The following is a 72,089-nucleotide window of genomic DNA, read 5'->3' on the forward strand; positions in this document are numbered from 1 at the left end:
TGGGATTTTCAGATGGTTTGCATTCACATTAATAACTGTTTTAGAAGCAATTGATAAAACGTCTTTGTAAAGGGAATGAAAATGTAATCTTTTAAATATTGCAATAAAGGAAGAATCTGGTATCTTTTAAGTCGGCGGCCCTAGCGTGACAAAGCACCACCTAAAACTAGAGTAATAAAAACGTGATATAGCCGAGGACTGCCACTGAGTGAGCGGACATAAACAAGACAGATGTCCATCCCCTTGAATATAACACAAAGACCGAGCAGGAGAAAATAAAACACCTCATTGTAATGAAATGCATTTACTGTTTGGAAATCAGGCAGCGCAAATGTCAAAAGAGTGGCAGAATGAGGCGGCCTGATATCCAATCCATTTCCTGTGAAAGTGGCGGTGTAGAGGACATCAAAGAGAGTTAGAGGGGATTTAGTGAAAGCTGTTGGGGTGGCAAGGCAGTGAAAAATGGCACATTTGGTTGCTCGCTACACCCCCTAGGCATTGTGCCTTTGGAATAATTAGAGCCTAATTCTGTCTAATTAACGGACTCAATTACTCCTGAAGAAAGCTCATCAAAAAGATGGCGGGAATGCAGATAAAGAAATGCTCATGTTTTTTCTTTAATTAATGAACTGAGTTGAATAACAGCCATGGAATTAAACATTTCCCCCAATGTGTATGAATTGCAAATTGGAGCTGTGTATGTTCTGTTTTTTGTTTTGGGATTTTTTATTTTCTTTTTTTCCGAGACCGCAGCAGCCCAGCGGCTAACGTTGCTGTCAAGTAGCTCTAGAAAAAGTCAAAGTGCCGATGCAGCACTAACAAATGACTTAGGATTACCATCTTTAGCACATGCGGAGGTTCTAACGGAGAGCGGTGAATTAATATGCCGTCTGTGTGCTGGTGCTCCCATTGGCCACGCGTTTCTGATCCTACCAGAGCCAATAAACTGAGCACCAGCGTGAACTTTATGGAGCACCTTTTTGTTTTTTTTCAATTTCCGAGCAAGTGGTTGTGTGTCAGTTGCGTATTTCACAGCCTTGAGACGTTGATACAAGTCTTGTTAAACTACTCAGCTGAGATAGAGCCCTTCATACACGCGGGTGTCCGGGGGTTGAAAACTTTTTATGTGTTTTCAGGGCCCAACGTGCATGTGTGCGTGTGTACGTGTGTGCGTGTTTGCGCTGTGCTGTGCTCAGCAGCTTTAAAGGCCCAAGGGTCGGCTAAGCTAACTCACTAGCTCAGCAGTCTTTAGCTCAGCTACTCAACACATTCGCTGAGGTACAAGGAAACAAATTTAAAGGCCCGATATAATCGCCCATATGTAGACTGGGAGACCACAAGGCATTCAAGGCCAACTGAAAAACTGCAATGCATAAATGTACAGCGCTGTACAACAACATCCGTTATTAGAGCTACTCAAACGTAAGTGAATGCATTAATACAGTAATTATTCTGAAATAATATAGTGCATTATTATGCTTTTCATTGTTTTAACCACCTTTTCAGTGCAACGGATTGAAAGATTTTGAGAAAGTGTCAGATGTTAGTTTTAATTATTCAGACAGAATTTGTATAGCATTCCTAAACATTAATGTTTGAATGTTTTCACTATTATACATGCATTTAACTAATGTCAAAACCAGAAGAAAATGTAGTTGAAACTTTATTGTACGACCATTTACAAAAAGGGTATGCATTCACCTTGCTAATTCCAAACATAACACTGATACTAATAAACAACAAAACATAATCAGCAAGTGATAGCAACAATAACAACAATCATAATAAAAGGGACACTGTGCTAGTGGATGCATTCTTTATATATGTTGTGTATTTCTTCTAATCACTTACTTAATTGTGACAAATGTGAATATTAATTAAATTAACCCTTATTAATAACAATTCATCTTCAGTTTTTGCCATTTCCTGTCTCCACATGTAGAAGATGGGTCTTGGGGGTGGGGGGGATTCCGCTTTTCACTCAAGTCTGTTAAATGTTCTTTCTTATGACATGTATGACAAACCAGCACAATATGTTATGATGTGCCATCTGGGATGAAGTCAAAAAGGAAATAAATGGGAAACAGCATTTTTATGAGGTTTGTTCATTTGTCATTAGATGTGCCATGACACGCCTTGTTTACATTTGGAATTGGGAAAAAGGAGTTTGAGATCATCCAATTAAAGTTGTAACCCTCCAGAGACCCAGTGCCCTTCCTCTCCTCAGATTATTGGGCAGCACCCACTGAGAAAAAGCATTTGACTGCATTAACCGCAAATGAGCCCAACTTTGTTTTGTTCATTAAAGCGCCATTGTGAAGATGGTAAAATTGATAAGAGTCACCACCATGCATTTGCAGATTTGCACTCCTAATTTGACATTTTTCATGTTTTCAGAGATTGGTGGGAGTAATTGAATACATTTATAAAAACAAAAACAGATAGTGTTACAGTTCAAGTCGTGTTATAAAAAAGACTTATGATAGCCTGCTATTTCAGCACTGTCTCCAATGATCATCGTTTAGGAGCACCTACTGTGTTTTTAATATCCTGTAAATCTAATTAAGAAGCAATACTGTGGTTTTGGGCTTGTGTGCAAACAAGCATTGGCACACAGTACCAATGCGGATGTTGAAATTGAAATTAGAAAAAAATAAAACCGAACAAAACAAACAAATCTGAGGCCTCGTAACTGTTTATGTCAAGATGTTAAAATCAATAACAGGAGTGTTTATTAGCTCTCCACTCACTTTGTTTGAACGGAGGGGCTCATATCTCTTAACGTTCTGTGTGTTGTTTTAAAGTGGCTGAACAGGTACAGAGACAAACAATTTTTCCACCTAAATGCATCTAAAACAATACAGATGGCTGCTGTGTCCCATCTGTTAAAGAAATGGTGCGATCTCATTCCTGAGGGTTATTTCACTTTTAGACTGAATAGCATGTGGCAGGGCATAAACGGTATCCTAGCTTATAAAAGGCTTCACTGGTTTTACCATTTGTAATTAGCAAAAAATAGACACCAGTAATCTGCCCTCTCGTAATAGCCTACAAGAAGTCATTAGTTCATCACATTAGTTTGTAAAGTTCAAAGATAACTCTGGACAATGTGAAGCTGGGAACACATAACTCTGAATGACAAGCTTTTCTTTTCTTTTGGTTTTTTTTCCCTAAAGTGTTGCTAAAGTATAAATTAGATTTCCTTGTTTCAGATTCCATTAAGCTGCCAGTAACAACTAATAGGAATGTGTTATTCTGTTCTCCTGTACAGTAATGTTTACTACAGTAGGTTGTATCAGGGTTGGGAGTTTTACTTTACAAATGTATTCTGATACAGTTACACTTAGTTACCTGTAAAAAAACAAGTACTATAATATTAATATAATATTATATATATATATATATATATATATATATATATACATACATATATGTTGCACACACACACAAGTGGGCATTTCATTAAAGTTTGCCGGTCCGTCATTCGTCATCCGTCATCCATCAGCAGTTTGGGTACCTGTCCGTCATCTATCAATCCGCCATTTTTACCAGATTATACCATACTATACCATATTTTTCGGACTATAAGCCTCTACTTTTTTCCGAGGTTTTGAACCATGCGGCTTTTATAAATGTGCGGCTACTCTACTTGCTCTAACCGGAATTAGAATCGAAACTAAGAAAAAAATCAATGCAAAGTCGAACACGTTACTTTTTCTTTTGCAGACAGAACATGAACGACAAATTACAAACAGCTAATTATTTTCAACTCCTCACCCCTTCATCATGGAACCCACACGAAGAAGTTCGTATGATGCAAGTTTTAAGTTGAAGGCCATCGATCTTGCTTTCCAGGAAGGAAACCGCGCTGCTTCACGCAAGCTTAGCGTCACTGACTCTATGGTGAGACGTTGGAAGCGGCAGCGGGAAGTGAAATGAAGATAAGTACTAGTTATTTTCTCTTGGTTCCTATCCGTTTTAATCAGCAAAATTGCTGCCGTGTTAAAGGGCACTGTAAGGGAAGAATCTGTTCAGGTACATACATGTACATTTACAGCTCGAAATCGTTCTGTAAATGCAGTAAATATAAAAGTTTTCAACATAGATAGGTGCGGTTTATAATCTGGTATGGGTTATATGTTGTTTTTTTTCATTATTTTTTAAAGAATAGAGTGGAGGTGGGCTGCAGTGATAGTTGACTTTGTGGAACTTTCTCCCTTCTCCTGACTGCATCTCTGGAGCTCAGCCACAGTGATCTTTGAGTTCTACTTTACCTCCCTCACCAAGGCTCTTCTCCGACGATTGCTCATTTTGCTGGACGGCCAGGTCTAAGAAGAGTTGTAGTCGTCCCAAACTTCTTCCATTTGAGGATTATGGAGGACACTGTGCTCTTAGTAACCTTGAGTGCTGCAGAAATTCTTTTGTAACCTTGGCCAGATCTGTGCCAGACAGAATACAAGACAGACATTAAGTCAAATTACATGATAGACAAAGGACAGTGGTGAATAGAAATGTACATGACACCACAAAATGGGGAAGATCTGGTCTCACAGTACTGGTTCTGTGGTGCCCCCTAGGGGCCTGAAAAACTTCCGTTTAGTGGCGTGAACTTGCATAATTTTTTTCTTTTTTTTTCTTTTCTTCTGGTGTTTGAGTTGGTGTGTTTTAGATTTTCATAGCGTTTGTTTTAGGTGTCCATAGCGTCTTTTAATTATTTTTTTGCATTTGTTTTGTGGTTTCTAATGTTTGCCTCCACTTTGTTGATGTGATTTCTGCATTTCTTTTTTGCCTTTGTGTTTTTTTTTTGGCATTTATGTGTTTGTTTTTTGTTTGCATCATTCCATATGCAGCAAGTCTTGTAGCGTTTTTGTTTTGTAGTTGTATTGTGTGTTTTTCAGTTTGCATGTGGGTGTTTGTCTTATTTTGTTTGCATCATTTTTTTTCCTGTTTGCAGTATTCCTCTGCTGGCAGCGTTCGGCCGTTTGCAGCGCATTTGCTCCTGTTGGCCACCCTACACCGAACTCATTTATGAATGTAAAGATTCTCAGCACATCTAGGCAATCAAAGACCGGCCTGTGCGCCACACTCGGCGTGTACGCAGTTTCTGCCGTCTTTAGAAAGTCAAACTTAAACGTCAAGTTTGTGCTGCTTTTATTTTGATGTGCATGTGTGTCTGCAGCTTAACCGAACAAGAGCAACGACTTGGCTTCCGTGTTGCCAACTTAAATATATTGTCACTGTAATCATTGACTTCTCTGAGCATTCTGGCAACTATTTAAAAAAAAAATGTATGAATCGCACCAACACCAACCTCAAATGTCACAATTTGGAAAATTTCACATTTTTTAGAAGTATGTACAATACATATATACTGTCTATAGACATTGAAACAAGTTTTAACATTGTTTGCACTACAACAAAAGAAAAATGTCCAGGCTGCTCCACAAATGTGGTACTACCATAGAAGGTGACCCAGGGTCAAGAAGGCAGGGAGATGGTTTTCTCATCATTACAAATGAGCGCACCATCACAATCACAATGATGGATGGTAGAGGATGATTTCAAGCTAAAATTGTTACATACTGTTGCACCGCTAAAGAAAAGTCACCCACACACATAGGCACACTTACACAAAAAGGGACATGTTCCACTGGGGGCATCCATCTTATGGTAAGCACAGCTGAACCATTAACCTCATTAGTATAATGGTCACACATGAGTGGAATGCAGCACCATGCTTCATGATGGCAAATTGATGTTGATACACTACTAATGTTTCTTTGATAAATACAGGCAGGAAGAGGGAAGGCACCTGAAACTGTATATATCACTGTTAATGAAAAGAAGTGTTTGTTGCTTCTAAGTCTCCTGCTTCATTAGAAGAGTCTGTATCTGAATTTCAGGATAGAAAACAAGGTGATAACTGTGAGCAAAAAATAATAAATAAAAATTGAAAGGGAAGTGCAAGGTGGTTTTTTCTCATACACGTGTTACCCTCTTGAAATGCATGAACTATATTTATACAGCACCAGTCAAATGTTTGTAAACACCTTCATATTCAAATGGTCTCAAATACATTAAGAGGTCAAGAAACCCTTGATAATGCACAGCTGTGAACTCAGAGTCATTACAGGTCATACAGTATCATCAACATCATAAAGCATCAACACCACTCTATAATGAAATAGCCTGTGTAGTCTAACATGTCACACTGATATGTTGTTAAAATGGGGTGTTACCTGGATTTGATCATGATTGGTGTCTATTTGAAACTGAAACCGGCCTAACATGTCATCATGTCATGTCATCTTCCAAACCGCTTATCCTATACAGGGTCGCGGGGAGTTGCTGGAGCCTATCCCAGCCGTCAATGGGCGAAGGCAGACTACACCCCGAACTGGTCGCCAGCCAGTCCGGCCTAACATAATGATTGGAATTCACTTGTTAGAGTCGAGACCACTTTATTCTGCATCATTTTCCTCTTCGCTTGCAAGATAGAATCAAACTTCCCTAAGGAAGGCAAATCTCTTATGTGATGGTATTTCATGAAAAAAATGTTTAAAATAAAATAAAATTGAAAATGCAACCTCATATCATCATATCAAAAAAAACATAAGGAGAGTTTTTGAGTGAAAAATGGGCCATCATCGCTGGACCATCGCTAACCGTAAAACTAAAGTAAATCCTGGACATGTAAAACCAAAGTGGAAGTTGAATTAATCGGAAATAAAGCGTTAACTATTCCATCTGGGCTTTTGCACAAAAATGAAAGCCAAAGTGTAAATGTACTGCATCACAACTGCTTGCAGCAGAGTCGCATTACTTACGGTATGGTAGTACGGAATATACTTCAAATACCTAAACCACAGTGTTATTTGTTTGTTTGTTTGTAAATGATGACATCGCCAACAACTGGCCTGACATCACACGGCATACAGTGTTTTAAATTTTTTGTCGGGTTACAGTGACGGATTCGTGTTGACAATGTTGTCATCTGTATATGAAACTTTTCAAGTCCTTTCAAGAGAAACATTTCAATTACATCCAGAGCATTGTTGAGTAAAAAAAAAAAATCTTACAACAAACAACCTTTCCAAACTCATGAAATCTACATGACACTTTTTGACCGGTAAATCCCTTCAAACTATCAAAATTCTAGGCTGCATTCACAACCTTGTCCCGCAAATGGAGTCAGGCTCACACTGCGAGGCGTTTCAAGCCACGCAAAGACAACGTCCACGGTGCGCTGCTCGGCCCGTCTACCATGACGGGGAGAGTGTGGCTCAGGCTGCGACTCGCTGTCCTGCAGGCACCCTGTTAAAAATGTCACTGCAGGGAAGGAAATGGCCGCCCCTGGGCATCACGGCCCCCTTTTTTCCACAGAGATGGAACACAAATTGCATCCTGGCAGTCACGATGGCGCTCCAAATGTTAGATATCAATGTCATTTCCTCGGCGTGGTGGCCTCAGAGAATATAAATAAAGAATATGTTTATACATATAAATACATTCAGAGACGTGTCCGATAGGGTAGAAAAATGATAACGCAGTCAGGAGCCGTATGGAGTGTGTGTTTATCCCTTTGGAACGCAATGACCTCTATCCCTCCTGACATTTCCTCGCCGCCCATCCCCAGTCAACACCAGAGTGGTGGATGGTGTGTGTGTGTGTGTTTGTGCGTGCGTTAGTGCTTTACAAGAAGCTAACACAACATGGCCCCGAGAGGTACCCTTTTCAGCGAGAGCCATAAAAACCACCAGCTTCGGCAGCCTTTGGAATCATTCAAGATGAAACATCGGTAGTTTGCTATTAAGTGTTTTTGATAAATCACTTTTATGAGAAATGTTTGGAAAACAAACCAGGGATAAACTGCAGTGGGCAACAGCGAGAGAATTGAAGGAGAAAGATGGGCCAGCTGCATTCGAAAAGACGTGTTCATTAGTCTTGCTTGCTAACATATGGCGCCAGGATAGAACAGATCTACTTGGGTATCTTAAAGATCTTACTGGAATTAAGAGTAAAGGCAAAAACAATGAGCGAGTGCGAGGTGATAATATGAGAGGGGTGGAGTGGAAGTGGGTCGTTGTTGTACTGCTGCTCCTATTTGGCCCTTTTCCAAGGCTCCACTTTGGGTTACATCCCTGAAGCATTAGCATCACACATTCAAGCTGTTCCAACAGCCTGAGTGCTAACGGGCTAATGGGCTAATGGCTAATGAAAAGACTGCTACATGGCTACGTCTCACCAATAACATGCGAGAACAACAAGAACACAACGACCCAGAACCACAACCTGAGCGGTCATCATTTAATCTGCAGACATACAATCAAATTTTGTTCACATCTCCAAAGCTATTCTTGTCCATCAAAGGCAACGTAATCCTGCTCGCTTGAGCCATATTCTTGTTTACACTCTCTCACTGATTTCATTACTCTCTAGTTGGAAGAACAACTTGTATAAACACCTGTCTTGTGCGGGCGAAGAGTTTCGTTTATGAATTGTCATGATTTGTATTAATATTAATGCGTTTACTGGAACACTGAAGTGATACACTTCTTGAATATAATGTCAGGTCATATCTACAATTGATTAGTTTGATACTTGATATTGCATGACGCAGTGTGTGAGTCACAGCATGTGTTATTCAACTTCCACTAACATCTCTGCTTAAAGTATTGTTTTAACACTAGGAGAAACATTCTTAGTGGCAATTAAAAAAAGAGCACTTTTGCAAGTTAAGATACCCCCTGTAAAAAAATAAAATAAGATAATTGATATTCATTGTGTACTGACTGTTAACTTTTATTTCATGTTCAGACTGAGCTAGTGAATTGTCTTAACAGGATACAAATTTGGAAAAACTTGCTGGTCTGGGTTTGAAACTACAGTAATTTCATTTTTACTGAAATTAATCCAATATGTGATATTATTGATTTATAGCATTTGGACGTGGGGGCTTTTCAAATTAACTTTTATTACATTAAGGAAGATGCTCTAATTTTAAATGAATCAAAATGAAATTATTTAAACTAATATTGATTGAAAAATAGACTGAAGCAAATGTAATTGTTTGTACAGTACATTGAGTCCTTCAGTTGATTATCCACAGCATTTTTTTTTTTTTTTTTAATCATCCAAGCCTCTGAAAGGGATCTGTCCCTGCTAGTAAGGGAAATATTCCATACATGTTCACATCAGTGAGGCTGTATTAGCTCAGTGCATAAATGGGTGCAAAATATTGAAAGCTCAAATAGAGTTGCAGATGAAAAATGCAGATGGAAGTTTGGACTCATGTTTGATGAGATCCTATTCTACTTCCTGAGCACTCTTGAGCAAGGTACCGAACCCTCAAAACAGCTCAGGAGCACAACATGCCACTGCCTTGTCATGCTAACATCTCTTTAATACACATGCTATATATATGTGTGTGTGGAACGAGTCTAATGCAACAGTACTGTATACTTGTACAGTATATACAACACATATAGTATAATGCATGGAACACCATCTGAGGCTGTATCTATATCTGTATCCATAGTTCCAAAATGATATGTCTGAAATTGTTGCAAACCAACCACCCAGGGAAGTATTGACTGCTTAAGATGTCAGTGGTGTAAACTACTGCTATCTAGTGGTTCAATGATCCATTACACTGCAGTAGTACACTCCCACAAATGACCAGCGCTTAACCATTTCTCATTCACTTAATATAAAGCTCTTACTTCCTTTTTTTGCTGAATACAAGAGTTTTGTCACCACTAAAAGTGAAATAATGTAATATTAGGAAGTTGTCATGACTTAATATTATGAATAATATATAAATTATGTAATAGGCCACTATGATAATCTTATACATAAATATGCAGTTTCAAATCTTAATTTCTCCTATTCTGATGCATCTTCCCTCCCACTAATGATTCAGCAAATCATCACCGGACGAAGGACAAAAACTGATGTGAGATTAAAATACTGTACTGTCAGCACTGTCTGTATCAAAAGGTCAAGTGTGGGAATACCAATTTGAAGAATGTTACCGACTGTTATGATTAGAATCTGCTTGAGCAGCCTGCACCTCATTACAGTATTGTATATCAGGTATTGTACATATACAGTATAAACCTTGCTTAACATGCTTTGTGACAGTGAATCTTCCCATCCGCAAACTGTCTATCCACATATAATCTTTCTAGTGCTATTGTAGCCAATCAAAACTCTCAAAAAGCAACAATATTCACCTTGTTCTGAGACTTCCATTACACAATATAGTCTGCACTTAGATAGTTCACCAAAAAGTCTTTCAGCAAATTAAAACATTTTCCAAAACTGGACATAAATCTTTTTCACAGGACAGCGACGATATGTTGGATTGGTGACGGAGTGGGTGATTGGTTTGCACAGAGTCGAGAGATTGTGGGTTCAAATCCCGCCCTTCCTGTGTGGAATTTGCATTTCTCCATTCTTGTGTCAATTTCCTCCCGGTATTCCGGTTTCCTTTTGCATTCCAAAAATGTGCATGTTAGGTTCATTTAAGACTGTGAACTGTCCTTAGGTGCGAATGTCAGTGAAAATACAACCATGACAACTTTAATGGCTTTATATTTGTACTGTAGATGGCGTAGCTGTACTTGAAAGGAAAAACAGGTGCATCTTGGTTTTCGTGCCAGTGCAAGACTCGATGCGCTTGTTTGGGAATTTGGTTCATCTCTCTATGCCATTGAGTGCGTTCTGGCGTACCGAGGAATTGTCCTTTGGCAGGCGCTCGGCGCACCTGACAATTTGGTGGCTGAACGTGTACTAAACTTTACACCTGCTGGAACTGCGTCTAAATTTTGGTGTAGATATTCAAACACAAGTTTGGTGAATTTTAATCAGGGTACAGGCAGAGAGATTCGGCACTCCGCGGGCATGTGTTGGATATCTATCCATTATCTAAACCGCTTATCCTCATGAGGGTCGCCCGTGTCCTGGAGTCTATCCCAGCTGTCTTCGAGCAGTAGGCGGGGAACACACTGAACTGGTTGCCAACCAATCGCAGGTGTTGGATGTCATTTTATTTCATTCATAAACACTTTATATGTAATACAATGCCTATTTTCTACTGCACCAAGCTGCTTGTAGCTAAGATAATACCAAAACCTAGTTTAGCCTGCCCCTGCCCACGCCTTTAGCTCGACTTTCGCTGGGCATGAAAATAGAGCCCAAACTCAGTTTTCTCTTTCAAGACTTAAATTGCTGTTTGTTGCAGCCAAAATTATTCTTGAGTCAACACCAAATAGAGCCCTAAATCTTTATTTGAGAGAACTATAAAAGTGGTGTTGGTTAGAAAATCAAGTAGAAACTTAAACTGAAAGGATTATTTGGGTTAATAAGACGACATGTTAAGTTCTACAACAAATTTACAGTATTTCAATTTATGAGCACTTGAAATAAGTGGTTTGCTAGGTTTCACTTTAAGAAATTAATTTACAAGACATTTCAAGTTTCACTAAATGAATAATTTACATCAGTCAAAATTCAAATATTACACTGATAAAAATGGTGTGTTGAATTTACGAAATGTTATTTCATCAAGTGGCTGCAGGCAATAGAATCATCTGGATCAGTTCTTACGTCAGTTATTTTTAAATTAATCTCATGTTTCTTTTTTTTTTTCAATGTTAGGGTCGGCTTATCAGAAGCTTGCTCGCACCTCAAAAGTCGACGAAGCGACAGCTCGTCAATTAAGACATTAGGAGTCAAGGCACCACTGTACTTGCATGAAATCTGGTTGTTTTAGTCAGGATTAGGCTAAAAATGTCCCCAACTATATTTAAGTTCCCGAAATAAAAACCAAACTTCAATTTTGTAAATTCATGGTATATTCATGTTCTGCATATTCCCATAAATTCACTTTAATTCCCACGGGAAGTATCTAACTTGGAAAGTTTCTGGAATTTCGCAACCCTAATTTTGGTAGAGAAAAAATCTCACTGCCTTTGCCATCTGACATCCAGCAACCCCAACACGTTCATCCACAGTGACGTCTCCATTGAGCCCTCCTTTGCCCGCCTCCCGTGCTGCTCTCTAACTGAAGTGTGGCAGGGATGAGTGATGAGCCAGTGTTTGGGTTAACGACAGGGATGGGGTGTTAAACCTGAAGTGTTTAATTAACCCCACAATGGGCCTGCCTGTCAGGCTGCGCCCATTCTCTCTTGATTGAGACTTCAGCTCACCCACTGGTTCACATGCACACACACGCACGCACACAAAATCAGAAGCAAGTGTGCATACAAACTCACATGAATGCACTCAGGCACATAAGGCCTTTGAGACGCGCACATAATAGCAGGTGCACACACAAACACCCATACACGCATGCACAATCGCACACACCAGCCCAGGAGGGGAGAGGACGAGGGGAGGGGAGTAAAGTGATAATGCTCCGCCACTAACGCAAGATTGCTTTTTCCCCCCTCTCCTTCTCTAAAGTCCATTTTCTGGGTCACTGCATTGCATTCATTACTGTCTTTGAAGACATTGGCCTGCGAAGGAATAATGCTTCTCTTTCACCGAGAGCGCCGAGAGTTGTGACTACCAGAGAGTCAGGACCAGAGGCCTGGGAGTGAGGAGAGGAGGGCGGCCACGTAGTAATATGTGACATCTTTATCTGATTTTAATTTCAGTCATAAATATTGAACGCTTTATTTGCTCATCTGCAGCTGCCTGCACTCAGGCAGCGTTTTGTCTTTTCCCGTTCCTGCTCATCCAGCACGCGCCATGATTCTTGTGTTAGCTTGGGGGAAAACAAAAAAAGCACTTTCCCATTTCCAAATGATCCCCAAGATCGACTTCAGATGAATGAAATGCTCAACTCCGTGACTCATTAGTACACTTAGCGATGAACTTTGGTGAATTTTACCAGTCATTCAATGCCCTTTGTAAATCAATTACCCTTAAAAGGATACTGGAGTCATCAACATACTGTGATGCAAATTTTCTTTGATTTGGATTTTTTGCATATAGTAAGTTGTTGAATGTTGCCAATCATTCCCATTATAATTGTATGCAACTGCGTATCAGCATATTGTATTTGTTTGGAATATTTTCATTACTATCCTGACATACTACTTTCTCACAAATAATTCTAGTGTATAGTGCTAAAGCATTCTAAATTAATAAACAATAGTTAGAATTATCGGTCATTTTCCACAACAAGTGTGGTTTTGTTATTGAGATAGTTCAACCTACTGCCTCACTTCCAATCTGTTTTTAGTCTGCGTTTAGCTTTAACTGCCATCATTTAAAATTGAAAACAGCCTCTTTATAAAGCACAAGACTAAATTTAATTGTGAGAAACTGTACAAGGATTCATAAGGTGAAGCAGAACTAATTCTGTCTCACTATTAGGCAAGCGCGGGGTCGCTCCCTTTTGTTTTCTCATGACTTTTACCATCTGACTTATTGAACATTTCGAAACACAGTACTTAACAAACCAGACACCCTTAGCAACCTTTCATACCCTTACTGAAAAGGGGTGCAGCATTTTCTTGAGAGAGGACCTATCTGGAGGTCCCTGACAGGGTGACACTGACATAGGGAGCACCTTGGGAGTCATCTCCACCCCTGGGTGAATCAATAGGTGCCGTGTGACAGCGGCTCACCCATCAAGTGGCACAGTGATGGGGAGTGCTGCTGGAAATTTGCTTAAAGCCTACACCAATTAACTTCAACATGACGGATCCAAGCAGCTAGTGCTGCCGCCTGCCCCACTCTGTGGGCACAGAAGGGAGAGCTCAGCTGTTGGACTGCTTCGATCTTTTGTGTGCGTGTATGACAGCGAGGGAGAGCGAGAGAGAGAGAGAGAGAGAGACTCATACACACAAGCCTTAACTCGTGTGTAGTTGTTAAAGTGAGATGCTGCCTGTGTGGCGTGTGTGCATGAGCCGGCGGGGGGAGTAAATCTGCAGTGATTCAAGCTCTGCTTGCTCGGCTCCTTAATGATGATGTCAATCTGTGAAAATGCATGCACACATTGGAGCTGTCAGGGCCTCATCAATCACAGAGGGGTTTGTCAAAGGAGCCCACGCCCAGATTAACGAGGCGGGAACAATGAAGGCGCCCCATTTGCATTGAAAATTACCCTGATCTCAAGGAAAGTGATTGTGCTTTGGACTAGAGGCCCACAATGGAGATGTTAGTGATATTGTCAGTTGTATTATTGATGAAAGAGACAGCTCCATCTCTGCTTTTAAGGCCTTGATGGACCAAACCGACGTCGGAGGCCGTGAAGCGTCGTGGCGTCTGAATGCGCCGTCTGTTTGGTGTAGTGGCCACCGTTGTAGTGTCGTAACCCGTCTGTAAGCGTCTGGGGGGCGTTAACGTATGTTGAATCGGCGTCGCCAGTCGTGACATTTGGTCACTCTGATTGGCTGTTAGCTAGCAAATCAGAGCTCGGAGCACCAACGGGAAGTGACACATGCGGAAAAACAGTGAGCACGCCTCCGCCGCCTTAATCTTCTTACAAGTACAAGAGTGAGGGTTGACAATGTAAGTATTTCACAATACCGTGTCAAGAACATGATGGTTTACTTCACGTGGGAGTACATCGTGAGTGAAGAATATAGCTGAATGCATTGTTTACGTTTTTATAATCCGCCCCCGGCCAACAGCTTTCCGGTTGGATTTTTCTAACCATGAGAAATGGTGACTACCGGCGCCGATGGTATGGAAGGGTATTACATCTTATGCATGCGCAGAAGGTACTTTAATGGTCAGCGTCGCTGTCTGTCGTTGCAGTGTATTCCTCCAGCGTGACGTGCCGACAGCTGGCCGGACGCCACATGGGGTAATCGTCTGTCACTGTTGGCCAGCGTCTTTTTGGTCTATCTAGGCCTTTAGATGACTGCGGGATTGTCATCACATAATATAATTGGAATACATCACCGAATTTACTCTCAAGTGCACATGAACAACTTCTTTTACAGATTTTCTGGATCAATTAGATGTAGCCATTTATAGATTACTCACTGAAAGATTTGGAAATTGAATCACATAGAGCGAAATTGTAGGGTTATTAAACTTTTTAACTTGACTTCAACGACATAATACTAATCATTTATTATAATGATCCACCTGAAACCAATGTATTTGGCCACCTATCATACGTGGGTGTCCACTTATAGAAAGTGGTCAAATGATGATGGATTCACCCATTTTTGGGCACTCACTGAAATACTGAAAAAAGTTGTTGTCGTTGTTGTTTTATTGAAAGGGGAAGTCATGTCAAAATGTTCTTTAAATAATAAGTTCTATGCGCCATCACTAGCCTAAACACATTATATTCTGATTAACATTGCATTTCGTCGCTGTCATGTGAAAAACACTTATCTCCATTTTTTTTCATTTTCTTATTTTTACCTGAATCATGTTTCCGCGTTACAGAAATCGCATTAAAATCAAAACTAAAAAAGTTTCCAAAATTGGAGAGAAGTGTTTTTCACAGGACAGCGACGATTTGTGAAATATGATTAAGAAGCACAATCTACCCGTTGTTATCCATTTCAGGGGGCGGCCGTTTTGCCACTGGCCATGAACTGAGAATGACATCACAGTTGCTCAGGGCTCAGGTAACAACCAATCACATGACTAAACTCAGAAAACAGGTGAGCCATGATTCGGGATGGTTTTGATATGGACTGATTTGGATCAGTATTACCAAGCACCGATTCACGTAAAATCAATCGGCTCCATGTTTCGGTTCCAACGCGCATCTTCCACACACGCCCAATAATGATTCCTGAGTCCTGTCAAGAGGGCTTGGACACTCTTCCACTCTGGCGTTGCCCATGGTGAGAGGCTCCGAGCAGGTTTGGGCACACTTAATTGCCCTCAGGCTTGGTTTATGTTTGAGTTCACCCCGGGGACAAAAGGGTAGCGTCCTTCAGCCTTCTGGTTGTGGGGACCGGGTCCTGACTGTTGTTTGTGCCGATGCACCAACAAGGCTGGGATGTCAACAAGGTGGCAGACTGATGTCTTGGGCTGGAATAATGACTAATGACATGGTTGATCCTTTAAGAGTGTGTGAACATATCAAATTGACCTATGTAATATGTGGAATTTCTATCCGACCATTTGATGCCACGGTATAAAAAGAAGAACTATAATTAGTCATGCATACAGTATATGCATATATATCATTGAGGCTTTAGCTGTTATAAAGGTAGTCAAATGTTTAGTGTGATGACCATCAAAACATAACCACAAATCTATTGCGAACTAAGGTCTCCAAAATAGCCCCTAAAGGAGGAAAATGTCACATCCTCGAATGGAATAGAGGAAGAAACTATCCACTGACTTAAAGATAATGATTGGGGAAAAAAAAATGTGATGCAAACAACTGAAAAAAAAAAAGTTATTTTAAAGTATAAGTTATTTTTCTGTATTTGTTTTATTCTTCTGCACTTAACTTGAGAAACTGTCTTTTGAGAACAAATGAAACAAATGCTGTTGTTATTGTAGTGTTTTTGTTCAATAAAACCCAGATAATTGCTGATTTTGAAAAAGGGTTAGCCAGCCCTCCTTTCTTTGCTTCATGTCCATTTACTTTCCTGCCCAAATGAGACAGTGATGAATCAAGTGGGTTTAAGCTTCATTTTTATGAACTCCACGAAGAATGCACGCAGAGTCCATCTTCAGCCGCAGCCCAAGCGAGTGCTCCTCCCTCCCAACTCGCGCCATTGTCAGAAAGAGGATACAATTGTTGAAGCTACATATTAACTCAGCCTGTTGTTAAGGCCTATTGGGCTCTGCAGCCATCTGGCTTACTTGGCTGCAGCCTCTGCCACAGACAGGACAGTAAAGGTCACGTCACCGGCAGGGAAGATCCGGGCTACGTTAAGAAACAATGTTCTGGTTCTACTGTGTGTGCTTGTGTGTGTGTCCGTATTTGTGGTTCAAAAAAAGGAAAGAGGAACTGTTTGTGTGACTCTCATTCTTGCGCAAAGTGTACAATGGGAGAAGTGGGACTCTTACACCAACATATTATTCTACAACATTTTACACACCTGTGTAAAATAAGAACATCGAGTATTTGTCATTGTGCTTGTCCTTTTACTAGCATGAGAGAGAGTGTGCGCGTGTGTGTGTAGTGGTGGGGGGCCTTCCTCATTGAGCGAGAGCGCGACAGTTAAGGTGTCAGTGCCATGATGGAGAGGGTCTGCCTTTGCAGGAGGCCAGCAGCTGCCAGCTTTTCAGCAGCTTGTGTCGAGGCCATCACATAAGTTAGTGGTCAGAGGTTTGGCTAATGTGCCAAGAAAAGGAAGAAAAAAACCTCCGAAGATTTACAACGCGGGCCAAAGGTGAGAGGTCGAAGTGTGGAAGGTCAGAAGGTGCACTTTCTCTCGCGCACCTACACACATCCACACACACACTCACCCAAACAGAAGTACATCTCCAAGATGAAACACACATCTGCACTTTCAACCTGACCACCACAGGCTGAAAGTAGGTCAAACAATTACTAAGTCATTATCTATCTATCTATCTATCTATCTATCTATCTATCTATCTATCTATCTATCTATCTATCTATCTATCTATCTATCCATCTAATTATCTATCTATCTATCTATCTATCTATCTATCTATCTATCTATCTATCTATCTATCTATCTATCTATCTATCTATCTATCTATCTATCTATCTATCTATCTAGCTATCTATCTATCATTACATTTTTCAATAATGTATCCCCCAAAATAGTAGTGCCATACTTTTTAAAATTACTGTTTTGATTTGATAACAATTACACATAATTACACACAAATAATGTACTTTCTTACATATTAAAATGACATTATTATTATAATTACTCAGTTCCCTTAGAGTAAAACTGGAATCGATCGTTTTGGTTCTTTTAAAAATAATTAGAATTATAGTTTTGATAACTATAACAATAGCATTACTTATGCATATGCTGTATGTACATCCATGCATTACCAGATAAATAAATACATAGAATTTAAAGTTCCCTCAAAGGCAAATAAAACTTCAAATGTTCCATTCTCAGCCTAATTGTTCCCCAAAAATTATTTTTCTCCCCTCCAAATAACTTAAATCAATTTAGTTTGAATAAAATAGAATAGAATTTGATAGAATTTTAGTGTCACTGTCACAGGAACAATGAAAATCAGTGAGCCATCCCACAATTTGCAGTATTGAGGTAAAAAAATAAGCACACAATTATTTTTTAGAAAAGCTATTATTTACAGGACATGATTTAATATGCATGTTGAATTAAGAGATGCGTTTAAATAAGCTACATTTAGCTACGGTACATTTTTTTTGGGGTACATTTGTTTTATTTTGTTACATAAACAGAATGTATGTAAGTTTTTTTTTTTGTACATTTATTTATTTATTTATTTACAACAAATACTAAATGAGAGTGCTCCAAATCCCCAGTAGCAAAACAAACAAAATAACATTCACTGGCCAAACCAGTAAATGATGAACATGTCTTTAATTTAGAACCAAAATATATGCTAAGACTGTTTGTGTTTTCATTTCATGTATAAACAAGTCCTGTACTGTATATTTGTAAGTGTAGTTAAGACCAGTAAATAAATAGATAGCATCATTAATCAACTCTAGATCAGAGCAGACACTTAAACACTCTGGCAGTTGACTTGGCATCTCCCCTTATTACACCGTCACGGACCAATAAACACTCAGGCCAGCGCCAGTCCACCAATCAAACATCTGGCATCTGCAGGTCGTTAAGGAGGACAACGAATCAGATGGCTCGCTCTTGCGAGGGTAGGGCGGGGGATGCTGGTGTCGGCTCGGTGCCCGGACCCTCCTAATCTCACCAATGGGAATGCAGCTCTCCTTGTAATCCAATTAAAGGAGCGTAAGCGGTTTGTTAGACACTGTGTGTTAATGTAAGCACCATCCAATATACCCTGGGCTGGTAACAGCATGGCTGGGGATACACTTTGGTCCATGGAACATCGAAGTAGTATACAGCTGGAGGCGCTGCTGCGGTAATATCTGGATCAGCAGATTTCCATGGTATTTGCTTTGGCCTTTTGGAGTCTCATTTGTACCATCTCAAACCAGGCTTGTGAATTCAGCGGGGGGTAAAGGTGGGGGGAATAGCACTCTGAATAATAATACTGCTGACCTTGGTTGTTGCTTTCCAGATCTGATGACCAAGGCAAATGTTATCTTAAAGGAGGAATGAGAAAGGTTGTGCGCAAAGTCAAAGAACAAACCTGTACAGGTTGTGCCTAACATCATTGAACAGTACAAGGTATATTGTTATTCTTGTACATAATCCAAAACATCCAAAATGTTTAAAACATCACCCCCTCTGCGAAGTAAACCGAGGGAGCTTAACTGCACTTAAGCATTTAATATCTGTATATTTGCACAGTGGCATTTATTATATTGAGAATGGGGCACCATCCACTTAAGAAGGCCACATACAGGGAAAACTACTCTCCATTTGCTTTTGTTTTTTTCCCACTTCAGTTTCTCTTCGAACACAGGTTCTACAAAACCGCACAAATGTAACAAAAACTGAAAACATCTATTTATTGTTTTCATATAATTGTTTATATTTATTGTTTTTATATAATTGTTTATATATATATATATATATATTTTATATATATAATATATGTACAGTACACAAAGAAGCATTTACACTCACATTGGCATCTCTGGACAAGTTAGAGTCTTAAATTAATCTGACATGTAGGCATGGGGAGAGCATCGCAAACTCCACACAAGAGGGCCTCAGGCAAGATGAACCTGGGACCAATTGTCTATGAGGCAGACGTGTTACCTATTAAGCCAATGTTAAAATAACAGCGAATGAACACAATTGCGAAGATTTTCCCATTTATGCAGTGGTGTGGAGGAATAAAGTACAAATACATTGTTAATGTACTTCAGGCATGTGTGTGTTCTTGAGTATTTCTTTTCCTGGAAACGTAATATTTTAGCTCTCTAAAATTTGAAAACAGATATCAGTACTTTCCACTCCCTAAATTGACAAAATAGGGTTATGATTTTTCTCAAATTCTGAAGAAGATGACCTGAAAAAAATAAAATAAAACAATACAGTGAGGCAAAGTCAACCACAAATGAGAAGTGGATCGATTTAAGTCAGAAAATGGGGACGGAGACAAACAGCAACATGGAGGAGCATGGACCAGAGAGCATTGACAATGATGACGCAACAGATTCGGAGAGGCAAGATATTCCCTATCCCCATGGCTTTATGTAAGAGGATTGTTAGGCGTGTTTGGCTCCAAAAATGATTTGTGGCAAATCTTTTTTTTTCCTTCTCAGTATGTACATGATGCAAGTTATAAAAAAAGGAAAAAAGTGCAGAGAATTTTTTTTTTCATTGTGCCAAGTTATGTGTATATACATAAAATCAAACAACGAAAAAACGAAATACTTAAATAAACACTTTTTTTTCTCGATAAGTATCTGCACTTCTCTTCGTGTAAAGATTGCGACCATTATATTTGTGTAGTCACTTATTAATTTTATAGTTCGTTCCCAAGCCCACATGATGCAAATAAAGGACTTGGATATCGAACATGAAGATGATCAGGGATCAAACTGTACCTGAACAGTAAATTACTCAAAAACAACATATATTACAGACAAGATAAGACATTATTTGAACACAATCATTTCCCAATTTAATCACCAAGCACCATCTGCTGTATCTGGTAGGGCACTGGCCCACTTGTCCCTAATATATATTCTCCAGTGTATTTGCATCATTTGCCGATGTTAAGACAAGAGTTCTTTCTTTTTTGCACCTCCCACTCCCTGCAATCCAGCAGTCGCACATGCTCGCGACACTTAACATGGAGCAACTTAATCATATCTTCCTTAGTCTCTTTCCCAGATGCTCGTGTTTGAACATAATTAGATGCTACATCACCTCAGCGAGGGTCTGCACAGCAAATCTTATTAAGAAAAGCAATGTGTTTCTCTTGTGCTCGCTGATTCCTTTACATCTCATCGTCTGCGAGGAGAAATCCCGCCGAGGCATATTCTCCAGCCCCTGTAACTAATGACGCCACTGCCCAGATCTGACAGTGAGCTGTGTCTGTATATTGTGCTTAATATCATAATAATAATGAGAGCAAATTAGAACAATCAATTTCCATGGGTGGTTGTTGATTGGAGGAGGAGGTGGAAGTGACAGGAGGTGATCCATCATCCTTGGCCAGTCACATTAAGCAGAGCGCCGCGGAGCAGGTGGGCTGGGCTGGGGGCCAGTCGCAGCCAATGGGAATGGGCAGGAATGGGAGGAGGGAGATCCATTACACCCAAATCAACTGCTAATGTAGTTGGGAAGTGGATAAAACCCCGAGCAGGGGGAAGAAAGGGAGGAGAGAGGATGACAGAATGTCGCTGAGACTTATGACTGCTTTGACAAGGCTCTAAATCTACACGACAACAATCTAGTAAATACTGGAAAGTTTTTGCTGGAGAAGTTCCTCTTTTCAACATTCAAATGGACTATAACATTTCTTTTAAAAATCATAAAATCAAAAATCATTTAAACGATTATGTATGCGATATGCATGCAATGTCAGGTGGTGATTTGGAAAGAGGCTTTATGTAAATGTGCTGTCTTTTGAATCAATTTTGTCGGCCTGTGTGTGGTTAAGGCAGCCGCTCTGAAATAGTGGGGCGGGCCCCCTTGGGGGCGTGCGGAGTGATTCCATGGGAGGGCACAGGTGACCCCAGGGTACATGCTTTTTTTTTTGCTATACAAAAATAAAGTGTAATCACACATCCACTACAGTAGTTGGCAGTGGCTCTTATTGTCATTGGGAGCTTAAACAATGTTAATAAAGTTATTCCGATTTATATATTTTTTTCTTGTTTGTAATGTTAATAAGGACACGATATTATGTCAAGGTGCACTTGTAAAAAAGTATGGACAAATTCTACTATTTATAGCCACAGCAGAGAGTTTGGCGGAATATTTTCTTCTTCCTCGGGGGGGCGTAACCAAAAATACACTGTAATTGAGAAGCACTGGTTAAATACGTAACCCAATTTATTAAGTGTAGGGGTATCGTTTTATATTCTTTATGAAATGCAATTTACTTGGTAGCAGTTTGTGTTGTGTGGGCCGGCTGGCATGAGTCTATCCCTCAACCCCCTCCCCCTTGCACACCTCTGCAGTTGCAAGTTGATGCCCCGCCCCCTTTCCCCTCGTCCCTTTGGACACACAAAACTTATGTATGATTCTCAGCAACAAGTTGACGTGACAATGCCCTCCTCTAACTCGACATGGAAATGAGTGCTAGTCTGGAAAACTGGAGAGTTTATTTTATTTAGATTTTTCGGAGAGCGCTCCTGCACCTTCACGTAGATTGTGCCCTAGGCGGTCGCCCACATTGCCCATATCAAAAACCGGCCCTGCAAGTATCCATACCATTGAATCTAACACAACCCCATACCATCACAGATGCTGGCTTTTGAACTTGGCGCTGATCATTTGGATGGTCCTTTTCCTCTTCAGCCCGGAGGACACGACGTCTATGATTTCCAAACAATTTGAAACGTGGACTAGCCAGACCCTAGCACACTTTTCCACTTGGCATCAGTTTCGGATAAGCTCGGGCCCAGAGAAGCCGGCGGCGTCTCTGGGTGTTATTGATACACTATATGGCTTTCGCATTGCATGGCAGAGTTTCACTTGTATTTGTAGATGTGGAAACAAACTGTGTTAACTGACCATAATTTTAAGTTCTCCGGAGCACTCGATCCGAAGGTCACAGGTGTTCAATATTGTTTTTTTGCCCTAGCGCTTACTTGCATAGATTTTTCCATATTCTCTGAATCTTTTGACTATATTATGAGTACATTCCTAAATTTCTCTCAATTGTAGGTTGAGAAACATTCCTCTTAAACGGTTGGACTGTTTGCTCATGCAGTTCACAAAGTGGTGAACCTCAGCCCATCCTTGCTTAACAATTGAGTCTTTCAGGGATGATCCCTTTTTACCCATACGTGTCACTCACCTGTTTACAATTAACCCGTTCACTTCATTGGAGTCAGGGATGTGCAACAACCAGGGCTCGGAGAGAAATCTGTGTAGCCTCAGTAAAGCCCCACCAGCATTTTCTCATCTCCCCTAGGTATCGGTCAAGTCCTACCTCAACCCCCGGAAGAGAAAAAAATCCTGGAGCCGTCCCTGACTGGAGTTGTAATAAAGTGAAGGCCATTAGCTGCAGGAATAAAGTAGGCAAGTTCACTCTCTTTAGTCCGTTATTGTTGTTTGGTTGTCATGTTCTTCAGCATGCCTCCACTTAATATTTACCACGCATGCGCATGTACTGTGTTTTTTGGGCTTACATGGAAAATGTAAAGGTCATTGAAATGTATTTGTAATTTTAAAGCTCAAAACCCATCAGTTAAAACCAGTCTTGTATATTTGGCTCTCTTAGATGTTTTGTTTTGTTTTTTAACGATTTTTACTGCAGTTATTACTCTGCGGATTCAGTGGAACGTTGCCATGTCACAAGTTGCATAAAGACATTCCCTCCTTCTAGTTGAGAGCCATCTAGCAATCATGGAGTCTTTATAGTCTCATTTGCTTTAAGCTTGGTAGAGCTTTCAATTATTCATCAACTCAATGAGCTATTATGTCTCACAGAATCAGTGAAACATTGCAGGTTGGCCATGGAAAGCTTTAGCTTTCAAGTCTTGCATTTAGGTTTTGAGCTCCCGATATCCAGAGGGAGAACTTTGGAGCCCAGTCACGCCACTTTATGTTTTTCTAAATGTGTCAAATCTGCTAAGGAAGTCACACGCTCGCTCACGCATCAGCTGTCTTTCCTCGGCTCATACCTCAGTCTTGTCTTGCAGCAAATTCAAGTCAGCAACATTAAGGACATTTGCATTCTTTTATCAGCGAGCGTCACAGTCTATGTCTCTAATTCTGTTCCTGCTAAACGATGACATGCCGCGACTATATTAGATTTCATCGGCAGTCATCAATCACGGGTGCACTTAACATGATCAGCTCCCCAGTTTGTTCGAGTGAACAATGGGGGACAAGCCCATCCTATCTGAGCAAATGAGGAATTTAAATACTGCACAAGAGAACAGTGGTTCGGAGGGGGCTGGCTGATTAAAGGCCTCAATATCTACTTTTCTGAGAAGATGATCTGTCAGCGGTATTCAAGTGGAGGTTTATTGAAATAATGGGCTGTTAATGTGCACCCTGCAGCGCACACTTGTGTGTATTCAGGTTGCAGAAGGTGTGTAGGTTTTTATTAACATAAAGCATCTCTTTTGCCCAAATTATTCCTCAGCACAGTTGCCCTTAATGTTTCGTATTAATATAAGTGATGGCCTTTTGACTCTGTGTGTGTTCTCACCTTGTCAAGTTTACTTATTGCCAGAGTTACCATAAATAGACTGATACTCATAATGCTGAATGCTGATCTCACCATGATAATCCAAAGATATTTAAAGGTATTCATTAGCTGAGTTGGGAGTCTCTGTACTTTGTTTACGTTTTTAAGACTTAAACTCCTGTTTGATGCAGCCAACATTATCTTTGAGTCAACACCTTCACATTGATTAAAATGATTTTCTGAAGTACAAAAAAAAGACACCTATTAAGTCTTGATATCACACACAGAAGGCCCTAAAGATGTATTTAGGTCAGAAATCTTATTTGATTCATTTTTAGCATTTATTTCAGTTTGAGGTTGCTCTTTGAGTGGCAAACACATTTAATGATGCAACCACAAATGCAAAAACAATGAGATATATGACAAAGGGTGAAACATAAAGCTGATTTAAATCGGGCAATCGGTTTTGATTTAAAACATGAAAGTGCATCATATCGAACCAAATCGTTCCACTTCAAAATATATCGAGAGATGTAGTGAATCGTCTTTTATTGGAGGTAGATCACTTTGAAGGAAATGCTACATTTTACAGTAGCCTACTGACAAGTCCATTCATATTGTAAAATGACAAAAAGAAACTCATTGCACCATACCCTATAAAACTCAGGTGTGTCATGTTGAATGGAATCATATTCATAATCCCACTGAATCAAATAGAATTGAGCGGTTCTTTCTAACTTTAAAATAAACCGTGCTTGAATCATATCACACACCATGCATCGAGATCTGTATCAAATCATTTACTGGAGAGACGCACATCCCAGAACATATTAAAGTATTTGAGAGAATTCAGATGATTGTTACCCGCTACTCAAATTACTCTCATTGGTGGAAATCTTGTCAATTACCCTCACCTGAGTTTTGGTTTTCTAAATCAACTAAAATGCAAATACACTAGGAAATTCCGAATGAAAGTAAGGGGAAAACATATGTCGTTTTTTACATCTCTTACTAATTAAAATCCATATTTCTTATTCACTCATGTCAAAGTGAGGATTGATGATCTCTTGCATCTGGACAAAAATAGACAAAATGTGTCACAATCAGATCCACCAGGTCTATGAATTGAATTTTTCTATGATATGAAAATGACTCGAGCAATGGGGATAAGGTCACTTTTCTTTAAAGAAGTAATTATTCTCACTAAATACAGGGTGTCCATTGAGCCCATTGTCCCTGTTAAAGGTAGAACACAATCTCCTCATATTGTTGCATATAGCATTTTAAATCAAGCATGAATAGGGTTGCTGACTATTATTCTAGGGCACTATCTATCAATTGTGCATGCACTCTTCACCCCTCATTTGATGTTAATGCGCATATAGTATACGTGTAAATCTTGCTCTTTGTTGATTGTCCTGTGAGTTTGCAGTAAATGTGATCTTACATGCCAAAGCAGCATGACACGGCATACATTTGACAATGAGACACGTTAGAAGGCACGAGGCATTTTACTTATGTGGAAGGCTCAAGATGCCAGGCTGGGGCCACAAAATCTGTTGGATGAGTCAACAAGAAATTCTGAAGATTTAGAGAATCAGCTCATTGTTTGAGGACCTGGAACTACCTCTGATTTATAGATCCATCACTTGGGGCCCATAGTTGCCATGTACATAATGAATTCCCGACAGCAATTATATTATGTTTCTCCTGGTAGAATAAAGAAAAACACAGCACGCTTTCTGAAACCGCCACTGATGAAAAATGTCATTGTGCAAGCATACAGTCTCCTGCAGATGTCGCGTGTGCGATACAAAAAACTACAACTCAAGACGTAAAACTAAATCATGAAGTCACTGCAGAGTGGTGATGTCTAGTCATATGGTGCGTTCTGAGCAGTGGAACTAAAGAAGGCCATTAGGAGGCCTCCACATGCCACGTCACGCAAGACAGTCATGTGCAGCAAACGTGAGTTTATCCAGATAAGACTGTATAATCGCTGGCGCTTTGGGGACAAAGATGGCGTGACACGTGATTATGCGGAAGAATTTGTTGTCATTTATTTGGAATAGTGTCTACTTATACTTAACTATTGTTCAATAATGGGATTTCTGCATAAAATTCTAGATCACCAGGGCCACTTCTATTACCACTCATTGGTATCTAAGACATCAGCCATGCGAAAGCTAAATATTTGTTCAATGTAATGCACTTTATTTTGAAGTCAGCCAGTCCTCTCTCAAACGTCTCCAGTTGGTCCGAAATGCTGCTGCCCTCCGACTAACTGGAGCTTGGAAGATGGAGCACAAAACACCAATTCTGGCCTCCCTTCACTGGCTCCCAGTGCATTTTAGGGCTCAATTTATGATTCTCCTATTTGTCTATAAATCATTAAATGGCCTCTCCCCGGCGTACCTCTCCGACCAACGCACCTTCCCGCAGCCTCAGGCTCAAGGTGCCGAGGACCAAGCGGAGCCTCAGAGGGGATCGAGCTTTTTTGGCCGCTGGTCCTTCCCTTTGGAATGACCTCCAAATGGATGTGAGGCAAGCCCCCTCTCAGTGCATTTTTAAAAACCGGTTGAAGACACAATTCTATTCTCTGGCTTTTGAGCAGACCTGAAATTTTCGGCTTTTTTCCGGTGTCTATTGCATATGGTGTATTATGTTAATTTATTGATTCCACTTGTTGTATTATGGCCTTTAAATTGTTTGTATGTAAAGTGCTTTGTTACCGCTCTAGCTGTTATGAAATGCGCTATGTAAAGAAAATTGTATTGTATTGTATCCACTCCAAATCTACTCATTTTCTATAGCAGTTGTCCACATCTCTGTCACAGGTGAGGGGGAGCCTATCCCAGCTGACTGGATAGTTCCCAGTCAATTGCAGGATACATAGCAACTATTCACATTCATGCTTGTAGACAATTTAGATGCTTCAGTTAACCAAAAATACATGTTTTAGGAAGCTGAGGTGAAGCTTGATTATCCAGAGAAAACCTACGCAAGTATGGGGAATACAGGCAAACAGATTCAAACCCTGCATTCAAGGTCGCTACACCGGGGCTAGTGGGTGCTATGACCCTGTCAGAAATTGATTGAGCCTCCATTCAGCCCCCACCAGTAATGTACTTATTTCTTTAAGTTTAAAGCCATTAAAAAGTTCACAAGTAGCCAGTGTGTACAGTTCCAATCACGGCTGACCAGTTTTCTGAAGCTGATTGGTCGTCACCTGAGCCCTGAGCAGTTGTGATGTCATTTTCAGTCGAATGAAGTGACAAAATGGCTGTCCTCTGAGATGGCCAAAAACGGGTGGATTTTGCTGCTAAACTTATATTCCATCAACACAATATTAATCCGAATGCCGTGTTTCAACTAGTGGGCCTGCTGGGAACATATTCTTGAAAAAAAATGTGTTTGGGTTGATTTCCTCTTTAAGTGCAGGGTTCACAGGCAAACACACTAGCACGTAGCTTAGTCCGAATGACGGTGTTGTTATTGTTTGTCGCCTTCATCATCTGTACGTCCTGCCCCTGTTTGTAAATTGCACATGAGAGGCGAAAGATTCCTAATGTTTAAACTGCTTTGAAGTGTAGGCACTCACACTAGACACAAGGTACGCGAAAATATCCGGAGCACGCAAAGGAGGAAGTTGGTCCAGTTTGTAGCCCCACTCAATTTTGGGAATTCTGTAGGGATCCAAACCATTTATTTCTATTTTTGCAAGATATCGGTCTCTAGCTTCACTGTCTAATTTATCCTTGTAAAGCCCTGCCAATTTCTTGCATTTTAACATGTTTTTGAATCGAGAAATGCACAATAACGTACGCTCACTCACCATAGCTCCCAACATGGCGGATGATGACGTTGTGGTGACGCGGTGCACGGGCCCTATTGACAATATCGATATAAGTCATGCTGGGCAGTACCTTTGGGTCAGTAAGCCATTCTTCCTGTTGTAGTTTATAAGGATCAAATCTGCAATCAAACACAATTTCCCACGCACTCACCTGCATGCCTAAAGTCTCTGTGTACTTACTTCTCCATTACAAAGTCAGAGTCCGCTTAAAACAATGAAAAGAAAGTCGGTAAACTAATCAAAACATTTACATATACTTGCTGGAATTGCAAAGAAAATGCGAAGCTGGTTACCACATGGCCTGCCGTATGGGATTGTGGGATAAAGTACTATTTTTTTTTAGCACAAATTTAAGATCGCAGCACAGGAAGTACAACACCTGCGCATCCAACGTTAGCAATAATTAAATGCTTTGTGTTCGACTAAACGCCGAATTTATCGCCGAGTAAGTAAATTCGTGAGTTAAGAGACATATCAGTTTTGTAGGAGAGGAGACAGCTCTGTGTTTGCTGTGTTTGGTAGTGCCCGGCACTGCCGGGAGATTTTCGAGCGTAAAATGTCTGTTGCTGTCCCTACTTAAGTCGGGAGACAGTGGCGTAGTGCCCTAACTCGATGGCCAAACGTCCTGTTGTCTCACGTGATATGAGCGTGTGCCGAGCAATTTGGAGCAATTTGGAGTTGAACCATCTTCCGCCCTCAACACGCCCCCAGCTGTGTCACCGCGGCGGGGACAGTACAAATGAGCGTGCCGTAACAAAGCTGAGCAAGATTTTCACATGAGCATTCTCCTCATTTCTGACCGAGGGACTTGCTTTTCAACGTCGAAATGGTGGAGGAACTGTTGGTGTTAAATGAGACTAAATTCAACTCGGTGAGTAGCCTACTGATATCTCACTTTGAACAATGACATTTGTAACACGAGAATGAGGTTTTTCTTTCTCTTTGCAACTTTCACTTCACTGTTTTTTGTGAGTGTGTGTTTCATCGAAACCTTCAAGTGCACATACCATGGAAAATTGACTTTTGTGTTTGAAAAAAAAAAATGAAACAATCTTATAGATTGGGGGAAGACTGAATTAAAACCGTTAAGCAACACACTTGTACAACATGTGGATGTTTGGCCTGTAAAAATGAAAGGGTTATGTATTTAAGGACCAACTTCTTAGACAGAGGGCTACAAACAGAAAATTAGACTTTCCCAATTGGTGCTGGACTTTACCACGTAAGTCAAAAGATAATGGGAAAGTAACTTTGATTTCTTCACTGAGCTTCTATATTTTCATTATTTCCCTCGTTGAGGTTGGGTTTAGGACGTCCTCATCCCAGTGCTGTCTGATTGAACTGACTGACAAAATTGTATTGTATTGCAACATTCATCAAGCCAACGATTTGAAAGCCGTCTTGTTTCATTCATGTCTTTTGACAGTGACAACATACTGTACGCACATTTCTTCCTGCAAACCTGTTTTCTATTGTGTTGTAACCAATTTATACACAAAACCAGAGGTGGAAAAAGTTCTCACACTGTACTTAAATAGGAGTACAGATAAAGTAGGCTGCTTTTGTTAAAAAAAAAAAAAAAAAACTGTTAAAATGAGTACTGATTCAATTCGTGTACTTAAGAAAAAAATTTTCAGACCATATTATGTACATAAGTATCCCACAGAATTAAAAAAAACAACATATCTACATAAACAATTTTATTAATTTAGGTCACCTGTGCTGAGAATAAATTGCTGTACTTGTCGCATGTCGGGTTTCAAACCACAAGCTGGTTAGCTCTGGCTCTGATGCAAACAACACAGCGTGTTCACATAAGTGACAATTAAGTTGGAAACTGATCCGCACTAACTTTTAAGACTTGGCTTCATCACACACAGTTCAGGATTCCCCTCGACAAGCAAGTGTGGAATAAAGTATCCATCTTTCTATATGTCTGTATGTTCTCGATCCCCTCCTCAGAACCTCACGAAGTCACTGCTGGCAGTGGCTTTTCTGGCATCGGTTGGCAGCTCCATGCTCTATGGATTCAATCTTGCTGTGGTCAACTCTCCTGCGCAGGTTTGTATCACTACCATAAATGTTAGATTAGGCCTCATATGCACACATAATAAGATGGGTGACATGAGCTAGGCCATTGTATTGCTGAGACCCTCTCTCTTGTTTTGGCCTTCCGTGTATAGAGCACTCTTTGGTACACTTACTAGTTGAATCCAGTTAAAACCATGGATTCACATGTTACCTGGGCAGAGAAAGAACCCATCCTGTATAATCTTCTTGTAGAATAACTGAAAATATTGTGATATATTTTTATATCCCAGCACTAGGGGTGGGCGATATGGGCAAAAAAAAACCCAAAAAAACTCGATAACAATAATTTGACGATATTCTACAAAAATTATTTTAAATCTGCACTTGCTTCACAGACCAATTGTGGATAGACAGCGTTTGTGAACATCTCTTTGAAATTACTAAATATAGCTTCTGCAAAACATAATGATATTCTACGACAATATTTAACGAAAAAAAAAGAACAAAAAATTATGTATTGACTTACATCGATTTATTACATCGATTGATTTATGTCATTTAACTGGCTCTTCTGTTATTCCATAATGATGTGACTTTTTGAGCTGCAGTACGTACTGGTGTACCACTGCCAACTACGAGAGCAATCAGAATGGGAAATAAATGTATTTGATATGTGATTTGTGTGACAGAAGTGTCACCCAGCGAGGGGAAAAAAAATACGTCGTCATGACAACACCAATTCTCATACATTGCCCAACGTATTCAGAATAAAAGTTGAACAACAAAACTGCAATTTCCCGAAAAGTGCATTTTCCCACTCATTCGTCATCGTGATATGTAGACTTGTGACTTTATTCATGTTTGGGTGTATGCTGGCGTCACACTAATAAACCGTTGTATTTTGTGCAACATGCCTCGGGAATACAGGCTAGTTATGAATGATGCGGACTAAAAGCATGTAAACTGAATGTTAACCGATCATCCAGGATGTCACGTTTGACTTGCTCGCTAAAGTACTGAGTGTGTGTGTGTGTGCGTGCGTGCGTTTATATTTGTTGGTTCAACTTGGCGACTGTTTTCTGTGTGTGTGTGCTTGTGTTTAAGCTTTTGTTTAGCTTGCGCGGTCGCCAAGTTTTTCTCGTAATCCATGTGGCTCGTGGTGCAACAGAACAGGGGCTCCTTAGGTCCAGGTGACAGGGGGCCTCCACTAGGTGTGGGGTCTCCCCGGCTGATCTGGGCCGGAGGTCTCTGTGATGGTGGCACTACCCGTGGCCCGTGGTCTGTCATTCCCCTAAGTGTGAATGAGCCCCCTTGGGTACCCTTTCCTCATATGGTCTCGCTGTGCCTTGTCATGTCTTTTTTAACACAGTTTATCAGGTTGTGTGTGTGTGCAAGTGCTGATGTACTGGCGGATATATGTCTTTGTGTTTGATGGGAGGAAGGGCGGGTCGCGGGTCTGACTTTTATGTTGTGTTTTGGACATTTTTATTGGACAGCACTTTGAGTTGCATTTTTTGTATGAAAAGTGCTATATAAATCTGATTGATTGATTGATTCATGTAATAGTCGTATTAGGGATAGACCAATTATCGGCCAGACCGATTATCGGCCCCGATATTTGGCTTTTTGACGAATATCGGCATCGGCCAATTTTAAAACTCTGCTGGCCGATAATAAATACATTTAAAACTGTGGAAATGAAAACAAAGCTATGTGAAAGTTTACCATTTCTGACCATTTGAAATTTTGGAGGACTTCATTTACTGTAGAAAACTACATGGAGCTATTGTTTGAGTTTTAAGTTTTAAGATAATGAATATCGAATCCAAATATGGGTTATTGGCCCCCTTGACTACTAATAATTGGTATCGGCCCTGAAAAAAGCATATCGGTCTATCTCTAGTTCGTATAGTGAGCATTAAGGACGAAATAACCAACGGGGTTTCTCATAGAACCTTTAATTTCCATTCTTTTAATAATCCCTTGGAAAACATCAAAGGCCTCTATTATGAACCAGCATGATGGAATTTGAATCAAACGTGTCGAGGCGATGTATCTGATTGTCATGTGGCTTTGCATGTTAAATTGTAGTGCGCTGCCATCATGTGTCTTGATCAACCCACCAATGCTGGATTTGATACAGTGCTCAACCGGAAAGAGCTTAGAAACATTCCAGTTTCACCTCATGCTGAGGCATGTGTGCTTTATGGTTGATGTACGGTGCCAAATGTAGCACGTATTATTGTACAGTGGTACCTCTACTTAATAAACGTCTCCAAATACGAAATGTTCAAGTTACGAAACGCCTCAACAGGAAAATATCGGCTTTAGTTACGAAAGAAATTTCAGCATAGGAAAGGTAAAAGTATGGGCTGATACTCGCAGTCTGGGCTGCTACTCGCAGCTCCGGAGTTTCCTGAATGCAACATACTCATAGCTGCTCTGCCATTGGCTAGCCTAGCATCTTCCTGGCATCCCATTGGGTAAGAGGGACCTCTACAGTATGTGTGCAAATAGGCAGGTAGATAGATATATATGTGATAGATATGTCCATGCAGCGTCCTCGTCATTCGTCCCTCGGGCCATGAGGTGTTCCGATAGTTTTGCGTCAATTAGAAACGAGGAAAAGAAAAAAAGGAGAAAATTGTTTTTTTCGTCCATACAAACAAAGCAAGAGATAATAGAAAAGTATGAAAGGGGGATGCGTTTGGTTGATCACGCCAAAGAATATGACCGTAATGTATCTACAGTCACCACGTTATCAGTTGTTTACAAAACGCAAGGCAAAAAACACTTCTGAGAGAGAACATGAACCAAAGAGGGCAAAAAGTGATGAGGACAGCAATTAAAACTTAAACGACCATCATTTTTAGTCCTTGCTCTATTCCTTGTTTTTTTTACATTAGGCACAACTCTCATTTATTGTGCAATAATATATTTGTTACATGTTTTCATGCATTTTTATGCTTTATAAAACATGTATGCCTCAATATTGGGGGGCTTGGAACGGATTAGGGTATTTACATGGAAAACGTGTCTCTACTTACAAAATTTTCTACTTAAGAAATTTCTTCCAGAACCAATTAATTTCGTAAGTAGAGGTACCACTTTACTATAATTTAAAGTATTTACCAAGTTATATTGTTCTTAGACTCTGGTTAATGCAGCCATCATCATTTTGTAGTGATTATCCGCTTCAGGGTCACAGAGATGCTGGAGCATATGCCAGTTGACTTTATCGTGGATTGACCACCTGTCAATCACAAGAGTGACACAGAGAGACAGGCAATCATTTACACCTTTGCACTATAGCTAGTGTTCAGTAAACCTATAATGCAGGTTTTTGGAGTGAGGAAAGAAGCCGGAGTAGCAAGAGAGAACATACACCAGCTGGCAGCGGCAGAACATGTAACTTCAAACACTAAAAGGTCAGAGCCTGAGATTGTAACCCAGAAGCTTCGACTGTGAAGCAAACGTAGTAACCGCTTATTGTAGTGTGCTGCCAGGGAATGTTTTCACCTTTAATAAATGGGATGGTTTAGAAGTGATTTTTCTAAGCATTGTGTGCTTTGGTTTACTGTATTTAATTAGACTGCAGTGACATCTTGTCAGTGGATCATGTTGCTCCAGCTCTGAGGTCATCGCCCGGCATTGCAGCTCTACAGAACGCAAAACACCGACGCTCTGCTATGACGTCTTGTGACTTGCTTTTTTTCTGTGGCAAAGCTAAACACAGAGTAGCAGCTTCTTATTTTCACACACCACATCTAGACCAAGATCCCAGAGACCTGCACGTCATGCAATATTACAAATTGACATGCAGCTGATGCGGTTAGAACCACGCTTTAACCACGGTACGTGTGACCTTGTAGGATCCATTATGCGTTAGTAACACCAGTGTTGTCAAAGCCACATTTTATTTGTGTGGCAGACCTCAGTTGATCTTGATATGGTAGAATACTGTATTGACAAAGTTATGCTCGGATGTGTACGGAAAATGTAGTGGTTCACCGGCTGCGTGGTTCCACATCAGCGTTGTATTCATTCAGCCTTGTGACTGGCATTTGATCAGTCCTGTGTACCCCACCTCAGTCAAGCGGGGTCAGCTCCAGCTTCCCTGTGACTCCGAAAATTGAATCTTTGAAAATGAGGTGTTGCCTTCAATCAACCTTTGCGATTTAAGTAAAGGTTTGAATAGAGCAAGTGGTATGGAAACATTGGAAGGAAAACTCAAAGCCAAGCAGCAAACTTTTTTTTAAAACCTCACATTACATCTGTTTCATTGCTGTACTCTTTATTTGACTTGGAGAAAAACATCTCCAAAAGTCTGAACAAATTTGGTGGAGTGACAGACAAGAGAAAACCTTGGTCATCCATTCATCCTTTTTCGATGTCCTGCTCAGGGTTGTGGGGAGCTGGAGCCTTTCTCATCTGATTTTTGGCTCAAAGACACACTAACCTGGACTGGGCGCCTATCTGTTGTGGGTTACAGTTTGTCCACTTCCAGCATGTCTGAGTGATTCAGATTGATCAACACAATAATGCTGATTTGAGTTTAGAGGAATAGTGAACAAGCACAGTTTTGTTGGTGAAGATGACAGTGACTTATTATTCTGGGTCGCTAAAGTTTCTCTCAGAGAATAAATGGATTGTGTGTCTTCACGTAGGAGCCAAGGTATATCGGGTGTATTAAAAAAAAAAAAGTGTTTTCAGATACAGTATATTCCTTTGTATGCCCAACATTAGAGAGTGTCACAGTCCTGTTGCCACAAAAGGTGTAAATACAAAATCTGTTCACTGCTCAGGGAGTGGGTCCTGCTGGTGTCTACAGTCGGGGCTAAACGCAGCTCGGCTGCGTTTCAGTTGTATTATGCTAAATTGTGGAAGAGTCTTCCAGAACACTGGCAGTGGTTAAGGCTGAAAACAGTTCTATTTGGCTATTTAGTGCGCATGACAACTGAAAGTGTAGTGTAATAGGCCTATAACGTGATAACCGACGAATAATACAATAAAAATCATGAAACTATGAAGTAATAACTTTTTGCCAAAATCTTTGCAAGTGTAATAACCGACACCATAATGTAATAATAATGCACTAATATCACTTTATTTGTTAACTTTCTTCTTTGATATACAGTAACTGAGAAAATGCATACTCATTCTCTTGTCTGTCTGCCACTTTTTCTCTATTTGTACTAGTTGCTTGTTTAACTTAATGGTTAGACAAACTATGTCCATCCCTGCCTTCAGGTCCTTACACCATGTACCGGTAAGCTTCAACACTTGTAGTTGATTTACAAACACAATTACTTATATATTGCATGTAGACCACCATGAAAACTTTGCCCCTTTGGGTATGACATATTCTCAGATGAAATAACCACACAATCTTGGCCCCTAATGAAAAATGTCATCTTTATTCAACATTTATATTAATTGTTCGGTGGGGGAATGAAGCTATCAGTCCTCTTTTTAAATATTTGGAATGATATCTGCTGTTCTTACATTTCAACTTCGTTTTAGACCACAAACTGTAAATTTGAACATGTAGTGTGAGCTTTAAAATAATTGCAGAATTTTCCCATGGGCTCACCGCCTATGGAAGTGGCCAAAAGTGTCGGGTGCAGTGTGAACTGGGAGGTGGCCAAAGGCACCAGCAAATGTCAACGGAGCATCGCTGCCCTGCAGCAGACAATATATATCAAGCAAGACATGATTTTGTCAGTGTTACCAATTGGGCTCGTCATGTGATGGCTGTGGTGTGGTGGGAAGTGTTTTGTTAACGTAGTAAAAAGCGCCATGTCAAATGATGCAATGAGACGCTTGATAATGGATTATGGATAAATCGCTGGGCCCAGATATTAATGACCAGTTAACCTCGTGCGTGTGGTCCTAAATTTGAACGACAGAATTCGCCAAAATAAATCTAAAGTCATGAAACGGAACTGAAATTAATAATTTGCACAGTTACACAAACTCAAAGCATAAAGAACATGACTGACCCACTGATTATTATGTATGTTATATATATTGTGCTCACGAGATGCTCATTATTACCGGAGCTGGGCACTTGACTTGCCGGTCCGGCCGCGACCCTCCACCCTTGACCTGGGTACCCTTCCGGCTGCGACCTCCCCGGCCATATTCCTAAACATTGTCGGCCCCCGCCCCCCAACCAAAAAAAAATAAAAAGCGTCCGTGGGAGAGGGAACGGCAGATGCTTTTTAAAGATCATTTGCTAGCTAATTTACAATTCGAACCCGCTGTGGACACGCTTCAAATGCGCCAGTAGTATTTTACTACTTACCCAACTGCGTGTGCTCACTTGCATTGCGAGCCCCATTTAATTTTATTGCGGAAACGATCTGGAAGGTGGCGGCTAAGGGGGAACGTGGGTGAGTTGCTTCTTGACATGACACCCACGCCGCTGCCGAACTAGTTTGCTTTGCAGCAACGAGTGGCGCATCCTTCTCCGGTTGGTAAACTGTATGTCGTCGCAACATGTGACAGAATGGGCCGATCAAAGCAGCAACAATTCCTGATGTGTGCGTGGCATGTGTTGCAGACCTGTCGCCAACAGCACAATGCGTCAGTCACGTGAATCAATGCGGCAGTTGTTTGTGTAAGAAGAGACGTGAGACAGCAACGTGCATTCAAGCGTGTTTGTATTTCCTTATTGTCACATCATGTAACCCGCGCCTCACACCTGCAACTGTAGCATACCATTACAAGAGGGTGCGGGGGGGGGGCAATACCACAATACCTATAACAGCAGTTGTCGCTCGCGCCGACGCGGGAGTAGAAAGAAGCCTAAAAAGAAGCCTTGCACAGAGTAGGCTGAGATTAAATTTGGCCGCCTCACGAGCACGTCACACGCATGAGGGCCGATTAGCGGGCTGGACTAAAATCAACTTCCGGCCATGCTTAGTCCAGCCATTTCTTAAAATTTGTCGCCACCCGATATATAGTAATTGAAAAAATGCATACTCAGTCTCTTTTCTGTCTTCCACTTTTTCTCTATTTGTACTAGTTGCTTGTTTAACTTAATGGTTAGACAAACTGTCCATCCCTGCCTTCAGGTCCTTACACCATTGCCTTGTTTCAACTAGTGGGCCTGCTGGGAACATATTCTTGAAAAAAATATGTTTGCGTTGACTTCCAGTTTAAGGCACCGTCCTTTCAACATGGGCAGCGCATTACAAAGTAATCTTGGTCAATATTGAAAAAAAAAAGTACAGTACTGTAAGCCAAGGAACAGCTGTTGAACTACCAGCTAATGATAACAGCTGCTATCCACTAACGCCAGAGACTTGGAGCGTATCATACAATGACAGCGTAATCAACCAGCGGTTTGATCACATCCTAAATTAGACACTGAATATGATTTCGGGACGGCATTGCGTTAGTGTTGGTGGCAAGCTTTAAAACTACCGTAGCATCGAAAATGGAAGTCGTGTTAGCTGTTACGCCACCACGCCGCCCAATTCAAAAGTAAAAGTCCACTAAGGCATTGGCATCAATGACTCAATGTTGGAAATATTTGGAAACAAATACATTTTATTCTGAGAAAAATGACATTCACCCAGACTGAAAATTTTAGGAACATTTTTTTTCCCTGTTGAAAAAATGTATTAGCTCAGTGTGTACATGTTCATAGAAAAGCTAATGTAGTTTGTACACAACGATTGTCATAGGAAGATCAACTATTTAAAAAAAATACCATGTATCGTCCGATAAAAGAGATATCTTTCGGAAGAGAGAAGACAGATGCTCATTTTGATGATATTTTTTATGAGGTGGGGGGACGGACTGACAGACTGACGGACTGATTAACTGACTATGACAATTCTGTTCGGCTTGAAAAATGAGACTGACGAATGACGGATGGGTACCCAGGCCACTGACGAACAACGGACCAGCAAACTTTAGTAAAATGCCCACCTCTGCTTTTGAGGAGAATGATGGTAGAATTTGATGTGCACCATATTCATATTTTCTCTGTATTCATGTGAAGCAGCTTGTTTGTCATCATTTTACATTGACTTTCTTGCGCGGTTGGTCGAATACAGCAGTACTATTAACTTCTTTTCCTCCATTAGTACATCAAAGACTTCTACAATAAGACACTTGAAGAAAATTATGGCTGGATTTCAGATGAGAGGCACCTCACAGTCTTGTATTCCCTCACTGTGTCCATCTTTGCTATTGGTGGAATGATTGGATCACTGTTAGTGGGAAGACTTGTAACCAAGTATGGAAGGTTAGTGTGTTCATGTGTCATACTCAACGTGGCTAAAGACAGTTTTGTTTTGGTATCTAAAGTGAGTTAAAATATGTGTCTGAACAGGAAGGGGACGTTGGTGAGATCAACTGTGCTTGTGTTTGTTGGAGGAGGTCTTATGGGCCTCAGCAGAGCATGTCGGGAGCCATCCATGGTCATCATTGGGCGCTTCATTGTTGGAGTACACTCTGGTAGGCCTGAATGTCCAGAAAGTAGTAAAAATCCTCAAAATAGTTCAGGAAATTGGTTGAAAATGTTGCGCGTGCTGTGTTATTTGGGTCGTTTCATTCCTACCTTGCTAAAAACGGGGGGGGAAACAAGAACAGGAGTTGTAATTAAAGTCCTATGTTAAGTTCTCTCTCTTCAATGAACAGGTATCTCTCTCAGTGTGGTGCCAATGTATCTTGGTGAGATTGCACCCAAGAATCTGAGAGGCTTCTTGAGTCTTATTTCAAGCATCCATATTTGTCTCGGGGTGTTCATTGCTCAGGTCCTGGGGCTGCAAGAGCTGATGGGAAAGGTATTGACATTGTGGTGTGCAACCTGAGTGTAGAGCAGTGTTTTTCAAACTTTTTGAAGTCAGGGCGCATTTATTTCATTGAAAAAATCCCGCGGCACACCACCAGCTGAGATTGGGGGGAAAAAAGCTTATTTTAACAATATAAGTGTTGTATTGTTTATATAAGCATTTTTTAACATTGAAGAATTATGTTGTATTATAATGTCTTGAATAGGAATTAAATAAACACAGAAAAAATTATTTTATAATATTTTATATTGATACTTAGTGTGAAACATGGGCCTGTTTGGATAAACACGAGTCACTAATTCGCTTGTCTCTAAACAAAGACAATTTGCTACCTGCTACCTGCTGGTATGGAGGAGTACTACATTGTAGTAAAGACATGATCCCACTGCCAGGCGCTAGACCGCACAGGCACACAAATTAGATAATTTTCCCACGGCACACCTGACAATGTCTCACAGAGTTTGAAAAACACTGGTGTCAAGTATATTCGCAGTGTTCCACAGTATGTTTGAGCTGGTTATTTACTTACAGGAACAGCATTGGCCTCTACTCATGTCCCTGATAGTATTTCCAACCCTGGGCCAGTTGATGCTGTTGCCATGGTTTCCTGAGAGCCCACGGTACCTGTTGATAGAAAAGGGAAATGTTCACGCCACCATTGCAGGTTTGGAATGATCTTCTGTCCAAGCATCGATTTTCTATACCTCTTGTCCTCATTAGTGTCGTGAGTGGGCTGGAGCTTATCCCAGCTGACTGTGGGTGGGTTGCATCCTTGACTTGTCAGTAGACATTTGCATATTTTGTGTCATGAGTTTTTCGAAGAATTGCGTCACTATGTGTCTTGGTAACCAGTCAGATCGCAGTGTATTGAATTAAACTGTTGCTTCAATTACCGGATTGAACATTCCATGTCGCCTGTCCTCCAGCTCTCAAGTGGTTCCGTGCTAAAGGCAACATCCAGTTGGAGGTGGAGGAGATGCAGGAGGAACAACGCTCTTTGTCCTCCATCCAGACCGTATCTGTCTGTGGACTCCTCATGGACCCGTGCGTTCGCTGGCAAGTCATCACCATTGTAGTGGTCAACATCGGCATGCAGCTTTCTGGCATTGATGCGGTGAGTCGGGGAGGGTTGAATTGACCGCTCATGTTTGTGCAAAGGCTGTACGGTTATTGTGGCAGCTCCCTGTTGTGAAACCCCCTCCCACTCCATCTGTATGCCTTCCTGTCCATACATCGCAGTCCCACTAAGCAGGGGGCAAACAACCACGCCTCATTATCTTCAGGTCTCCTCTCTGAGCACGGGCCCCCATTGGAGGGTTGACCCATCTACATACAGGTACACTTCGGTACTCACTGCACTGTGCCAGTGGAAGCTGCAGGCATGCTGGTTCACTTGCTAGAACAAAAATTCCAGCAGGGGTACACCCGCTGGGTCTGCCAGTCCCAGATGTTCCAGACTGCCGCACCGGAACATGAACATGGAGTGTGTTCTACATTTTCAAGCATTTGTAATGAACACATGCTAGTTTCATCCATCAAACTGCTTTTCTGTGCCATTTATCATGTTGAAGAGTGATGGTTTAAAAGGGCTCGACACTATGACCAATATGCTCGCAAATGCGGCCAACTTTTGGCATTGGAAAAATTTCAGAATTTTTTTCAACTAGGGCGGGTGTATGCTTTAATGCTCCAACCATGACTTTGGGAAGAGAAAATGACAGCAAAGGTGCTCCAGCTCTATGTCCATCTATTACACAAAAAGCATGTCTGCGGTGGGCATCAGGTTAAATCCTACTTATGCCCATTCAACCTCTGAAAATATCACAAGGATTAGACTCTCCATTGATGATTTTTAAGACAATGAGGAAATAAGCAGTTTACATGCAGTTTCTCTAATGATAGGTTTGCCATTTTTTCCCCAAGTCCACAAGATATGAACACAATGCATTCTATTTTCTCTACCTCATATACTCGCTCAGGTCACGCAGGGGCATGCTGGATTTTTCAAAGTCAACTTTGAAATTTCACCAAACCAACCTCCGGGGCTTGTCGCGCAGCTGCATATCCCAAATTGACACGCTCAAACAGGCCACTTGCACCGCGGCACCGAGCTGCATCTCTGGTCGTACAGAATTGGTATTCACCCTGCAACGGCTGCATGAATGTAGGGCGACCGTGACGCAGAGGTCCAGTAAGCGAGAGACCACGACACGTGTTCCTTGGCTGCTTGACCGGCGGTGAACTACCTGGAGTATTTTTTATATCGTTAAGGTAATACAGGGAGTCCTCATTTTATGAACGAGTTCTGTTCCTACAGTGGCGATGTAACACGAATTTCCGCATATCGGATTTCACCGTTATAGTGGAAATTTATGCATGTATACTTTGTATAAAAAATGCAAATACATTGAAGTAAAAAGCATAAGATGCTGTACTTGGCATTACTGCTGAGAAGTGGATGAAAAAGGAGAGGAGCGCGAAAAAGGCAAATATACCGCCGGCGCGCAAACGGACACGATCGAGATACTCTGTGCATGCTCATTGCTCAACCGCAAGAAATGCTGGTCTTTGTAGAATCGGAATTTTGACTTTAACCCGAATATTGACTGCATGTAAACATAGTCACTGTGGTGCTGGGGACAAAATGGAGGAGGAGACACAGGCGTCGTAAAGTCGAAACGTCGTAGGTCGCGTACGTCGGAATACGAGGACTGCCTGTAAGGGTTTTTCCCTCATAGTAGCATTTAATATCAATAAAATAAAAAATATTGTGAAGATTGCTTTAGGGAGTTTTCATTATTTTATTTGTTTTCCCCCACACAGAACCCAAATCCCCCCCCCCCCCCCCAAAAAAAACACTGATAAACATTCAATATTGGCTTTCTAGGAAAAATGGGGGTAAATGGGGAAAAAAAATCTTCCCCCAAAAATTGAAAAAAAACCCCAAGATATTTATACATTTAAAAAAAAAAAAAAATTATAAAATTATTGCGAATATTCAAATTCATCTATGCCAAACTGAATATGGGATTCCCGTCACTTGCGGGATTACCGAAAAACTCAGCCTCTGCTGGCGACCATTCCAGTGTAACTCACATAAGCCATGCAGTACTTCAAAAACATGCTGTGAAATGTACCTTACAATCATCGCAAAGACCGTGCATAACAAAGTTAGCTAAAAAAAAAAAAATCCATTAAAAGGATAGAATCCCACATGCACAGGTAGAACATGCTCACTTCACACAGAAAAGAGCAGACGTTGTGGATCTCTGAAACGTCCTGTCAGGATCTATTAGAACTGGAGTTCCTTATGTGAGATTCCATCTGCCAGTTTACCGACTGCCTTGTCTTTAATTGGACGTGTTAGAAACCAAACCAGGGCATATCGGTATAAAACATGAGTGGCATTAACTTCACCATCCCTTTGGGTGTTAAACTCTGGATCGTGACCTGCAGTTTCATGATATTCACAGCAGTACACAGCTCACCTTTCCCTGACAGGAAAGTTATTAACAGGATCCAAGTGGAGCTTAGAGGACAGTTGGGCCTTGAATTTAGAAGATTCAGCTGAGTGGTCGCAGGCAAGTTCCGGGAGCCCTCAAGGTGCCTCCCTTGTACTGCACTTTGAGGGATGACATCAGCCCCGTAGCTGTTTGTACCACTCACTGCCTGCTCTGTTCATCCTGTTGCCACAATGATACTTCTCTAAAACTTAAAGATGGAATCCAAGAACGTATTTATTTGTCAGTTCGTTAATTATCAAATTATTGGATAACGAATTGTATGGAAACAAGACCTCTAACATGTTGACTGTCTTCTTTTTTACATGTCATTCTCTATTTCAGATTTGGTTCTACACAAATGATATATTTAAGAATGCTGGAATTCCAGAGCCCCATATTCAGTATACCACAGTGGGAACTGGAGCCATCGAAGTCATCTCTGGAATGCTGGGTGTGAGTGAACACATGCTAAGAAAACCTGCATGTACTTTGTGTGGTATTAATACATCATTGTCATGCTTCACAACATATACATGAATGACAATTAAAGTCAAACATAATATGGTTGTTATAGAAATTGAAATCGTGAATGGATAACCAGCGCTGTAGTTAAATACAGACAAATGAATTGCATTATGTCTTACTCACCCAGTTGATGACAGCTCGTCGTTTCCCGTCTTGCAGTGTTTTACTATTGAGCGTGTGGGTCGGAGACCTCTGATGATTGGTGGCTACATCTTCATGAGCCTTTGCTGTGCTGGGATCACTGTGTCTGTCCTATTCCAGGTACACCGCTATCTTATTTGTCCACTTAAATGATAGTTTTTATCTTTAAGATGATTTGTGGATTTTACATTTTTTTGTGGTATAATTCTTTAGAATATACAGTATAATACCTATTGACAATGCACATTTTAGCCTACAAACTACAACTGCTTATATAATGTTTTTAATAATAATAATAATTACACCGAATAATGCACCGAACAGAGGTTCCCACCCTTTCTGGAGTTCCTTGGAGACCCCCTCCAACTCCTACAGCTGGAGAGCGCTCCCTCTGGGGACTCCCTCATTTTCCTGGGGAACTTCAATGCTCGGATGGGAAATGACAGTAGACCTCGAAGGGTATGATTGGAAGTAGTGGCCGATCAGAACCCAAGTGGTGTTCTGTTATTGGACATCTGTGCTTGTTATGTATTGTCCACAATGATCACAAAGTTCAGACATAACAGTGTCCCCATGTGCACTTGGCACCAGGACACCCGAGACAGCAGTTCGATGATCGACTTTGTGGTTGTGTCATTGGAGTTGCATCCTTGTGTCCTAGACACTCCGAAGTCAGGGGCGGCGCTGTCAACCGCTCACCACTTGGTGGTGTGTTGGCTCCGACGGTGTGGGAAGATTCCAGTCCGACCTGGCAAATCCACCCATGTTGTGAGGGTGTGCTGGGAAACGTCTGATATGGTCCCGTCAGTGGAAGTTGAAACTCCAACCTCCGGCAGTACTTCAACCACGTCCCGGGTGAGGCAGGGGGACATTGAGTCAGAGTGTACCATATTCCGTCACTCCATTGTTGAATTGGCTGACCAGAGTTGTAGCTGTAAGGTAGCCAGTGCCTGTCGTGACGGCAGGCCCCAATCCTGTTGGTGGATCCCAGCGGTGAGGATACCATCAAGCTGAATAAGGAGTCCTATCGGGCCCTTTTGTCCTGTGGGACTCCAGAGACAGTTAACGGGTACTGGTAGGCCAACTAGAATGCAGTCATGGTGGTCACTGAGGCAAAAATTCGGGCGCGGGAGGAGTTCGGGAAGGCCATGGAGCAGGGGTCTTGAATCCTGTTCCTCGAGGTCCTTTGTCCTGCCTGTTTTCCATCTCTCCCTGCTGCAACACACCTGAATCAAAGCAACACACCTGATTCGAAACAACACGACAACGGACCTCGAGGACCAAGATTGAAGACTCCTGCCATGGAGAATAACCTATGGAAGGCTTCAAATTCTGGTCCACCATCTGATATCTCAGGTGAAGGAAGCAGTGCGCCATCAACACTGTGTATACTGGGGATGGGGCTCTGCTGACCTCTACTCAAGATGTTGTGAATCCGTAGGGAGAATACTTTGAAGACCTTCACATGACTAAGCAGTATCTTGGGTCTCTGTGGCAGGCTTTCCTAACTCTGGGGTTGAGGTCACCAAGGTGGTTAAAAAAAAAATCCTCAGTGGCAAGGCCACTAACTTGGCCTTGGTCATGGTGACTGAGATCCGCCCGGAGTTCTTAAGGCTCTGGATGTTCTGGTGCTGTCCTGGTTAACATGCCTCTGCAACATTGCATGAACATCAGGGACAGTGCCTCTGGATTAGCAAACCACGGTGGTGGTTCCCCTTTTTATAAGTAGGGGGACCGCAGGGTGTGTACAATCTACAAGGGGATCACACTCCTCAGTCTCCCTGGTAAGGTATATTCAGGGGTACTGGAGAGGAGTGTTCGTTGGGAAGTTGAATCGCAGAGCCCTTAGGAGCAGTATGATTTTTATCATTGGCCATGGAACAGTGTAGCAGCTCTACAACCTCTGCATGGACAAATCTCCTTTGTGGACTTGGAGAAGGCGTTCGATCATGAACCCCGGTGAGGATCTTGAGGGGGTGCTTCAGGAGTATTGGGTATTGATCTGTTGTGGTGAAGGAGCTGAGCCGACAGGCGAAGGTCTCAATTTACCAGTCCATCTACGTTCCCACCCTCACCTATGGTCATAAACTGTGGGTCGTGACCGAAAGAACCAATCCCAGATAGGAGTTTCCTCTGCAGGGTGTCGGGATTGTCCCGTTGAGAAGTTTGGTCATCCGTGAGGGGCTCGGAGTCAAGCTGCTGCTCCTCCCACTGAGAAGAGCCAGGTGAGGTGGCTTGGGCATCTTGTTAGGATGCCACCTGGACGCCTCCCTGGTGAGGTGTTCCGGGTATGTCACACTAGTAGGAGGCTCGAGGACGACCCGGGACACTCAGAACTATTGTCCCCCAGCTGGCCTAGGACCTGGTCTCGGGATCTCCTGGAAGAAGTCTGGTCTTCCCTGCTTAAGCAGCTGACACCCCAACCTGACCTCGGATAAGTGGAAGAGAATGAATAATAATTGTATGTTTATAAATGTAATCCTTGGGATAATCTGTAGAGGTTTTCATCAATCACTCTGTTGGAATGAGTGTTTTTTTTTCCTGACATTTTGTACTTTCCAGTCATTTGAATGTATAATCAATGAACATTTTAATCACTGTAAAATAATATGACAACTTGCTTGACCAATCACAGGAGCAGCTGTCCTTCATGCGCTACGTCAGCGTGGGCTGTGTGGTTGGGATTATTGCGGGCTTCTGCATCGGTCCAGGTGAATACTAAATGAAAGCACCAATTAGTGACTATTTGTTTGTTTGCCGTTTCTTTTTTCTTACAGGCACCCCCTACAGTTGTGTAGTATTACCTTTTACTTTTTACACTTTGGTCAGTGGCTTAAAAAAATGCAGGTTCAATACTAAAAACATATTTGAAATGAAGATTGTCTACATATTATATTGTGCAGCCAAGCTAATGCAAACATTGCACATAACAGTACCACTTTTATGACTTTCAGGCCTAGACGATACTTCGTACATTTACCTTTTAAGAACAAAATGTTTTTTGTTCTTAAGATAACGTCCTTTTCTGTCTACGAAGTTCACCTGATTTCAAGTTGCAACAGTGAAATTTTGCAAATGGCAGCACCCAACCATAACTCATCTGCGACGAGAGAACTTGTTTTAACCTCCCAGTAACTTGTTTTTATAAAGCTGTTGCTTTAATAAAAGTGTTAAAACAATCACATTTACTGTGCAAAATAGACAAATGAACTCATCTTGAGAAATCACATGTTTACATCAATCTCCGCGTGTCACACGGCTTCAAAGCGGCTCGTCTGACATGTGTAGTCACGCATGTAAACGGCAGATTGGAATAGATCACGCCACGTTAACGGCATTTTCATTTTGTTCGGTCATTCGGTTTTATTCTAATCGGAATACAAGACTCCACGTAAATCATGAATGATATGAAGATTCACTATGAATGCAACCTCAGACAGTTTAATTGGTCCACTGTGATGTGTTTGGCAATTTCATTGGTCAGATGCGACGAGACTGTCGGTAAATGGCCTGAAGCTCGTTAGTAAAAGTCCATAAATGAACCAGATCACATTTAAAACTCCAGGATTCAAAGCGCGCTGCTGTCTATGGGAGGGTCGGGGGGAGTAGCGGCTTGTAGTCCTGACATTACGGTAATTCTAATTACGTATCGATAAACCTGTGATGAATTTATTGGATAAAAATGTTAACTGCGGGAGCAATTATTATGTAAATATATCGATTATTTTTGTGGGACAGTTGCACGGTTGTAATGCATTATAGTGTGGTATATACACCTATTAAATGGGTTCATACAGTATTGTGGGATGACTCCGGATATGCAAAATCGCAACGTTTGGGTTCAATTCACACAATTTTCGGCCAACAAGCAGGTCTTTGTCCTGTGCACAAGGTAACACTGCCTCCTCCTGGTCACACCGGCTGATGATGCAGCCTGGCATCATCCCTTCCCTCTCTCCTTCTCCTTCTCGCCTGCACACAGATATTGTATTTCATTAGTCTTGTAAATTAGGAAGTCTTAAGTGCCACACTACATCCATTCCCACAGTCATTTATACAAGAGAAAGAGTTGAGTGAAGTGAATTAAGAGGCAATCATTTACAACATTGGGAGCCATGTAGAGTGGACCTGCGAGGATGATGAATTGGGGAGAATCCGGCATACACAACGTCATTCGTCAAGCAGGCAAAAATCTATACTTGAGAGCACAGACGAGGGTTTGTGTTGCCGCAATTAGACTTTTAATGGCTCATTGTTCATCAGCTCGGCATGATGAATGCAGCTTCCGTCAGACTAAAGCCTGCACGCACCATGACGCCTCCCATACATACCACAGATGTTGACAAATTATGGCCTCGTTATTAGCCTGACAATATTAAACCTTCATCTGCGCAATTATCATGCGCAGATAACGAGGACGGCATTTGTAATACTTAACGTTAGAGCATTAGAGAGAATATTCTCCATCACTTTCACTTTTAACAATGAAGAATTGTGTATTTAAAGCCAACAGACAATGTAGAAAAAAAACAACAAAAAAAACAATGAATACCAAAAAAAAAGTACTGACTAAGATATTCTTCTTAGAGTGTGGTCTTTTAGCAACTTGGCAAATGTCCTCCTCATCACAAAATAAAGCACACATTGAAAACGGAGAATCATTTATTGTCAGTGAAGAAAAGTCAGTGTTTTGATTCCTGGAAAAATATTTGCCGCTTAATTTTACAACTATTTCACAGGACTGTCTGCTGTAACATCAGAGTTATTGAAAATGCATATGCAGTATACAGCACATATTGTACATACATACTATGGAAAGCCATTTCAGCAATTACTCAATGTCATTGATGTCCATCTTAAGGTCCGCATTTACTAGAACACTCTTTGTCCTCACGGGTAAGACAATTCCGAGCACTAATAGAACAACTAGGGCACACTCAGAGAACGGCGGGGTGGGGGGGAACGTTGACTATCAAAGCGCAGTTGATTGTCTGAAGCGGGATATCAAATAAATACTCAAACGGCTATATGGAAAGCTGTTTCAGTATTTATTCATCAATGTTACTAGTTCACTCTTTGTTAGTCGCTAGCAGGACAACTTTGATAAACAACTAACAGGTTTCCATACTGCCCACCATGTCAAGTCCCTTCCAAAAGTATTGAAACAGCAAAGTCAACTCCGTTGTTTTTGTTGTATACAAAGATATTTTGGTTTCAGATCAAAAGATGAAGATGAGACAAAAGTTCAGAATTCCAGCTTTTATTTCATGGTATTTGCATCCCGATGTGTTAAACAACTCGGGACAGAGCGACTTTTGTTTGAAGCGACCCACTTTTCAAGTGAGCCGAAGTATTTCAACGGACATTATTAAATTAACTTAAAGCTTGTGAGGATAAGTGACTCGAATAATGGATGGATGGATGGATGAAAAACATTTAATGTTTGGTGGCCTAACCCTTACTTGCAATAACTGCATCAAGCCTGCGACACATTGACTTTACCAGGCTGTTTCATTCATTTGAAGTGCTTTTCCGAGTTCTTACTGCAGCCTCTTTCAGTTCTTGTTTGTGTCTGGGGGTTTCTCCCTTCAATCCCCTCTTCAGGAGGTGAAATGCATCCTCTATTGGGTTAAGGTCCGGTGATTGACTTGGCCCGTCTAAGACCTTTGCCCCCTGCTGAAGTCCTTTGTCGTGTTGCATGATGAAGTTTCTCCCGATTGGTTTGGATCTATTTTTCTGTAAATTGCCAAAACAAAATGGTTTTGTAGCCTTCAGAATTCATTCTGCTGCTACCATCATGACTTACAGCATCAATGTGAGCCCGTTCCAGAAGCAGTCATGCAAGCCCAAACCATGAAATTACCTCCACCATGCTTCACAGTTGAACTTATGCGTTTCTTTCTCCATACCTTCGCCTTTCCATCACCTTGGTAGAGGTTCATCTTGGTCTCATCAGTCCATAACATTTTGTTCCAAACCTCTTGTGGCTCATCTCGTTACTGATTCTTTTTGCTGATGTGTGGTATGAGCTGAAAAAATTCCTGTCCGCAAGTCTTCTTCGAACAGTCGATTGTGATATCTTCCTTCACTCCTGCCCTGCGGAAGTTGGCGGCGATGTCACTGACTGTTGTCTTTGGGTGTTTCTTCACAGCTCTCACAATGTTTCTGTCATCAACTGCTATTGAATACCCATGGCCAACCTGTTTGATGTCAGTTGCTCAGTACACCAGTAGTTTCTTTTTCAGGGAGGGATTCGAGATTGTTGTATTGGCTATGCCCAATGTTTGTGCAATAGTTCGGATTGATTTTTCCTCATCTCTCAGCTTCACAATGGTCTGCTTTTCTCCCATAGACACCTCTCTAGTCTTCATGTTTTTGCTAAACAGCAAATGCAGTTTTTTTCAGGTGAAATCGCCAAACCAGCACTACCTAATGTTTAAGCAACCAATCTAAAAGGTACCTTAGCCACTAAAAAAAACAACTACCAGTCATGTGTTCCAATACTTTTGCTCACTTAAAGTGTGTGACTTCAAATAAAAGGTGCTCTGTCCTACATCTAGATGGAAATACCACAAAATAAAAGCTAGAATTCCGAACTTTTGTCTCATTCAACCTTTGATCTGAAATTCAATGTCTTCTGTATACAGTGGTACCTCTACTTATGAAATAAATTGGTTCTGGAAGAAATTTCTTAAGTGGAAAATTTTGTCAGTAGACATATTCTCCATGTAAATGCCCTAATCCGTTCCAAGACCCCAATATTCAGACATAAATGTTTTATAAAGCATAAAAATGCATGAAAACATGTAACAAATGCATTATTGCACAATAAATGAGAGTTGCGCATAATATAGAAAAACAAAGAATGGAGTAAAGAATAAAAATGATGGTCATTTACCTTTTAATTGCTGTCCTCACCGCTTTTTGCCCTCTTTGATTCATGTTCTCTCTCAGAAGTGTTTTTTGCCTGGCGTTTTGTAAACAACTGATTTAATAACGTGGCGACTGTCGATACATTACTGTTATATTCTTTGGCGAGATCAACCAAACGCATCCCTTTTTCATACTTTTCTACTATCGCTTGCTTTGTTTGGTATGGACAAAAAAAACAAACTATTTCTCCTTTTTTTTTTCTTTTCCTCGGTTCTAATTCACATAAAACGATCGGAACACCTCATGGCCCGAGGTGCGAATGACGAGGAGATATCTATCTGTCTATCTGTCTACCTGTCTATCCACACACATAGAGACATACGAAAGAGGTCCCTCTTAGCCAATGGGATGCCAGGAAGATGCTAGGCTAGCCAATGGCAGAGCAGCTTTGAGTATGTTGCGTTCAGGAAACTCCGGAGCTGCGAGTGGCAGCCCATACTGTATCTTTACCTTTCGTATCCTGAAATTTCTTTCATAACAAGAGGCAATATTTTCCTGTTTAGGCGTTTTGTAACTTGAAAATTTCATATGAAGAGATGTTCGTAAGTAGAGATACCACTTTATAAAAAAAATATATATAAAAAAAAACAGGAATTGACCTTGCCGTTCCAATACTTTTGGAGGGGACTGTATATGTGTCTAAGTGAAAATGGTATGTTAAGAAGTGCTGTGTGATTGAGAAAGTTGACATTTTTCATCATCTCTTATAGCCGGCGTTCCCTTCCTGATCACTGCGGAGCTGTTCAAACAGTCGCACAGACCAGCAGCCTACACGATGGGAGGTTGTCTCAACTGGTTATCGAACTTCACCATTGGCTTTGTCTTTCCCTTCCTCGAGGTCAGAACACATTCATGTTTCCACTCTTACTTATTCATGAAAAGCGTGATTGAAACACATTGACTTCATGAGTCTGACATAAAACCAACCAAAGATCTTGATTGGCAAGCCTTTTGGTAAATCCAAAGAATTTGTTGCCGGTAGTTGATGTCATGGCGTACAAGTGATTACTACATCTGCCTCACAGTTCTGAGGTTTGGGGTTCTCAGTTCTGGCTTTCTTGTGCGGAATTCATCTGTTCTCCCCGTGCTTGCGTGGATTTTCTCCAGGGACTGCGGCTTCCTTGAAAATTCTCAAAACATTTGAGGTTAATTGAATACTCTGTCAAGGGTCACTGACCTTTTTAAAACTGAGAGGTACTTCTCTGAATCTGAGCCGTGATTGGTCGTTGTAATTTATATTCCACAAACGCAAAATTAATCAGAATGCCGCGTTTCAACTAGTGGGCCTGCTGGGAACATATTCTTGAAAAAATATATGTTTGGGTTGACTTCCGCTTTAACCAAAATGAATGAGTGAACTTGTATTCCTCTAGGGGCAATTCTTGGATCAGAGGGTTTAGTGTTGATAAGCTCCCAGCCTGGGAAGATAAATTTCACGGTTTTCTATGTAGCACAATTTCATTCCCACGTTTATGGGAAAAAAAGCAGACCACTTTTTGGAAAAGTCTGTGACTAAATTATCAAATGTGATAGTTTATTTAAATGTTGAGATATAGCAAAACAGGAATGGATTACAACCATAAAATAAACATATTTTACCCCTAATTCTGGGGGAAGCAAGCGACCTATAGTGAGTGCTAAAAGTACTAAAAGTGGAACTTGGACTTTTTGGGGGGACTTTTTATATGAAACGCAGTGCACAGCATGTAAAAACTTTAACAGAAATGGACTTTTCTGAATACTTTGATTACTATGCGAACGCCTCTCTTTTATCTTCTCTCTGTTTCTCCCAAAAGGAGTCATCATGTTAGTCGGCTTTGAGTTTGTAAGCTTTCAGTCGCACCTTGGCTTTGCTGTTATCACATGCACGTGACACAAATAACTTCTCTCATTCCAATTGAAACAGAGGACAATGATGCTGTGTAAGTAAAATGTATTTATAGAGCACTTCTATAGCACAGAAAGGGCTCACAGAGTGCTTCACATAGTTAAAATACAACAATACAATTGAATATAAGCATCAAATATAGATAAAGAAACAACAACAAAGTAGTAAAATATAGAAAAAATGCAATGAAATATTCCTGGAATGCATGCCGATTTTTTTTTGCCGTTTTTACTGGCTTTTTAAAAATATCCAGTATGGAAATGCATTCCACCATTTAGGAACAACCCACTCAAAAAGTCAACTAAACATTTTACACAGACGTGAACAGTCAGGGTGGAAAGTGGTGCCCGCGTCACAGAATTTATCTCCCTGGTCAACTTTAAATCATCCGCCCGTGGAGGTCTGCTTGTAGTTTCTTACATAGGCTACTTTGCACGCTCCAACCTTCTGCATGGACTCCAGCAAATCGTTTTCTCCTTCCGACATGTCAAAGACGATGCCCCTCTCGCACACGATTTTAAAGGAAATGAGTAGAGCCACTTTAATTAGTGGTGAGTCAAGTCAGCTGTGTTTATGCCCACTACGGCGCAAAACACCCGCTTTTAACTGCGCCAAGCTGTTTTAGGCAAATAACTTTGAAACCTCGCTATTTTGTGAAGTGGTTGACATGTTGGTGCGGTTAATAAAAAAGTATTCAATGAATTGAAAGTCAGTAACATTTTTTGTCTAGAATCGAATCGGATAAAAGCTCAAATCTACACAGGGTGGCACAGAGGTGCCATGAAGAGTTGATGGCTCAAATGATGTGAGCCCAAAGTTTGAGGTCTTAAACTATTACATCGATAACACTTCTCTCACAGTTGATATTTACACTTTTGCACAAAGTTTACTATAGAAGATATTCAAACTGGGGTTTGACACAGAAATGGTGTGCAAAAGTCTTCCATAGTCAACATGATCCCCCACTCAGTTCCAGTCTTCAATATAATATGCCGTGTAGAGTGCAGCGCAGTGATTTTTCTTGATGAGACAAAATGTATTTCAGTAATCAATATGACAAAATAATTTTAAACCTAATCTAAGGCGGAAAGAGAAGGAGACAAACACATACAGACACCAGTCTGTACTGTTATTAGGAACGTTTGCTTTGTTACTTTTTCTCAACAGTGAAGTAGAAGAAGAATCCTTATTTGTCATTTTCTCACCCCAAATTGGACCTTTGCATTTGACCCAGCACAGTTGTGGACACACAAACACTGTTAGAGGCACACACTGGAGCAGGGGGCACAGTGATGTCATTTTCAGTCGACAGCAAGTGGCAAACTGGCTTCCCCCTGAGATGGCTAAAAAAGGGTGGATTTTGCTGCTTAATTCATATTCCACAAACACAATATTGATCAGAAAACCGAGTGGGGACTTATAGAACAAAAAATTGAGTTGACTTCCCCTTTAACAATGAAGGCATAAAGCAAAAGTGATTTGCATTCCGGATGTACCTCACACATCTGATTTAGCGTACTTTCTTGTTATCCAGGTGTCAAAAGATTTTAGGCCGTACCATTGTAACACATTAAAACAAAACAATATGAAGAAAAGCATTGGGTCTTATTCCTTTTATATGGAAGATTTTCTTCCTAAACATAACTTCTGGTGTGAAATTTAATCTCTCCTCTTCCCGTAACACCCTTTGTCAAGGCTCCTCCTTTTGGGAATAAGTATTGCAAAAACATTCACGGAAACTGCCGAACATATGCGTAATTAATCGCTCATTGAGGTCTCGTGTGATATGCCATCTTCTGTGACGACAACAATTTAAACAGTGATGCATGTCCTGCACTGTGAAATGAAAAACTATCAATCAAATGCAGTTTAATCAACTCAAGTTTATTGATATGCCTTCACATCAACTGCAGCTGCAACAACGCATTTTCCAGAACACACAAGATAAAAATCACAATAATACAACCGGTGGCATCCAAATAAAACAACGTGACCAAGAGATTCTTTCCTCATATGTGCCCTCCACAGCTGGCAACGGGTCCTTACTGTTACCTCATCTTCTGTGCAATCTGCCTGGGCGTGGCCGTCTACACCGTCTTCATCATTCCTGAGACCAGAAACAAAACCTTCATGGAAATCAGTCAGATGTTTGCCTCCAAGAACAACATTCCCGAAGAGGAGCTGACATCCAACGGGCATCTGAAAATGTCTCGCTTGAACGGCTATGGGACGCTGGGCCATGGGGATGTAAAGTAAGAGGGGGACCTACTCGCTTTGGTCCGATGTAACCACGGCAGAGGTGTAGAAAGTATAAACAATGGCTATTGTAAAGACAAAGGCACTATGGGCCAACTCATGTGACTGTCCTTCTGTTTTACAACCAACAATGTTTCAAGAGAATCTTCTTTACAGCGTGTGACTCCAAGGTCACATGGCGTTGTGTCTCTAATCAAGCGTCCAAGCATTCTAATCGCCATTTACCAAGGAAATTTGCTCCCCAGTCCTATCTGCACACATCCCATGACCGTTCCTGAGCATTCATATCGTATGTACATAAATATAACATTTTGGAGGAGACGTGTCCACTTCAGTGTCAGTGCATTTTGAGTGTCTTGACAAAAAAAAAAAAAAATTGTTTTGTTCTTTTCTCACACTCCAAATGTGATGTTTGTCTCTTTTTTTTTAAGAGAGATGGATATTGTGGCTACTGTAGTAGTCATTTTATGCCTTGAGTTATCAACATGCCTGTTGGTGTACAGTGTGTTTTGAAATAAAAGAATGTGTAGTCAGAGACAAGGAGGAGTATTCAATAAAATTAAGAATTTATGAACCATTAATGTTTCAAATGTTTTACAACTTTTTGGCATTCTCCTCTTTGTGTTGCCTACGGGTCAGCATTATTGCTTAATAATGCTCCATTTCTACAGCTTTAAAGTTGCAGAAGGTTTTATTGCTCATAAAATCTCATTCCAATAATTCTTTAACCCTTTATATGGCAAGTGACTGTTTTTGATCATTTCCGCATCCTTTGAAAATGGTCACGCTCTCGTACCTCAGTGAGGTCAAGAACCGTGCGCTCCAAACTCCATTCAGAAGAGATCACCCCACATCACGGAGCACATGGCTGTGATCTGAATGATAAATTAATTAATAAGATGAATTATTAATTATACATATATATCTATATATTTTAGATTCATGCTAACTCTGGTCATGACCACTCAATAACACTCCCAAAGTTCATTTTTTAAATGTCGTAGTATTTCAATGAGTGGCCTATAAAGGGCTATATAGCTGGTCAGAACACATTTATTTATTATCAGCTGTGGACTTAATAACGAATGAACGGAATAGTTATTTCACCACAGATAATAAAAAACAATCCCTGAAGCCTGCAGAAAAATTATTTTTTTTCAAAATCCTGAACAATATTAAAGCTGTATGGAAAGACATTTGTAATAATCCATACATCATACTGCAGATTTGAATTTTTTTACATTTGATGTAATAAATTCAAGCACGCAACAGACAGCATGAGGTCCACATGTATGAGAGTCAACCACTTTCTTCCATCATCGGCATGGAAATGAGACATTAATACATAATGTCCACCCCTGCTTCACTTTGTGTTGCGCAACCCTGCTCTCTCACAGTGTGTGAAAGCTGCCATTATCATAAATGTGCTCGTCTGTAGCCTGTATAACAAACGCACCATGTGTCATGTGATGTTGATAGCCATACAGAACGCTGAAGGATCTCTTTCCGTCTGCCTTTCGGCTAGTTGATCCATCTGTCACCCCATCCCTCCACCCAAGCAGAACTAACACACACGAGTACCCCAAAAAATTAATGTCACGTGTTTGCGTGTCCATCTTACACGGAGAGGGCTGAAAGTAAGAGGAAGAGGCAGTCGGTACATAAATCGCGATTATCACACACACATACTCTCACATTCGAGTGTTCCTGTTGTGTATGAGAACATTTTAGTCGTGTACGCGTGTGAGATGGCATTTCAGTTGTGTGAAAGAGTTTCAGTGTAGTGCAATTGAAAAAAACTATGTTTTACTCGTGTGTGCTGTGAGGAGCAAAACAAAGTCTGTAGTGTGTCAGACCCTGAATGATGTCCCAGATGGCCCCTCATAGGCTAGTGCCATAAATTGATCAGCTAATTTTATCTGTTTGACTGTACGACCCAATAACTGGGCGTATCTCAGCATTTACGACTGCTACAGTCCACTGTCATGCAAAGAATAAATGAAAAAGGGGGGCAAGCCAAAAAGGAAAGGAGGGGACGAACCTTTGGAGTTGCTGGATGCTGCTGACTGACAAAGTGTTTCCGTCCATGAGAGATGACCACAAACTGTGGCCGTACATACTCAAAATGGCCTGGTCAACAAAGTGCTCCTTGTCACTCAGGCTACACGCTGTATGAGTGCGCGGATGACATGAGAGCATTCTGGAACACGTGAGCGCGCAGGCCTCCGGCAGACCCAGTCGATAAATCAGCCAAATAGCATCACAGGCTGGCGCAGGAAGAAGTCCAACAGATAAAATGCTCTCGCACACAACAAAGCCACACTCACTGTGTAATTAATTGCAACAAATTACCTCTTCCTCTGCCTGTCTGCCCCCACCTCCACCCCTCATGCTGCACTAACGAGCACACTCCTCGCGTGCGCGTCTGACGGAAGAGCACACGCACGGGCGCGTGCACATGCCCGCTCTGCAGCCTTCATAAGTGCCTTAATGTGGCTTATTGCGGTGCGCAGTCCCCTTAGCCGTGGAAATATTCGCGTGACGGATGTGCTTTGTCGCCAGCGCTCCCCAGCGGAGGGCCGCTGCTGTCAGGGAGGAGATGATGACATTAACAGGGAGGCAAGGCGATGACAAATGCCTGTTATCAGCGAACGAGGCCGGTGACAAATCGAACGGCAGCGCCCAGGCAGCCCCGGCGCGGTGTAATAAAAAAGAAGATGGATGGCACACCCAGACAGGGCCCGCGTTAATGCGATTTCCACTGCTCTCCCTGACTCCCAATTAAGGCTGGGGGGTGTCGAGAGAGGAGATAGACTGTGTGTCTTGTGGATGAGAGTGTCTCAGGATGGAGAAACATGAGGCATGGAAAAACTCAACGCAGGGCTCCGCCAAGGATAAAGTAGAGTACGCTTACAGCACTTCGCCGCTAGCGTTCGTGCTCCGCCATATTGCGGAATTTGAAGCAATCATTTTATATGGTTTTACCAGAGGTGGGCGTTCCGTCTGAACTTAAAAAAAAAAAAAAAAAAAAACCCGGACCAAGCATAGACGGAAGTGGATTTTCATCCACCTGTGTAATCATAACTAACCTGCTCAAGTCCAAACGGACCTCACAGTCCATTATTGACGGACGCCCATTTTGCTGAAGAGAAAAGGAAACGTGACCCAGACTGGATTGAGTGTATATGTACAGCAGGTGGGGATATGAACCAATGAGAGAATCAGGAGATACTCAGGCTGACTAATACAATACAATACAATACAATACATACAATTTGATTTATACAGCACATTTCACAGCAGCTGCAGCTGTAACAAAGCACTTTACATAAAACAGCAATAATACAACAACAAAGACAGTGAAAGCAGTAAATTGCAGAGATGGGCATTCCGTCCCGGACGGATGTAGGTTAAGTCTTCTAAAAAGGACTGATTAAGCAAGGAGAGAAGTGGGTTTTCGTCTGTCCCTTTATTTGTCCCTAAACCGGGTCAAGTACCGATTTACGTGTTGTGTTGGGTTCTTTTAAAAAGAAAGACCACTGTTCTCTTCTGCGATACCATGGAGCCCCCTTTATTAACTGACAGCACAACACTTTCCTCATGCATTCCCTGCAGTAACATTGCACAATCATAGTCTGCCCTCTAGTGGTTCAACACATGTAATACCCTGGATTATGCCACAGTGACAGAAACACGCCCAGTCCACCTTGTGTGTGTAATCTGGGAGAAGATATGTATTGGGCGTAGGAAAAAGGTGGATAGCAATTTTGTTTTGTTAACTAACCTTATCCCTTTGCATGCAAAGTTTGTCCTTGTGTGGGACACCTTTAGACCCTAAAAATCTCTGCCAGTGCCGACAACACAGAAGTGGAAGTCTTTTGTTTCCTCCTGAAATAAACATCCATTTATTTTTTAATAATTATGTTATTGCAAAATAATGAAATAAAAACTGAAAACATATTGTTTTATTACACACACGTTTGACAATAAAATGCAATAGCATTGTTTTTTAAAGCAATTTTAAATACTCCCCTGATGTCAGCTGGCGGGCTCTGCTCAGGTGACCGACCTGCGTGAAGTTGGCAGCTAAATGCTAGTTTGGTTAAACAGTTGTACACAATTCAATCCATTCACGATACTCCCAGCCGGTAAGTGGGTGTGCATAGGAAATTAGCAAGATAATGAGCTTTAAATAATGCTTATGAGTGCATGGACGCTTCTGGGCGTGGGGGGGTGGTGGTTGGGGGGTTGGACTAACGGAATGTAAGGACGGAAGAGCTTTAAAACCATGAGGATGGATGGGGTCAGAGGATGATTATTTTTATGTCGTTTACTCAGGTCGCGGAAGGAGGACGGACCGTCAAGAAAGGGTCAACTGAAACACAAATTAATGATACTAAACACATATACAATAGACACCAGAAAACAGCAGAACAGAATCGGTCTCCTGTTAGGTCAAAAGCCAAATAATTACAATGTGTGTTCAAATGATTTTTACAAAGAAGTTCTTGTGAATTAAGTTTTACATTTCTATTTTTATCTTTAGAAAGAGTGGGGCTAGGAGCAGTGGCGTAGATCAGGTAAGGTTGGTGGGTTTTGTAAACCCATGGGCCCTCTTGTGGTCAACTCTTTTTTTTTTTTAATGTATTGTTACCGCGGTTGACCTACGTGGCACATTGTGTAATGTCAGACTGTGTCACTGCATTGTGTTGGGGGGAATATGAGACCCCCTCACAATTTTAACAAATCCATGTGTCTATTGAATGTGATTGGTTCAGCCGCTCAGACGGTGACCGTTATTTTTCTGAAAAAAAAAAAAAAAAAAAGGAAAGTAGAGGATATTTGCCATTGCCAGAAAATGGAGATGTGTGGTGCAGACAATCGGAGGGCAAAGAAAGAAAAAAGTTCATTGAGGATACGGCCAAATGCACAAAACTGACAGATCTCTTCTGTCATGGTCGGAGCAACCAGGCCAGGTACGACACGTCCGAGCAGCAGCATGGCCACAGCAGGTAAACAAGCACTGTCTGCCTCATAACATCCAAACCGGGTCAGCTAAGATTATTTTTCTTTCACCAACTTTTAATCAGAAGGGTTCACTCTTATGTGTGCTTGTTTGAAGCCGATATGGCCCGCTGAGGAGATAATGTTTGAATGCAGGCGACTATTTTTTTTTTTTACCTAACTTTAACATTGAAGAGGGAATCGCAAACTTCCTGTTGAATTTAGCTGGTAATTGTAAATGTATGAAATGTAGGTCTTTCATGTTCAATATTTCCAACGACAAATCCTTTGTATGTAAGTGGTCAAATGATGTAAAATGTATACAGTAATCGTAAAGTCTGTACCTTCTTATTCAACTGTCTCACATACGTGACTTGCTGAATACTGACTCATGATTGGATAGACTGTTGAGCATGTTTGTGGTTGGGGGATAGTTGCTATTTATATGTCAAATCTGATCGAGGATAACGAAGTCAACTCTTCCGTCCCGGAATAAGAGAAAACAATGGATGTCAGCACAGTCATGTTTAGTGAAGGTATGACTTTATAACTTACACTGCTACAGAAGAAAAGTTCAGAGAAGAAGTCTTTTGAACAATAACTGCGTTCGCACTTTTGTGTGGTTGTTCCTTTCAGTGTGCTTGCAGGTCGAAATAATATTTAGGTTATTCTTACACAATTACGAAATAAATCAATGAACGCAGTAGAAATGATGGGGAGAAGAGATGTAGTTAGCAGAAAAATAAAACTCAGCCTGACGTCTTCTATTTCTCGTATTTTCCAGCAGTCTGAATGTTCTGTGGCACCGTGTTGCCTGTCACAGGTGAGTCTTGGTACTACGACTAATGTGTGCTTTCAGTGGAGATCACATTGAGAGTGTGGTTTGCTGTATTGGTCATCTCCAGTACACTACCCACTTAGAGCAGTAAGACTGCTGCACATTCCAGGTTTCTTTTTGTCATCATGTGTGGGGTCTCTTATATTTTAAAAGTCAGGTAAGAATGGGTACGTGTGTTAAATGATTCACGGAGGGGTATGACAGCATGTCATATCTTGATCCAATTATTTACATGGATCAATAGACTAAACGTTGTTTTCTACTACAACTGTCACTGCCGACGATTCAGCCAGTTTCTTCAAATCTGTTTTGACGGACATTGGAGCATCCAAACAATGTTAACCTTGAATCTGGATGGGGTCCCTCTGATATCTGGATAGATAAGATAAGATAAGAAGGACTTTATTAATCCCACAGATGTGACTGCTTCTGACACTGTCCACACAAAGCAAACTCAGATTACACTAAAAAGTACGTATCGTGGTGTCTTGCTATATGAGTGACCCAATGAGTTTTTCAAGATATGAGCTGTCATCTGGATGATTTTTTTGCTTCGACTTGTGAGCAAAAAATTGAGATATTAGTGGTCTATGGGGGCAGTCAACTCAGCTCAAGTCATTTCACAACAAGCAGCAATTTGGCATATAGTGAGCACTCCCTAAAATCAAAAAAGACTTCACTCTGCTTATTGCCAATCCCAGTTGAAGTTTACCGTCAAACTAAACATAAAGAAAAGACAAACCACATAGCTTTGCCTTGTGGAAGTTTGTGAGGTTTATGCTATCAAACGATGCAAAACACCAGAGATGCACTAGCGAATAATAGTAAGTGGTGGTGTTTTTACACTTCAAACAATGGATGTTTGAACACAAACCGCCTTAACTAATGTACACAGACAATATGACAATACTTACAGGAACATATTCTTTATCCTCTACAATAAACAACCAATATTACAGCAACTTACTGAATCACTAGAAGAAGTTATGAAATCCTTCCTTGTTTGTGGTCTGCATGACTGTATTATACTGCCCCCCAGTGGCCAAGTCACACACACCAAATGGTTACACAATTCATTTCTCAGGATGCACAAACTGCTTGTTTACATTCTAGTTAATTATGTTATACTATATGTTTTTAAGGTAAAATATTATAGAGATCTGTTTTCACATCTAAACATTTTGTTTAGTTTTGTTTTGGGTTTTTTGGAGGGTTTTTTTTTGGGGGGGGGAGTTTGCTATAGATTAATGGCAATGATTGATCATATCAATGGGGAAAGATGATCGAAGTGTTTTTTTTACTAACAAGCATGTAACTGTATTTGAATTTCAAATTTCGTTCTGGATCAAATATGGAAGGAAATTGGTTAACAGAGTACCGAACTGTATACGCATTTGTTCAACTCAGATAACATTTGACTGAGTGGTTGGATAAGTTAAATCAGAATCTGGATATTATCCAGATGGAACCTGGTTTGACATTATAACATCTGAGTCAACATACGGTACATAATACAAATACTCAAATATGATTAGACAGTGATGCACCTCTTGGACACGTGACCTTGGGTAAGATCTCAAAGAGACAAGCTTGATGTGTGGAGTCTGTATCTGGATCTGATGCCGCTGGAACCTTCTTTGACATTACAACTGCTGACCCTGCATTTACTGTATACATGAAATCTGTTTAAATCACCAACTAGTTTACACCGATACGATATTAGTGATGATACTTGCTGACTTTGGCTGTACAGTATGTTACTGCTTCTGACCAAGCATGATTTAATATGCAACACTTAAAAATATTTGAATTGTGTAAGAATACCTACCATTCCTGAAAGAATATACTATATGAAAAGCAGATAAGGGAAGTTGTACTTAAAGGGGAAGTCAACACCCAAAAATTCTTTGCATTAATATGTTGTATGCGCCTTCACTAGTCTAAACACAGCATTCTGATTAATAATGCTTTTGTGGAACATGAGTTAAGCAGCAAAATCCATCTCAGGGGGCGGCCATTTTGTCAGTTTCTGTCGACAGAAAATGACATCCCAGTTGCTCAGGGCTCAGGTAACAACCAATCACATCTCACCTGTTTTCTGAAGCTGAGCCATGATAGCTCGTTACCTGAGCCCTGAGCAACAGTGATGTCACTTTCAGTCGACAGAAGTGACAAAATGGCTGTCCACGGGTGACTAAAAACGGGTGGGTTTTGCTCCCTAACTCATTATCCAAAAACAGAATATTAGTCAGAATGCCCTGTTTTGATGAGTGAATGCACATACAACATATTGCAAATAATATTTGGGGGTTGACTTCCCCTTTAACCAAACTAATAAATTGTACACTCGTGCAAAAGTCACTCCTTTGGTGGAGGTAATGAGACAGAGTGAACCTTTAAAATCATTTAAGGAAAGCTTGCATGTTAGGAAGAATGGGGCTGCGGGCTGAGATAAAGTGGCGGTAGAGAACATGTCACTTTAATTTTCTGTAGGGCCCATCTGCTCCCTCCTTTCTTTCCTCGCTTTTACTCACATCTCAATCACAGTCATGCCTCAGAGGTAGTAGGTTGTTATGTGTCTCAGTGGCCAGGAGGAACATCATTAGAGTCTCTCAAACAGCGACAGTAATGAACAAACCCCCACACCTCTATGCCTTTACCCTCACACAATGAAATAGTTCATTCAACAGACAGGTTCAGCTGCTCATCTCGAGCTCCTTGATTAGCACTTATTAGGCGTGTCAGCAAAAAGAAGAGGTTTAGCTCAGATCGCAAGTGCTGCTCTTTAAAGCGGAAATCAACCCAAACATATTTTTTTCAAGAATATGTTCCCAGCAGGCCCACTAGTTGAAACATGGCATGCTGATTAATATTTATTTGTTTGTGGAATGTGTGTTAAGCGGCAAAATCCACATGACAAGTCAGCCGTGATTGGTCGTTACCTGAGCCCTGAGTAGTTGTGATGTCATTTTCAGTCGACAGAAGTGACAAAATGGCCGCCCCCGGAGTTGGCTAAAAACGGGTGGGTTAACTCTGATTCCCCAAACGCAATATTTATCAGAATGCCTTGTTTCAACTAGTGGGCTTGCACAGAACATATTCTTGAAAAAAATATATGTTTGGGATGACTTCCGCTTTAAATCAGCGTTCATAGAGAACGAGTTGACAGACAATCTTTGGCTTATGGCAGACAGGCCAAAAAGAGATGAGCTGCGATTCTGTCCAGGCTGTTGGAACTCCTGTCCAAGGACCCAGATGTTATCTGTTCTCTAAAAGCATCAGTTTGGGATATTGAGAAATAGCCGTAGGATGAAAGTGCACCTGTTCCAGGACACCCAAGGGCGGCTGTTTTGTCACTCTGACAATGTTTTATAAAAGGCAGAGGAAGCTCAAAAGGCTACAGAAGCAAAGCCATATATCTGCGGCTATTACATCCAGGCTAAAAAAGAATGGGTTGAAATGAAGTGAAATATAGTTGTGGCTCAAAGGGGAGAAAAGAACAGAGTCTAAAGAGGGATGGCGGAGTCTCCTCGGGAGCCCGCGGGGCCTGTGCTCCAAATCAAAGACAGATGAGGCGCCGTTGCAGACACTAACCCGTACCATACTGTGAGCTACGCAGTGAGGAGAGGAAGATATGTGGCTCAGAGTGAGATGTCTTCAGAGAGAAGAGCCCGCTGCTGATGATATTAGTTTGGAAGAACAAGGAGAAAAAAATGTGAAGCCTGCAGGGATGGAAGGGAGGAAGCGAGGTAAAAGTCCAAACGCAAACTAATAAGGTGTCATGTGGATGGGCGGGCCGGGCCGAAACATGACTTGGAGTTATTGCTGGGGCTCGGCCTGATGGTATAAGAATTACAGTACATGGATCATCGCTGGATCGATAGGTAGACAAAGTCATTACGGAGGGTCTTGTGTTGAACGTCTCCCAATGGGGCTGCAAGCAGGGATTGAGGGTTGATATTTATCACTATGGCCATGGTTAACGCACTTTAACACACAGGTGGGGAGCTGTGTGCTCATATTTTGCTTGTTGCTCTTATTTCCAAAGCTATCTGTTCCAGCTGTATCGATCGTTTAGGCCAACCCGGGTGCCGGGACGCATCCCCTCATGCAATTCTTGTACCCTGTGAAGGATGCCAAACATACAGCTGTGGCTTACGTTTTTGCAGGTAAGCTAAATGTCTGCGCGAGTGTACATAAATCAGCATTCGTCTGTCTATGCGCAAAGGAAGCAAAGGGATGGAGAGCACGAGCAGGGCAGCATTGATCCTCTCTGTGCCTGGAGAAATTAGCCATGAAATTAAAGCTGCCATCAACGGCGCTGTCACCTGATCCACTATTATTTATACTCAGTGTGGATGATGATGATGTCTGCATCACATGGGCGATAACAGGACAGAAGGGAGGGAGAGAGAGTTTCCGGCCTCCATCCGTGCTCGGTGCTACTGACCTGCCATCATTTATACTGCCAGGGCCCAAGTGCAAGGTTAGCGCCAGCAGCACAGGCTGTCATCAATCACTGTTGAGCTGGACGGAGAGAGGACGGGGGTCAATGCTTCTCACAGCCGGCCTCTGCTGATGAGAGAGTATTTATAGGTCAGCACGGTAAGAGAGGAAAGAACAGAGTGGACGCACAGTACGTCTTTGCAGCTTATTGGGTGGGTGTGGAGAAGCACATATGAAACAAACGTGGTCAACTAATTCCAATGCATCTGTCGATGTCAAGGAAACACGCACACAACTTGAGCGCGTTTGCAGAGCTGATGATGTAATTAGCTCAGCGATTTGGTGACATAGTCTTGTAAAAAGATGAAAAGCCAGCAGGTGGAGCCCATTGCCCACTATTGCATGAGAGAGAACGTGCTATCTATCTATCTATCTATCTATCTATCTATCTATCTATCTATCTATCTATCTATCTATCTATCTATCTATCTATCTATCTATCTATCTATCTATCTATCTATCTATCTATCTATCTATCTATCTATCTATCTCTCTATCTCTCTATCTATCTATCTATCTATCTATCCTATCCACCGGTAGTTCTATCCTGCCGCAAGTAAGATATAAGTAGTAACAAGTAAGATGATAAAATTTACAGTGTCGATGGCTTTAGAATTTAAAAAAAAAAAAGACCTAGAGCAATTTCATTATTATTGAATGCAGTGTCAACTAAATTAGGTATAGCCATTTCAGTTGATTATATTATATACTGATGAAAAGAATGTTACATTCCTGCAAGTGCTCCATGATTCTATTATAAACAAGCCTCTCCAGAATCTTTGAGAAACATGTTAGAAAAGGAATGGGGTGGCAATTACTGAATAAACTGTGATCTCCAGAATTGTAAATAGGAACTACTAGTGCAATTTTAAGATCATTTCGTGTAATCCCCGTTTCAAGATTATACTAGACATAGTATAGCTTGGGCTCTGGTACCAGTCGTCTTGAGAGGGATTGGACTCTCTTCCATTCTGGAGTTGATCATGGAGAGAGGCGCCGAACAGATGTGGGCATACTTATTGCCCCCCGGCTTGGTGCCTGCACATTGTGGTTCACCCCGGTGGACGAGAAGGTAGCCTCCCTCCACCGTAGGTTGGGCCGAGAGTCGTGACTATTGTTTTTGCTTATGCACCAAACAACAGTTCAGAGTACTCACCCTTTTTGTCTTTGGAAGAGTGCTGTACAACACTTCCACTGGGGAATCCGTCATTTTACTGAGGAACTTCATTACTTTTATGGGCAATGACGATGGAAGATTTTGATTGGGATGACTGCTTCCACTGATCAGAACCTGAGCGGTGTTTTGTTATTGGACTTATGCGCTTGTCACGGATTGTCCACCATGTTCAAACATAAGGGTGTCCATTTGTGCACTTGGCACCAGGACACGCTTTCCTCCAGTTCAATAATTGACTTTGTGGGGGTGTCATTAAACTTGCAGCCGCATGTCTTGGACACTCGGGTGAAGAGAGGGACGTAACTGTCAACCGATCAACACCTGGTAGTGTGTTGGAAAGATGAACTTTACCCATCCCCCGGGGGAGGCGTGGGACATTGAGTCCGAATGGACCATGTTCTGCGCTTCCGCTGTCAAGGCGGCCGACGGAGCTGTGGCCGTCAGGTGGTCGTTGACTGTTGTGGTGGCAATCCCCGAACCCGTTGGTGGACACCAACGGTAAGGGATGCCGTCAAGCTGAAGAATCGGGCCTTTTTGGCCTGTGGGACTTCGGAGGCAACTGATGGGTACCGGCTGGCCAAACGGAATGCAGCTTTGGCGGTCACAGAGGCAAAAACTCGGGAGGAGTTTGGTGAGGCCATGGAAGATGACTTCCAGACGGCTTCAAGGAAATTCTGGTCCACCATCGTCTCAGGAGGGGAAAGCAGTGCTCTGTGTATAGTGGAGATGAGGCGCCGTTGACCTCGATGTTGTGAGTTGATGGGAAATACTTCAAAGACCTCCTCAATTCCACCGACACGCCTTCCTTCGAGGAAGCAGAGTTTGGGGGCTCTGAGGTGGGCTCACGTATCTCTGGGGTTGAAGTCAGAGGTGGTTAAAAAGCTCCTCAGTGGCAAGGCCCCTGGGGTGGATGAGATCCGCCTGGAGTTCCTAAAGCCTATGGATGTTGTGGGATTGTCCTAGTTGACACAGCTCTGCAACATTGCGTGAACATCTGGGATGGTGCCTCTGAATTGTCAGACCGGTGTGGTGGTCACCCTTTTTAAGAAGACTGGAGGGTGTCTTGCAACTACAGGGGCATCACACTCCTCAACCTCTCTGGTAAGGTCTATTCAAGAGTGCTGGAGAGGGTCGGGTCTGTCTGGAGGTCGAAGTTTGGATTCAGGAGGAGCAGTGTGGTTTTCGTGGACCAGCTCTACTCCCTCGGCCGGGTCCTTAAGGGTGCATGGAAGTTCGCAAAACCAGTCTATACACGTGTTTTGTGGACTTGGAGTGGGTGGTCGACTGTGTCCCTTGGGGAGTTCTGTGGGTGGAGCTTCCGGAGTACGGGGTACCGAACCCCCACATACAGGCTGTTCGGTACTTGTATGACCGATGTCAGGGTTTGCTCCACATTCCTGGCAGTACGTCCAGTACACAATACAACAGACACCCATTACAATACATTTTCATCAACAAAGAAAATGATTATATCTGACTTTTCAGGTTCTGAACAAGAGAGGGCTCTTGCATACACACACGCTTGGTTTACATGCTGTATTATTGCGAATGTTAGCTGCTTATTTGAATGTTGGCGTATTTTATTTTATTTTATTGTTTTGTTTACCTGCTTTTGACCAGTGCGGTACTAGGCAGCGCTTCAGAGATGCACGGAGCAGGTGTCAAAATTAAATCAATTAATCAACACCCAATAGATGATCAAATTAAAAACAATTAATTAACAACTCTTTTAAGAATTGATTAATCATCAAGAGCCATTGTTTAACTCAAAATTATCCAAATCCCACCTCTCAAGAGTAAATATTCTCTGACTTCTGGAGTCCTACATGAAAGCAGATTTTCTTTTGTGTTTGATAAAAATAAGACATTTTCAAGCATCTGCTTTTACTTTGCAAAATGGTTGGTAAGTACAACATCAATCCCTCTTGTGTGATGTTGCTTAATTGTTGTTTAGTTGATTTTATTACTTAACAATACAAAATAAACATCAATAATTGCCTAGTAACCAGAAATTGGGATTTTTTTTTCAATATATAATAATAATAATAATATTAATAAATAAATTATATATATATATATATATATATATATATATATATATATATATATATATATATATATATATATATATAAAACTAAATTAACATGATGGGAAGACCGGAACCAGTCGAATGTAGTACAGTCATTCTGTTGAATGACAAGAATTACTTTAGTGACACCCCCTCAGCCCCCACTTACCCACATCTCCCATTACAGCCTCCCCACTCCAATGGCCCTTCTTAGGACATGAAGGTCAGCACGGAAGATAGTCGGCGTGTTTGATCGATAAGTACCACCTTCCCCATGGTCCACTGACAGGTTCTGTCAAGCCTCCAGCAGGACTCGTATCCCTCAGCCCCACCTCCCTTCCCCCATTTTGAAGGAGAACTGTCACTAGCTGCCACTGTCACATACCAGTCAGGTGCTTTCAACGCACTGATAATGTGCCAAGGAATTTCACCAGGACTGTTATCCCAACTGTAAAGAGGGAAGTGGGGGGGTGGAGGGTTGTAGTGTGTGTGAGAAGGCAAGCTGTTGAAAGTTGTGTGTTTGTGCGTGTGTGTGTCTGAGGGCAGTGTAGCTTACGTTTATTCAATGTGAAGAAACAGAACAATGGGATTCATCTGGAAAATGATGCTCAGTTTCAACTCCCTTTTACTGCTCTATGGATAGTCTCCTTTTTAGAAAAAGCGATAGAATTCATTCTATCTGGTAAAAGTGACCAGCTCGGATGAGTTATGATGCTGGAAACGAATCCTTTCATTTTTTTTCATTCGCTTCTTGTTAAAGGAGGCCTGTCACAATCCGTTTTTCAGGTGCTTTTCAGTGACCCGATTGTCGGAGGTGGCAGAGTCTCATCCTAAAGGCCACATTCTTTCACGACAATGTCCATAAATTTAGATGCGGCAAAACAGGACTGCCGTTCCGAGTGGTGTATGTACGTTTGTGCGTTTTTAGTTGATGAAGGGAGGGTCGGTGTTTAAAGGGGTGACAAGCAGATAGTGTTGCTGATTGACATGTGGAGTGGCAAAAAAAAAAAAAAAAAAGCTCCCTTTTGGAATGTACCAATCTCCCAGTGTCCTATGTTGCTTGCGTCTGACGGTGAATTGTTAAAAGCATTCCTGGCAGTTAGGGTGAGGGTGAAAGGAGGGTGAAAGGAGACGGTCTGCTGCCAAAAGAGGAGTCTGTTAACTCCTAAAGAGGCTGAACCATATCCGTGCAGGCTTGAAACATAACCACACACAAAAAATTGCAGCTGGACACTGACAAAAGAATGATAATTAGAATTCTCCAGCCGTTGTGTTATTAAAGAACACAGATTCTCATCCTATCACTTTCAAAGCGCAAACTGAGGATAGCAGTTCAAAAGAGGTTTGGTGGTCCCCTCCACCTTCCCCTTGCCTTCCAGACCCCCCTCATCCCCCCGAGTTCCCCACCGTCTCAAACCCACCCACCGAGCCGTGGAAGGTGGTGGTCGAGCTCTCGAGCAATGTCCATTTGGAGCGGCAGGTTAAACCGAGCACACGACAAGGGCAAAAGGCCCCCACTTACAAGGTCTAATTGGTTTCACAGGCTGCACAGGAAAGAAGGGAAGGGAGAAGGGGGTAAAGGCAGCAGTTCGGCAATGGGGGGGCGGGGGGGCAACGGGGAGCGCTAGAACAGGGATAGAGACAGATAAATGGTGGGAGGACAGGGGGAGGTCAGTGCAGGAAGGAGGGATCAGACAGAGGCAACATGGACACCAGGGGGGACACTTAAGACAGAGATAGAAAGTTGGATCGCATGGATGGAAAAGACAGAAGGTTAGAACACAAAGGAAGGATGGCGGTGGAATTGGGGGACATAGAATGATAGAAAATGCTGTTCCCGTGATTAAGCTGTTTGAATTTATGGTGACTTTTACAGCAGTAGAGAGACTAGTTCAGCCAGTGAGAGCTGGTGGATTAGTAGCTTTCGGTCCCAGGTGCTTCACTTTAATAGCGTTACCATTTGCAAGTACAAAAATTTACAACACATGGCCTCTTTCATCACATTTAGGCACATTTCTGCCCAACAGCTTTTTGCTGAGGGCATATTTTAGCATTGACTAAAGTTGTATAATAAATAAACACATATTGGACTTCATTTTGGTGTCCAGCGCAAGTCTTGCGCGGGGTTTAGTCTAAATCTGTGTAGTGGTTGGCTAGACCAAGTTTTGGTATTTTTGCACAGACACACAGCTTGGCGCAGTTAAAAACAGGCATTTGTAGTCATGAACGCAGCTGACTTGTTTCGCTGCCAATCAAAGCGGCTCCTCTCATTCCTTTTAAAATCGGCACGTGAGACGTGCAATCCTTGACATGGCAAGAAGAACAAAGTGACTTGCTGGAGTGTGAAAATCTAATAGATGATAATCAAAATGCATTGATTTCTACAATGATTCAGAGGGTTCAATGCACGCCGTTTTCATATTTATGAGTGAAACACAATGACATCCACCACGCATCTCCACGGAGCATAGAATCTGTCTGCCTTCAAATTCACCAAAATAGTATTGCTCAGCTGCCCGAAGACAGCTGGGATAGGCTCCAGCACGCCCCGCGACCCTTGTGAGGATAAGCGCTATCGATAATGGATGGATGGATGGATGGAGTATTGCTCAGTGCGTTAAGTGGGCCGGTACGCAACGGTACGGAGTACCAGCACTTCTCAATTTTAGCCTCTAGTGTATCGGGACTTTTTACGGCGTGAAGTGACTTCACATGAGCCCACAGTACCGTCTCTTGTTCTATATCTCTCTGGCACTTTGTGATACTCAGAGGTGGGCAATTTACAAAATTTTGCCAGTCCGTCATTCGTCATCAGTGAGCAGCCTTAGGCACCCGTCAATCATCATCATCAGTCCATCATTTTTTCAAGGCGAACCAAACTGTAATTGTCAGTCGGTCAGGCCGTCATGTTATTTTCACTGGACTTCTGTCAACGCGTACGTCGGTAAATTTCACCGGTCCGCTAGCCCGTCGATCATCAGTCCATCAGTCTTGTCTTTTCAAATGATTACATATTTTATCATTTGTGTAAATTCAGATGCTTCACTAACCGCGCTGCCAAGCAGATTGTGTCTTGGAGCACCAGCGTTATTTGCGCAACTTTAAATGAGCTAATATGCATAGATGTGGCAGAGAACTTGCCCAACATTATGCAAATGAGCCTCATTGATAAAAAAAAAAAAGTTAATTCACAAACACTAGCACAAAAAGCCGCACGCAGTTTGATTGATCTTTTCAGAGATTTATGTGAGCAATAGTAGCGATGTGCATGTGAATTTTGGTGACGATTGATAACAGTTTTCAGACCGTCCCCTTCGGTCAGGACCCCAAGCTAGCACTCTCAATCGTTCATCTCTTTCTTCTGAACTGCCATTGTTCTGTCACGGTGTTCTTGGCGCAAAGCCAGCATTTATACTTTGCCATGTGTGGCTTATTGCAACCAGAGGGAAGTCAGGGGCAAAAACTGCACTCAGGTGTCTAACTTTGTGGGCGTGTTTTTGCTGGCATGTCATTAGCGCAATATCCTTTGTGAATAGGACGTTAAGACGGAGCAAACTGCCAGTGCAAATGAAGTTGCAATTGAAGGTGCTACCAGTGGCCGCAGTTCATTCTTTTTTAATTCAGCCCAAAGAGTGAACTTTTCCACATTTGACAGGCTGTGATTCGGAGCATAAACATACATTGTGTGGACGTCCATAGACATCTATGGACACCGATATGTGATAGTCAGATGCGACGACGCCAGTTCGGGATGCTGCAATGTTGCTCCCGACCTTGTTCTTATCTTTTGCATTGAAGAAGAGCTACAGCGAATGCCTACGTTTTCTACAGGAGTCAATGGGTAAGGATTTTTGCACCCTAGAGCAGATGTACATCACGGAAACAGAAAACGGAGATGAATGAAACAACTTTACATCATGAACTGTATGGGTCATTTTCATATTTTTTGATCAGTAATGATAAAGACAGATTCCCACTGAATTTCCTTTTGAAAATTAATCTTACTAAAATGAGTGTTTGAAATATTGGTAGGTGTTATCAGTCAAAAGATAATGATTCTTTCTGAGTAAAAAAAACATTATTCTGATGTAATATTTTACTAGTTTTAAGTATTTTTTCAAACATTTGATACTAAAATGTCTGTAACGTTTTTTTGAGTCGC

The 72,089-nt window shown here is 41.5% G+C and overlaps 1 protein-coding gene across 1 annotated transcript; it reads left to right on the forward strand.

Moving 5' to 3' along the window:
* The first annotated feature begins 28,562 nt into the window (after positions 1-28,562).
* On the forward strand, positions 28,563-54,891 carry slc2a15b (solute carrier family 2 member 15b). Its single transcript, XM_086033379.1, has 12 exons — positions 28,563-29,117; positions 30,209-30,307; positions 38,377-38,537; positions 38,625-38,749; positions 38,933-39,078; positions 39,619-39,751; positions 40,014-40,201; positions 42,933-43,043; positions 43,275-43,376; positions 45,892-45,967; positions 50,900-51,027; positions 54,106-54,891. The coding sequence occupies exons 1-12, from the start codon at positions 29,073-29,075 to the stop codon at positions 54,331-54,333; spliced, it is 1,542 nt and encodes a 513-aa protein (XP_085889505.1). The 5' UTR covers positions 28,563-29,072; the 3' UTR covers positions 54,334-54,891.
* The last annotated feature ends 17,198 nt before the right edge of the window (positions 54,892-72,089 follow it).

The sequence above is a fragment of the Filicampus tigris genome, chromosome 6 (genome assembly GCF_054856515.1).
Source record: "Filicampus tigris isolate MCC_2025a chromosome 6, RoL_Ftig_1.0, whole genome shotgun sequence".
NCBI classification, from domain to species: Eukaryota; Metazoa; Chordata; class Actinopteri; order Syngnathiformes; family Syngnathidae; genus Filicampus; species Filicampus tigris.

Bases quoted from the DNA above. Each gene is read 5' to 3' on its own strand.
- slc2a15b (XM_086033379.1), top strand. From the start codon at position 29,073: ATGGTGGAGGAACTGTTGGTGTTAAATGAGACTAAATTCAACTCG. The intron at 43,377-45,891 runs GTACACCGCTAT...GACCAATCACAG, and splicing joins CTGTGTCTGTCCTATTCCAG to GAGCAGCTGTCCTTCATGCG. The intron at 45,968-50,899 runs GTGAATACTAAA...CATCTCTTATAG, and splicing joins GGGCTTCTGCATCGGTCCAG to CCGGCGTTCCCTTCCTGATC.